A 72,089-nucleotide genomic window follows, 5' to 3' on the forward strand; every position below is an offset into this window, starting at 1 on the left:
AAGAAAAACAAAGAAAATGTGAATGCCTTGTTAACCTGATTGGTAAGGAATGCCTTTGTTAATTTGTAGGTTAATCTGTCTGTTAATCTTGTTAGTCAATGTGAATGCCTTAGTTGGTTCAATAAGTGGGAGTGTATGAAGACCTAGTAGTCAATAACTGTTAGTGTAATCGCAATTATAGCTACCAGAAAAATGAAGTCATGGAATCTAATTTGCCACATGAGGTCGATCACTTTTCCAAAAACAGGGGTCAGGATGATGCTACACATACGGAGACAGATGAAAATGGAGATGAAGGTAGTGGAAGGTGGTAAATCTGCAGAGGAGGATGACGAGGATGATGTGGCAAAAAGTGTTGAAGGGTCAATCAATGGAAATCACACAGTGGAAGGGTTGTCAGATGATGTAGATGGAGGTAATGATTGTATGCCTGGTTCAGTGGTTAAAGAGGGTGGTTAATTCAAATTTGAGTGACTGTATAGCCCAGTCCAAGGCTTTGTCTACAGTGGAGAACTCAGAGCGGCAGCAGCAGCCATATCCATATCTTGCTGATGATGCACTTGGGGAGCTCAAGGTTGCTTATGAAGCTCTGAAGGAACACAATATCAGTTCTGAAGCAGCAAATATCGAAGTCATTATTTTATATGAGTTTATAAAGATGCGGTCATCCAAGCGGTGCTAGTCACAGGAGGGAATGCAACCCCAGCGACGAATGAGTTGGGATTGCAAATTAGACGGTTGTGCCCTCTTCAGAGCGTGAAGTCATGGACGAAAATCAATGAAAGTACCAAAGATGCGGTCATCCAAGCGGTGCTAGTACGAGATTTATCTTCCCATAATGTCGTTATTAAGTTATTTGTAATTGCTTAAATTAATTGATGTAGTAATTGTCTTATTATGTTTGTAGGACAAGTTTGTTATCGGGGATGATTTTGATAATGATGAACAAGCTCAACAAATTCTTGATAGAAAGGCATATTTGCTATACAAGGATTGGAGGTACAATCTAAAGCAAGAGTTCCTCGAACTTGAGGAAAAGGGTGTTGATGACCCGTATAGTCATCCGCCTAGTGGAGTGAGCTTGGATGACTGGAGATATCTTATTGATGTTGCTTGGAAAGACGAATCTCACTTGGTAACAAATTAATTAGAAACCCCATTCTTGAAATTCATTGATGTGAATATGAATAAAAATTCTAACAAAATTGGTTTATGTTTGTAATTTTTTTTTTCTTGTTAGAAACGCTCTAAAGCTGGTAAAGCAAATAGGGCTATGCTCCCGTACAATCATACAAGTGGATCGCGATCATTTCCTATAGCAATGTCGCTTATGGTGAGAAGTAGTTATTTGTTTAGTAATATAATGGATGATTGATTCTTCTTCATTTTGAATATTACTATGTAGTACTTCATCAATGGAAATTTTTGAAACATAATAGGCAAATGAGGATGGACAAATAGATTTCCCTGAATTTTATAAGAAATCACACAAGTCCAAGAAGACGGGAGACTGGATTGACCCCAAATGTGGTGAGCTACATGTGAGTATTGAATGTTGAAACCAATTTTGTTGTGTATCAATTACTAAAGTTGTTTTCAATTCCTTCAACTATCTTGACTTTCTTATTTTTTTGCCATGATAGGATGATATGGTCAATCTACAAGTCGTAGCCACCGATGCGGGGTTGCCATTGACCCACGAAGAACTATCAAGGCAAGTGCTCGGGGCAAAAAAAAATTACTTGCGTGGATGTGGGATAGGCCCACAACCCTCTTCAACAGCTTCGAATGTGGCACGAGCACGTGACAAACATATGGAGTCAATGAGAACGGAATTGGAGGCTCTTCGTGAGGAGCGTGAAAGAGATCACGAGGAGTTGCTGAAGGAGAAAGAGGAGCGGCAAAGAGATCACGAGGAGTTGCTAAAGGAGAAAGAGGAGCGGCAAAGAGATAGGGAGGAAATTATGAGGGAAAGAGAGGAGCTGACGAAACAAATTGAAGAGGAAAAAAAAGCACGGGAGGCACAACAAGTACAACTCAATCATTTGAACGACGTGGTGTCACGACTGACAACCCTCTTGCAGGGTTCAGATGGTCATCCTACAATTCGGTAAACATAATTTTATTGATAAGCTAATGCAAGTTGTAGAAAAATATGGATCATATTGGCATAGAATTGGTTTCTAAAGTTGCTATGCAAATTTTTGTTGTTATGTGCTTCGAATAGGTTATAAGGCATAATGTGAGTAGACTTTGCAGCAGATGGACGGTAATCTGAAGTTCATAAGGTAACCACTTGATTTCAATGAAATATGAAGTTAGTTCCCTTTGGCATAATTTGATTTCCATCGGGTTGTAATCACTTGATGGCATAATCTGATTTCATAAGGTAACCACTTGATGGCATAATCTGATTTCCATAAGACAACATGGAATTCCAACAAAATAAAAAAAAAAAAAAATTTAAACAAAAATGATGACCTTTTTTTCTAAATGTGGAATTTACTTTTGTTTTTTATGTGAACTGACTCCGTCCAAGTCCATGCTGGGAAATAGTTGGCTATAGTCTGAATAACAAAATTCTTCGTATTGTTCGGTAGAAGTTAACATTTGTCATGTCAAGATAGCATGTTCTACGGGCAGAGTTATGAGTACCTGATACAACTATATATTACCTGCAAAAATTGTCAAATAGTATCCAAATGAACCATATGGATGTGAAACTTCTCCAAAATTCCGAATTCTGGGGAGTATCATCAGTTTGCAGCCTTCTCAGCTGGTATATGCAACACATGGTTAATATATACAGTGATAAATTACATTGATGGTCTATATGTTTTGGCCCTTATATTATTTTGATCCTTATAAATTTAATGTACTCGATTTTGATCATGAATTTATGCTTTTGTGTTAGTTTAGTCTAATTGATAACAACTGTGTGACGATCCTCACATGTATATTAATTTATTCAGAGAATTTGCCTAATTATGTGTTTAAATTTTGTGCATATATGTTTGCTTATGGAATTTTGTTAGAACATTTACTTAAGTATACTTTTTGTTGAAAATTTTTGTTTACAATGGAACTAATGGGTGACATTTTTGTTGTGTAGGTGGCTTTTGGCATTGACATGTGGATCTTCTATTTTTTTTGTCCGGAAGATAATTCACATTGCAAAGTTGGAAAGTTTTTTGTCGTCCCTGGCTTTTTGTGTGGAAATTAGATGAATCATACATATATTTTTTGGCAGGGTACATAGTATTTTTGGAACTTGTGTTAATTGCTCTGGTGGTATGTATAGATTACCTTTTGTCGTGGTACATATTACCATGGTAATTTGTACCATGTCAAATGGTCATTACAATGCATAGTATAGTAACAATGTTTTGTGTATAGAGGACATTGTTTTGGTAACACAGTTGGAATGTATGACGTTATTATTTGTAATTGGAATATGTTAGTTGGTTTATATATATAAGTTAACATTGTAAGGTATTATTTTTGGTTTGATGGTTGTAAGTGAAACATGCATTACGGAATAGGTGATAAATATATATATTGATTTGTTTGTATTATAGGTTGTGGTGGATATATATAGGTTTTGAAAAAAAATTATTAAAATGAAAAAAAATAAAAAATGACATTTTTGGTGACAAAAAAATTGGTAGCCCAAAAAAATAAAAATATCTTTTGCCGACTAAATATTTAGTAGCTAAAATGAATAGAAAATAGTTTTGGTGACTAATTGTTTTGTAGCGAAAAACTGAAAACAGTTTTGGCTACTAAAGCCTGTAGTAGCTAAACTAGAAGAAGCTTTCCCCGACAAAATCTTTAGTAGCTAAAAATGACACTTTCGGCGACTAATATCTTAGTCGCTAATAGGACTCATCGGCGACTAAAACAGCGTTAGTCGGTAATAGCTTATCTTTTGCCTACTAAAAATTAGTCGGCATTATGTTGGATTTTTAGCGACTAAATCCTTTTTTTGTCGCTAATTACTGCCCGTTTTGGCTACTAACAGATTAGTCACTAATTCTGGTGGATTTTTAGCGACTAAAATTTCTTTTAGTCGCCACTACGTTTGCCGACAATGCATCTGCGACAAATCCAGCGACCAAAGTTTTTGGTCGGCAAATATTTTCGGCGACTAAAATCTGGGCTTTTGGCGACAAAAACATTAGTCGCCAAAAGTGTATTTTTTTGTAGTGATAATACATATCAACTGTTCAACTATTAAGTGCAAAATTATTTTAGTTGTTTTCTACCTAAAAAATTCTTCCATTCATTAATATGTGCCCTATTATCATATAATTTTCAAACATAACTTTAAAAACAATATTTTTTTTTTTATTCACAAAACACACTAAACATGCTTATATTTATTTTTGATAAAAAAAAAAGAAAAAGAAAAAGAAAATGCATTATATATTTAGTAAACACATGTGTTTATAAAGGGTTAATTACACTTTGCACCCCTGCACTTTGCACTAAATCACACTTTGGCCCCTACACATGAAATTATGACAATTAATCCCCTACACTTTTGGTCAAATCCCATTTTGGTCCCTACACATGAAATCGTGACAATCAGCCCCTGCACTTTTACTCAAATTTCATGTCCCTACACAAATGCCAATATTTCTTTTCTGTTATTTCATTTTTAAATCCTTAACAAAATCTAATCATATGATAAAAATGTGACTACGAAATGAGGGTAAGAGAGGAAAATCATCCATGTTTCCCACAAATACGCTTTGTCCTATGTGATAAACACATGAGAGTTATATAATACAATATATATATTCGTATGGTAAAAATTGGGACAAGAAAACAAGAAAGTAGAGCTTTTGAAATAATAATAAAAAATGCAACAAAAAAATCCAAGAGAAATAAAGATGAAAAGATAGAAGATTGTGTTACCATGAATAATAGAGTTTCGTAATTCCAATTTATGCAAAATCCTAGTTCATCTTCTTAATTGTTTACAATCTGCATTTTATTTTAACCTCATACAGTCATATTTTGATATAAATTTTTGTATAAAATGTGAATTGGTGAAAAATGAAGATGATTTTCCTTTTTTTCCATCATGTTGTAGTCATATGACTAGATTTTGTTAAAGATTTAAACAATTAAGTAACAAAAATGGGACATTAACACTTGTGTAGGGACCAAAATGAGATTTTACCCAAAGTATAAGGTTGAATGTCATAATTTTATGTGTAGGGACCAAAATTGGATTTGACCAGAAATGCAAGAGGTTGACTGTTATGATTTCATATGTAAAGACCAAAGTAAGATTTGATGCAAAGTGCAGAATGCAAAGTGTAAAGCAAGTGAGGAAGTGAGCAGAGAGGATCAAGGCAAAAGGTGACTCCCCAGCGGTGGCAAGTGTGCGGTCTAGATGAAGTTAGGGGTCACCAGCAGTAGGTGATGGACGGAGGAGATGGGAAGGAGAAAGGAATGAAAACTTATTTATAACCAAATGAAAACAACTTTTGCTCTATTTTGTAGCTAGGCTAGCCAAATTAGCCATTACCCTTGATACATGATTAAAATATAAATTACTTCATATGATTATAAAAGGTACATTTCATTCTTGAAATTTTTAATTTCATAACAAATGACTCTTTTATATTAATAAATTATCAAATTAATTAATAATTTTTAATGATGTCAAAATTTTATTTCAATTAATAATTTAAATAATTTTATTATTGTATAAGAGAGCAATTAAGAATTTTATTTTTTTAATTGATCTTGTTAAATAAAAAATCTTGGCAATCGTTTTACAAATCATAAGAAGCAATCCATATTTTAAGCAAACTTTAGGAGGTGTATATGTAATTTGCTCTAAAAAATAATCAATCATTAATTAAGTTTAAACTGTAGATGATACATGAATTTTTTTGTGAGAAGGAAAATGTTATAGGTTCTAAATTTTCTACCAAATAAATAACCAAATATCTCACATGGAGGTAGGACTCATAAAATTGCGGACCCTGTACTCATATGAGATATTTAATCATTTATTTAATAAAAAATTTGATATCATGAACATTTCCTTTGTGAGAAAAGCTTTATATGTAGCCCTTATAAAAACATGACCACGTCTTGCATAGTTGTAAACGAAAGCTTGTTGGCGCCTTGCTGGCTCATTAATAACTAATGGAAAATCATAAATAACTCAAACAAGTCACTCTTGAGATTTGTTTTTAACCAAATAAATAAATTGGGTCTCGTCTTGCATAGTTGAAAGCGAAAGCTTCTTGGCACTTTGCTGGCTCATTAATAACTAATGGAAAATCATAAATAACTCAAACAAGTCACTCTTGAGATTCGTTTTTAACCAAATAAATAAATTGGGTGTCGCTAATAAGTGTCCTTATGTACAAATAAAAGATAAAAATTTTATAGAGCACAATACACTCTTAACTAAGTTCAATACACTTTAATTTAAATCAATATATTTTTTATTATTTTTACATATTTTTAAAAGACTTTTTACACGCTCCCTAACATTAAACAATGACTATGAGACACTTGTTAGCATTTACCATAAATAAATAATAACAAATGACTTAGAAATCAAGATTATTCTTTTTGGTGAACACTTAAAAAATAGAGATAAGAATGTAACTACTCATTCAATAATGAGCATAAGACCATAAAAAAATATTATTAAGTTATTTATTTTATAAGTTTTAAATTAATCAGTGACTAACAATTCAATATATTATCAAAGAAGGTGATATGTTATTTTTTAAGTTCATCATCTAGTAAAAAATTAAGATAGGAAACTCTATTCATAGAAAAAGCACTACAAGGATAATATGACAATGTTATTTTTGTAAATAAAAATCATATTTATAAATATTTTATTTTTATATAATTTTTAATTTTTTTTTTTTTTTGGTTAGGATAGTATTACTCTTTTAAATAAGTAGGTCATTAATTAATAATTCAACACTAAGGAACTAATAAAAATGATAACTTCTACAAACAAGCCACCATTTGAGATGGGTTGGTAACACAAATAATAATAATAATAATAATAAATCACTTAGAAAAATCAACATTATTCCTTTTGGTGAATACTTTAACAAATAAAAGAATTCAAGATATTGTGTAACAACTTATTCAAATTATGTCGTTAATGAACAATAATATTTTATTAACAAAGATCTAAGAGATCTTAGTACAAACATATCGTCTGATTAAGTACATGACATATCTGGTGGGTGTTGGGAGGTTGAAATGGTCGGATGGCGATGAGTTTCACACCAAACAACTTGACAATTTGAACATTCCTTCATTAACTTAAAGATTTGCTTGCTTTACAAGTTACAATTCTTTGTGTTCCAAATTATTCCTAGTTATCTAGTTAGCAAGGTTGGTGGGCTTGACATTATTGGCCTCTTATAGCCATTGCATGGAGAATGCTTCGTTTTTTTTTTCGATTCTCTGCTTTATTTATGGTGCAACACTTATTCAGTTATTTCTTAAAAAAAAAAAACAAAAAAATAGTCAGTCACACTTTCAATATATATGTATATATATATATATAGATATATATTATCGGCAAAAGAAATCTTTATTGATGGAAGCATACGAAGTATGATACAATGTATCAATAAATAAGAGTTTGGAGCTAACACAACGCTCCAAGCGCCAGTTGGTGAGAGACCAACAAACCAACAAAACCAGCAGCAAGAAAAGAAAAATCAGTCACACTTTTAATATATAAAAATCAAGTTAAGGAAAAATTATTGCATATGTCTGCCACATATCCTACGTGGTATGTTTTTGTAATTCTATTAGTTACATATCCATTAATTTTTATTTTTTCTCCTATGTATTATATAATATAACCAATAGAATTGGAATGGCACATAACCTAGTTTGTCACACCCCTAAACCCACCCTTAGAAGTTTGGGCATGACCAACTCGCTAACAGTTGCCAAAACTCAATAATTATACAGTATGGGGCTTGAACGGAAGCAATCATCAACTTGAAATAATATCCATTGAGCTAACGTCTACATGCCAGGATCACAGAATAACTCATAACCTGAATCTATACATAATAAAGCACACTCATAAGTGATAGCTATATACATCCATATACATACAGTCTCAACCCCACAACTGGGGTATAATCAAGAGATTAACAGTGGAGGTTATACACGCTTAACAATACTTGGCAAAAGTCCAGGCCAAAGCTAGGAGTCAGGATACGGCTTCACAAAAATAAAGAAGTCTCATCTAGCTGCTTAGGCTCCACGGGGTTGACAAAAGAAAAGCTACCAAAGCTGGACTAAAACTAACCACCGGGTTGATTACTTACAGAGACAGACATAACACGGAGTGAGCATGGCTCAGTGAATAATAGTATGTAAGAAATTTCAAGTAAACCTTTATGAATTACAATGCACATAAACGTACAGATTACATATTTGATCTTATTCTGTAAATATTTCCAATACGGCCTTAGACCCAATAGTTACAAAACGGCCTCAGGCCCAATATCAAACAGAACGACCTTAGGCCCAACATATTATATAGAACGGCCTTGGGCCTACATATCAACAGTTGTTTACATATCGGAGGGTAGGTAGGACATCAACATGTACACTACCTCCCTTGGCCGTAGGCCTTGAATCATAATCAATCTGAATCAGATTAGGGTCGGTGAGACATCGGCGTGTCATCACCTCCCTCAGTTCCAGAGTTGTCACATTTAGTGGTTGATGACTGAACGGCCTCGGGCCCATCGTTAACAAAGCAGAATAATCTCAAGTTCTTAAGGATCTCATCGTTCAATATCGCACATAAATTTCCACTCGTTCAACATGAAACGACATAATTAACTTACAGAGAACAAAACGTTAATAAGAGCTATTAACAATAAACGAAGTATGTCATTATAGTACTATTGCTCACAGTGCTGTGATGGAGCTACAGTCCCTTCCGATATGTGACCTATACATGAAATTCACCAATTAGCCCATTTTTCCTTTTTAATTCAAATTTGATTCGTTAACTCTCTGTAAATTAACAAGCATTTTAAAAGCTTCAAACACGCATTTTAGCAGTCCCAGATGGTGAAACAGAGGAAAAGGAACACACGGGATTTTTCTCCATGGGCCGCACGTGTGGAGGCCCTTCGCCGCACGTGCACCCCGCACGTGCATATTTAGCAGTAGCCAAACTTTGAATTCCCCTGTTTTCCGCATGTGCGGCTGTGAGCCCCTCACGTGCGGTGGTGTTTCCCGTACGTGCGACCATGACCCCCGCACGTGCGGTCGAAGCCCCTGTTTTGGGCAGTCCAAATCAAAGCACAAATTCAACAAAACAATCACATTAAAGAGTAGAAGAAGGGAGACATTAATGTAACTTTAGGATATAACAACACCATATACATGATTCATAAGCTCAATTAGGTTTTTAATCCCTTCAACCCCATAAACACAACTTAATTCCTTTGTGATCATGGTTATCATTGACATATAAACAACATATGCATATAATCATGAGAAGTCAACATGAGAAATCAAAGAATGAGATATAACCCTTCCATATAACTCCAAATGATTTCAAACAACCAAATGATAAGAACATCTCTCCAACTCAATAATTAACACATACATATCCTCAATTACAAACCCTAATTCACAAGAATGCCAAGAAATTCCTACCCAAATCCAAGAAAGAAGTTATTCAAAGTAGATTATACATACCTTGGGTTCAAATCTCCTCAATCCTCTTTAATTTCCCAATCTTCTTCCTTGTTGAGGTTATCTCTACCCTCTCTCCTCCTCTACACTCTCTTCTTCTCTCTCAGAAGATATTTCTAAGTGATACACAAGAGACCACTAAAATATTTAAAAGTGTTACCTAAGGGTTAGACACATATTAATCAATTTAATCATTCTTAATTGAATTTTGACAGAAAATCATATTACGATCTAAAAATCTTGCCGATCACAATTATAAGGTCAATTTCAAATTATTAAGCTTCTAAGGCTTTCAATTACTGATCTAAACGTCACAATTGTAACAGATTTTTCTCACAATATAAATCCATAACTATACAATTCACACAATTAAACAAATTTTCACATGGAATTTCATATTAAGCCAGTAAGTGCACATAATAAGAGGCTGATACCAGAAGTCATGTAGGAGGATCGGGTCATTACATAGTTGTAGGGACGAACCTAGGATTTGATCATTGGAGGGGCCAGAAAATAGGATTGGATTTAAGGGCAATGGATTTTCATGCAATTAACACTTGTAATTTTTCATGCTATTAATTGGAAATGGACAAACTTCGTTAAATATTTGATATAACAGTAATATCACTAATCAATAAAAGTTCTTACATTACGGTAGTAAGAAATAATGATTGACTTAGTGAGAGACAGAAATTATCTATCTAATTTTATTAATCATTTTTTATCGGCTGAGATACTACTATTCTCATTTAAACCTTCCATGTTTTATAAAGTGAATAATATAATTACAAATATATTTTAGAACATAATATGTTAGGGAGTTGTTATGGTGTGCTGTCTTAAAGTGCATTTCGCATACACGTTATCACAATGTATGTAACATAACCATAACAAATTATAATTTTTTTCACCAAACAGTTTGTAATAATTTGCACCACAATAGTTGTAACATTTACACTATACCATCCATAACATAACTACAATAATTCATAGTATTTACACTATACCATCCACGACCCCTATAGGCCTACACTAAGTTCCGCCCTTGCCTAGCTGGAATTCCTAGAAGACGTGATAATTTCTCCAAGTTGAGGCATGAACTTAACGAGTCTAAATTTTCTAAAGTAATTTTTTCTAGAATGATTTTGGGGAGATTTTTTAAATGGCTAAGATTTAGTTCTACAAAAATTAAAAGTATAACAGTCAAAAGTTGAAGTTACAATAACAATTTAAAAAATTACTCTAAAATCACTATATAAACAATTACCCTAGAGAATTCAAATTCTACGTTAACTTATTCCAAGAGTATTAAATAATTTTTTCATTGCATGACTTGTGAATTTGGAAATATTAGTTTTAAAAAGTTGAAGTGGGGGTTCTATCCAGTGCCATTTATTATGAGCAAAATGATATAAGAAATCAATAGTTGAATCAAGTTTTAAAAATATATATGTTTAATTCATTGAAATTGAGCTTTGAGCACGAGCAAAGTTCAGAGAGCTCAATTTGATTTTTAAATAATTAAATTCAAGCTTGACTCATCAATTATTTAAAAAATTTAAGTTTAACTTAAGTCAATTCAATTATATAAAGGATTCAAACTTAAGTTCAAACATGTAAATTTTTATAAACACCACAAATAAATAATAAAAATAATAAAATAAAATAAACATATTTGATATATTACTAAAAATAAAATTAATTTTTATATGTCATTGTGTTGATAAGACTATTCAGACGAGTTTGGGTATATATCAAATTGACTCTATGAGTAAGCGAGCTTAAAAATTAATTCGAGTTTATTATTTAGTAACGAGTCAAATTCAAATGAGCCAAACTCGAATTATTCATGAATAACTCAATTCGTTTGCATCCTATACATGAATGGACAAATGATTCAAAAAATAAAAAAATAAAAAAAAAATTCTAACAATCAAGCCAAACTATAAAATTGAGTCAATTCAGTTCTTAAAAATAAGGGTTACTAAATGTCCCTATCCATCTTTCCATATTTTTTTTATTACAATTTTACCCTTACATCAATTTCCATTTTTCACCCTATATCCCTCCAAATCTAAACCCAAACCCAACCCCAACCCTAAACCCAAACCCAATCCAACCGAACCCCATCCCACCCCACCTCCACCTTTACCTCCATATCCACATCCACCTCCATTCTAGCCAACAACTTCCCTGCCATCACCAGATCTGACCACCCTCTACATCACTATCACAAGAAGAACCATAACCCCTAACAATGGCCAACACCGAACCCCATACACACTGTTATAATAGTAGAGAGAGAGGAAATAATATGTATTGTATTGAATGAATAATATTGAATGATATTGTCCTATACAATAAAAGGCATGTATATATAGGCTGAGAAAGGGTATCCTACTAGAAATCTAACTATGAGAAAGAGTATCATATAAGAGGCCTAACTATGGCAATACCTAATATATTTAGGAAATCAATACCTAATATATGTAGGAATATATACCATATATATATTAACATCACCGCTAAAACTCAAGGAGGATAAACATCTTAAGTTTAATGAGAGAAACTAAAACATGAAATAAAACTAAATAAAATAAAAGCCAAATAGATTGCAAAATCCAAACGGGAGCGCAAGGGTGCTTGAAATGGATCAAAGGCCGGAACAAAAGTCGGGAGAGAGTTTATGATCATATCGGACCATTGTAGGAACTGGCTAAAACTAATGCCAAAACAATTTAAGGTTGTGCTAGACCAATGTATAAACTGGTTGGAACTAATGCCGAGATCAGATTAAGGTCATGTTGGACCGTTGTAGGAGCTAACTGGAATCAATGTCGGGACAGTCTAAAGGGGTCATGCCGGACTGATGTAAGAGCTAACCGGAATCAATGTCAAAATAGTTTGAAAGGGTCATGCCGGACCGATGTAGGAGTTAACCGGAATCAATGTCGGGATAGTTTGAAGGGGTCATGCCAGACCGATGTAGGAGCTAACCGGAATCAATGTCGAGATAGTTTAAAGGGGTCATACCGGACCAATGTTGAGAACTGAATATTGAACCAACAAGCGTGGCACACACATAACTTATGGCGTGGTGCTGAATGATGATGGCAACAGATAACTGAGTGCGCTAGGAGGCGGCTTGGATGGTGCGCCAGGGGGCGAGTTTTGTGGTGCGCTAGAGGAACTGGCTTGGATTGTATGCCAGAGAGTGCGGCTTGGATTGTGTGCCAAAGTAGGCGGCTAGGTGGTTTGCATGGTGTATAACCATGTTCATGATGATATAAGTATAATACCCCCCCTCAAACTCAAATAGGTTTAAAGATAGAAACCAATGTGAGATTGAAGCAGAGGAAAAGATAGAGTGGAGAAAGAAAAAAAATGTATGACGAGTAAAAAACAAATATATATATATACATATATATATGAAAGAGATATTTGGGGTAAGAATAAACTAGTGGATGGAGGAAGAGATCACTACGAAGCGATACTGAAAGGAAAACATGACAGCAGAATAGGTTGAGGTCCGGTGGGCGGCCAAGGCAAGGCTACTGCCCGCCGGTGAAGCGAAATTACTAGGTTCTTAACCTAGCTCTGATACCATGTTATAATAGTAGAGAGAGAGAAAATAATATATATTGTATTAAATGAATAATATTGAATGATATTGTCTTATACAATAGAAGGCCTGTATATATATATAGTTTAAGAAAGGGTATCCTACTATAAATCTAATTATGAGAAAGAGTATCATATAAGAGACCTAACTATTGCAATACCTAATATATTTAGGAAATCAATACCTAATATATGTAAGAATATTTATCATATATATTAACACATACCCCCACGAAGAGCCCAAAAAACAAGAGAAAATGGCCAACATATCCTTCAACATATGGCCTCTGTAGCAACACACTCGCGACGCCGTCTTCAACCACCTCATTGAAACCCTCTCTGCACCTTCCGTCCTCTCCAAGCGCTACGGATCCATGTCCCATGATGAGGCTGACGCCACCACCCACCACATCGAGGGCAAGGCCTTTGTTGCCGCCTTTGCTTCCGCCGACGACAATGGCATCGAGATCCTCCAAATCTACTCCAAGGAGATCAGCAAATGCATGCTCGATGCCATCAAGTCTAGATCTACCTCTGGACCTACACCCAACAGCACCATCGCGACTTCTAATGTCGACCCCACTCCCACCACCAGTGAGGAAATCTCATCCGTTGAAACTAAATAGGGTTTTAATTTAGCTTAACATCTATTTATGTTGGGGTTTTGATGCTATCTTCCTATATTGAGATCTCTTTGTACTCTTTTATGGATTTTTGATTGCATCATCTTTTGTTTTCTTCTTGTTTGGATTTTTTTTTTTTTTACCATGTTATACGTTGGGGGCCGGAGATGGAAATGGTAGAGACGGGTGTGGCTGAAGGTGATAATGGTAGGGTTGGGAGGTTAGGTTAAGGGTAGAGAGAGAGTATAGTTGGTATTAAGGTGGGGGGTTCAAAAAAAATAGAGGGAATTCATTTGTTAGGCGAGGGTTTAAAGAAGTGGGGAAGCAAGTGCTAATAGTAGTCCTCTTAAAAGACATAATCTAATAGGTGTCTGGCATGCACTAAAAAAGTGTATTTTTTTTTTACATACATACACTTATTTGAGTTACATCTATCAACATTTCCTCTCTACTTTTCTACTCACTTTCTTTACTTTTCTACACATTTGCTATAAAAAGTCAAAAAGTGCACTTATTTAGAACATCTCAAACCACTCCTTAGTTTTAAATTTTTTCTACAAATCTTATACATTTTTTTTACAAATTAATTTTTCAAAAAAAAAATTATATTCAATGAGCATTAATAAAAAAATTAAAATTAAAGTGGGCCCATGATTCTATTCTAAACAAAAACATGAAACTAATTTGACTCTAACCCGAACCTACCCGACACATGCCCACCGTAGAGCCATCCATCAAATGGATGCTCGTGTTATATGATTTGTCTAATCTATTAGATCAAGTATATAATATAAGGACTACATATTGTAGACGTCCCCGAACGTCCCGGGAGGGAATCTCGTTTTGTTCATTGGGTTCACTACAGTTCAGGACTCAATGTCACGATCCTGTATCTAATCTCGCAGAGTGCAATGCAAGACTGATGAATCATCAAAGAGTCCAAATCCGGCAAATCGTTTTAAAAAATAGATTTTTAGAACGAAATGCCAAACATGGACGGCTTTGCCAGATACAGAGTCGCCACCTAAATATTTTATTTTGGGGGAATTTAGGAAACCCTGACTCGTGCCTAAGGTCACGTGTCCGTCATCACCAAAGTTGCCTTAGCTCGGGAACTTGGGTACGATTGGGGAAGGTCACTTCGTGAGCACCCCCGCTCGCCCGATCAAAGATCGGCCTCTACTAACCATGATATCGAGTTTTGAAAACATTATATGCTCTTATTCCAGTTATTATCCTAGAATTACTACGTGATGCGCAGAACATACAAGTATAGACTAGATTGCCTAAGTTGGAACAAAACATCGTATATCCGTTTGTTTTGAAGATGGATTGAAGTTTGCTACTCGCAAGTAGGCTAAAACACGAGTTTCGACGAATTATTCCAACTCAAACAACCCAACCTTCACTCACAGGCATTCAGGCAGTTATATCACATAAGCACATAGCCTCATGATAAGCATACTATCATGGCAGTCACTCACACACATGCAAGGATGCTAAAGCATAAACACTTACCGAGTACTCCGAGCCAAAGAGAGAAGCTAATTAGAAATCATGCATGAATCCTAACTATGCTAAAATGCCTAATGCAACACATGCAAAAATGCAACTACGAGAGGCTTGGCTATTCTAAAATGGAATATGAAATACAAAAACTGATACACGTATTCAACTCGGAATTGAAATACAATGCAGTTCGTATGATGCGCCGAGCCCGGTGCATGCAAAACAGATAAATGGATGCAAACATACGAGCATAATGATGTTAATTTAAACGTGCCCTAAAACTAACCATTATAAGATGGTAAATAAAAGAGAGAAAAACGTGGGGTTAGAAGACATACATCACACACACGTACACTTATTACAACATTGCCCTCCTCGGAGGGTCCGAATAAATAATACACGACCGAATGAATAACGAATTACAGTTAATTATTACACAATCCAAATTAATTAACAAATTAACTAACATAAATAAGCTAGCATGCAAAACATATGAAATGGACTGCCTCAGCTCGGTCTTGAATGACAAGGAATGCATGCATGCTCGAGTCGCCTTGCTGGAAAATCCATCGCGATGCCCCGATTTGCCTCTGTTTGCAATTGGTCCCAGAATACTGAACAAAACTCCAGAAGGCTTAAACTCCACCATGTTGTAGGGATACTACCGACCAGTTTTTCCTGTTGCTTTCGGTTTGCTGTAACAGAGAGTAAGAAAGGGGCATGGCAAAGTATTTTTAACATATGTGTGCACGACCACTCTCCCCATCATTGCATAAGCTCTAGGGAGTGTAGTCCTCAATCCTCAAGCCACCAATCACGCATCTCGATGCATGATGGCCGAGGAGTCGGATTGTACGACTCAATGTAAAATGAATGCACATATAAACACAACAAGGCCTAAACTCCATCGTGGGTAATCCGAAGTATTGGCAACCGAGAATCGAGGCACGTTTCGTCACTTGGAGTACGAAACGTCCCTCATTTTCCGTGTCTGCACTAAACCCTACACCAAACACAATGCAATACACATGGCATGCATGAATGCAACTCTAACATGCAACCTAAACATAATGCCACTAAATGATGCAAACATGCAAATGATGATATACAAACATGCTACTAGCATACACAATACTATGAAATAATCAATGGCATACTCAATGCACATGAAAACTATATGGCATACGCAATGCATAAGTGGAGACTAACAATGAAATGATCAAGGCACACACAATGCAATGGTCAATCATGCAACAACATGGACTAAATGGCATATACAATGCAAGATGGACTTAAACTAAAATGAATGGGCCTCAGCCACACTCAAATCAGTGGCCATACATGATGAAAATGAAGCAACAACACACATGCAAACATGCACAAATGCAAGGGACCAAACCTAAGGCACAAAGTGCGACTCCACCAAAGCATGGTAAGGATGAAATATGGCATGCAACAACACATGTTCCAGCTCTGAAATGACATGCAAGATGGTCCTGAATCATGCAAACAACTCACCCGATGCATGTTGGATGACACAATTATCGAAACTAGTGAAGTGCATTACACTAGAGGTATGCAAAGCGATGCACAAATGACCAAACCAGCCCCAAACAGTCCCTATGCAGGCCCAAAACAGTAGGAAAATAGACTAAAATGATGACTCTAAAGGCATGGAAATAAAGCTCATGTAATGGCTCATAAATGAGGTATTTAAGCACGACTCTCAAACACATTTAAAGAGTGAAAAACATGGGAATATGGCGTAAGTATAGGTTCTGAAATAACACGTTCAATGATGCCAAAACATGAAAACCACTCAAGTTAGGCATGCAAAAGGCTTCAAAACTCAAAGCTAGGCAAGGGTATTGAACTACAACCATGCATAGCAAACATCATTCGATCATGAGGCCCAAAAACTGAGCTAAGGCAGTCCAAAACATGCACAAAATCAGTTTAAGACATGGCCAAAAAGTGCTAGAATCAAAGGCCAAAATAGCATGCAATGTAAGCTAGTAAAGAGGATTTGCATTACAAGCATGTGAGGCAATCAAGAGGCCACTAAACCAGAAAAATTCAGAGGTATGACATGCCAAATAAAGCCTAAAAACCCACTGAAACATGGTTAATGCATGCAAGAATGACATGCTCTTTTGATAAGCTATAAGAGGGGTTATTCTACACATGCAAGGGACACACCCAAGGTGACAAAACATCCTCTGGATAGAGCATAGCTAGGCCCTAAAACTCACAGAAAAGGGCCTGAAAAAAGGCTTGGAGGTGTGAAAATAAGGGCTCCTTTGTTAGGCCAAATATGCTAGAAAACAAAACAATAAGAGAGAGGGTCACCCCTCTCTGATTTTGGCCCTCAAAACTACATCCCAACCACTGAAAATCTGTTGGATTTCAGTGGCTAAAGGGCCAAGCAAAGCTCAATACAAAAGCCTAAGGGCATGGCTCAAAACAAGGCAACAAGAAGCATGCAACGGGGTAGATGACCCCCAACAGAAAAATGATCGTAAACAAACATGTTAAGGGCCTCAAAATAAGACTTTTTTTAGTTTACACCAAAGCTCAAATATGCTTGAAAATAAGGCTAAGAGATGGATCAAAATAATGCTAAAAAGAGGGAAATGGTGTGTCACCCTTGTAGCACAAAAGGACAGCAACTTCTGGACCCAAAAACCAGACCTTTAGCCTCTAAAAATGACCTCCAAAGACCTCAAAGCAATGGTGGAGGTGTTAGGCTAGGAGGTGGTGTGCAAAGGTGCAAGAACCAAGCACTTTCTATGCCTAAGTGTAGAGATATAGAGAGGGAGATATACTTTGCCTTAGACCAATTTTCTGAACCCTAACCAAGGGAGAGAAGGGCCTCTCTTATAGCCAAAAGAGACCAAAGCTTCTCCAAGAAGCTAAAAAACAAGGGCAAAGATCCTCCATACACGTGTATGGAGGATGCAGTTTGCGCCTCCCAGCTGGCACAGCTGGAATCAACTCACTGAGACAAAACAGGAGGAAATGGGCCGACCAGTTCAGGTGGTCGGCCAGCCAGTTCAAAAAGTCCAACTCCATGAAAGGTGGTCGGCAGCCCCATTTGGTGGTCTCCCAACTGAATGCAAGCTAGTGGTGTGGTGGAAGACCAGTAATTGTGGCCCAAAAATGAGGGAGACCAGTTACCTGTCAAGAAAATCGGCCGGCGGTAGAAAAGTGGTCTCCAAGGAGAAAAGGTGGTCTCCCACCCTTATACCACCTTCCAAACAATGAAAACAAGGTCCATGCCAAAAATGAACCAAGACGGATGCAAAACGCGGGTTCGGGGGTCAAAACGCGCAGCCGGGTACCCCGAAAATAGGCCATTAAGCATCGAAAGTGGCGTGCAACCACAAAAGTGGTCTCCCGAGCCATAGTGTCCCTCTAGAGAGAGGAAGTAAGGTATGTGCCAAAAACTGGAGTAAACGGAGAAAGTTAAGCGGTCCCAAACTGAGGCTCACGGCCGACGGCTCCGAAAACCAAAAACTGATCTCCAAACGGGAAAAATGGCCTACGACCACGAAACGTAGCCTATAGCCGCTGAGAGATGGTCTATGAGACATCTCCGTCCCTTCGGGTAGAGAAAACAGAACCTGGTTCGTAAACTGATGCGAAGCACAAAAGAGTCCTGAGGTCCAGAGGCAAGGCTCTCAGCCGAGACTCTGTAACCTCAGAACGAGCACAAAATGCGTCATCACCAAGCGCTCAATCGATGACGTCTGAGTCCTAAGGTCGATCAAAAATGGGGTGTCTACAGGTGCCCCTCTTTGATAGAACTTGCAAGTCATAAGTGACGGGAGTGAATGTCAAAGCCCAGAGACGACCCATTTTTGACGAGGCCGAAGACTTAGACAAATAGGCGAGATAAACAAGAGATGTGCCCACAGGCAGGGGCAAAATGCAAAAGACATGCACAAAGCCGGTCATAACTTATGATCATGCAAAGAAAGCTGTAACGAAGCAAATATATACAATAAATGCAATAGTTTAAGCAGGAATGCAAAATGTTATGCAGGAAGATTTTGATAATTGGACTTATACGCTACGCAAAGCCGGTTTAAAAATTGGACTTATACGTTATGCGAAGCTGGTTTGAAGATTGGACTTATACGCTAAGTGAAGCCGGTTTGATAATTCAGGATTTATGCAATGCAATGCAATGCAATGTAATAGCTAAGAAGTGAAGGTACCTTACAAGGATGATTGGCAATGACTTACCTCATGCTACTGGGGATCTTTCACTTCTTCTTGGTTGAACCACAAGTACTATTTTTCTCCTTGACTATGGTCGCAACCTTCCCTATTCTCCAACAGGGTGACAGACTAGGTTGGTTCAATATCCAGAATTAAGGCGCATACACATGCTATCTCAATCTATGGGGCTGCCATACAAATTTCAAGCTGAGGATATACCCTTGGGTATTCAAACTAGACTTTAGTCTCGGAAATCCCGAACCTTTGCGCTCTAGGCATGAGCCATTCGAACTCTAGTTTCCACCGTCTCAGTTGGTCTCCTAGGAACTCACCGCAAACACAAGCAGGTGGCTATACTAGACCACCGGAAGTCGTTCGGGCATGACAAACACCAAAGGAATTGTACCTTTAGAGGATTAAAGGTCTCCTAGACTGGAAAGTACACAAGACAGTGCGAATAAAGATGTAGGATTTAAGGTCTCCCAGACCAAAGAATTTAAGGTCTCCTAGACTAGCATAAAACAGATATGATGCAATGGATGTAACGGATAGAGCAATAGATGCAAAAGGAGTAACGCATTCCAACCACGCTGGAATCGTGAGAGAAGGAAGAACAAAGAAAACCAATCAGGAAGGCGTTCCACTCAATCGGAGATAAATTCTAAACATGTTGAAATCGTGTGAGGAAGGGGACACTCTAACCACGCTGAAATCGTGAGAAGAGGCCTGAAAACAACCACCTGGGTGCATACACAATGCAACCTGAGATGAATTCCAAACACGCTGAAATCGTGTGAGGAAAAGAACACTCTAACCACGCTAAAATCGTGAGAAGAGGCTCGAAAACAACCGCCTAGGTGCATACACAACGCAACCTGAAATGAAGTCCAAACACGCTGAAATCGTGTGAGGAAAAGAACACTCTAACCACGCTGAAATCGTGAGAAGAGGCTTGAAAACAACACCCAGGTGCATACACAACGCAACCTAAGATGAATTCCAAACACGCTGAAATCGTGTGAGGAAAAGAACATTCTAACCACGCTAAAATCGTGAGAACAAGCTCGAAAACAACCGCCTAGGTGCGTACACAACGCAACCTGAGATGAATTCCAAACACGTTGAAATCATGTGAGGAAAGGGACACTCAAACCACGTTAAAATCGTGAGAGGAGGTCGAAAAAAAAAAGCCCAAGCGTGTCCACGACGCAACCTGGTATAAATTCCAAACACGCTGAAATCGTGTAAGGAAAAGGACACTCAAACCACGCTGAAATCGTGAGAAGAGGCTTGAAAACAAAATGCCCAAGCGCGTACACAACGCAACCTGAGATAAATTCCAAACACGCTGAAATCGCGTAAGGAACGGGACACTCAAACCACGCTGAAATCGTGAGAGGAGGTCCAACAACCCGCCCAAGTGCGTACACGACGCAACCTGAGATAAATTCCAAACACGCTGAAATCGCGTAAGGAATGGGACACTCAAACCACGCTAAAATCTTGAGAGGAGGTCCAACAACTCGCCCAAGCGCGTACACGACGCAACCTGGGATAAATTCTAAACACGCTGAAATCGCGTAAGGAACGGGACACTCAAACCACACTGAAATCATGAGAGGAGGTCCAACAACCCGCCCAAGCGCGTACACGACGCAACCTGGGATAAATTCCAAACACGCTAAAATCGCGTAAGGAACGGGACACTCAAACCACGCTGAAATTGTGAGAGGAGGTCCAACAACCCACCCACGCACGTACACGACGCAACCTACGATAAATTCCAAACACGCTGAAATTGCATAAGGAACGGGACACTCAAACCACGCTGAAATCATGAGAGGAGGTCCAACAACCCGCCCAAGCACGTACACGACGCAACCTGGGATAAATTCCAAACACGCTAAAATCGCGTAAGGAATGGGACACTCAAACCATGCTGAAATCATGAGAGGAGGTCCAAAACAAACAATCAGGCGCGTGCTCAATGCAACCTGAGAAAGTCCTGGAGGACAACGATCCTAAACGCAGCTTGGCGTAAAAGGATAAATGGTACAAGATAACACAAGATGCAAATAAACGCAATAAGTGCGATAATACAGTACATGTTACAAGCAATGTAGGGCATGATGTTTGGGGAATGCAATAAACAGACAAAGCGGCACTTTAGAAAGCACCTCATGGGGTGAGCGGCGGTAAACCGCTTTACTCTGATGGGGATCTCTTCTTGTATTCTTTGAATACTTATCTTCAACTCACAGTATAAAGGTTCTGAAATACTGACAAGGAGCAACACCTGTATGTAGAAACCACAAATGCCGTTTTTCATCCTGATCATATTCATAACTTTCCCTAGGAACTCATTGCAAATACAGCCAAGATGCCTCCGGCAAGGAATGGTACTCAGGAAGAGCACGTCTGATTACCATTCTGGCTTTAAAACAATCAACGCAGTATTTTGTTCACTTTAAACACACAGCTCATACAGCACACTGCTCATTCTGAACACACAGCCCGTAACACTGTACTCTGTTTCTTTTGAACATATAGCTCATAACACAGTATTCTGGTCATTTTGAACACACGGCTCGTAACAGCAGACTGCTCACCCTTGAACACACAGCTCATAACACAGTACTCGGTTTATTCGGTACACAGCTCATTCCGATCATATGGGATGTGGAGAGGAAACTTGCAGGAGTTGAAACACACTCAGATGCTCTGAATTTTCCTTAATTTCCTTTGCTTCGCAATCCGGAACCCATAGCTTCAAATAGGTCCTGGTTCCATTGTTCTGATATGACCTGGGTTGGACCCGGCGGTTATGAAAGAACGAATTCTGTTTTGCACAAATGTGGAGGATGGCACGGCACTCTGAGCACAAAATGATTTTTGAAAGTGAGATGAGAAAAGGGTTCTCAACTGGGTATTGAACCTACAACTGACCACAGCCAAAATGACTCAACAACAGAAAACAAAAGGTAAAACAACCTAAACATAACTCAACAAAGGAAAAACAAGGTAAAACAACCTAAACACATCTATTGACACTCAAACGACTCAAAACAAGAATCGAAACAAACAAAAACACACAAACACAACACTCAGCTGTGTTATAAAGGCAAGAGACCTCTCGGTGCACGAGGAGCCAGTTTCTCCGGGTATTGTTTCCCACCCTTTCTCACTTGTGATTCTCACATCACTCGGCCCTCAAGCTCTGTTTTTCTGAAAAAGCCATTTTCCTCACTTTTTCTCTCATCGCACATCTCTCTATTTTTTAATCTCTCATTTTTTATCCCTCCCCTGGGTGGTTGATTGATAAACAGGAAGTTGTGGGCTCTTGCCCCTGGTATTCTACTAGATTTTCATTCTTGTTCACAACAGTGAGTCTCTCCTACGGAGGGGCCGTGCTACAACTGGGTGTGTAGCAAATCTGCAGCTGACATTAGTTAACGATGCTCTGCTGGGGAGTTTGGACGTGATCAGATCTTGTCCAGATGAGGGAGTGGAATATCTTGCCCCATTCCAATTCGTGCTTCGCACTTGGCTTTATACCTCGTTGCTCGGAGGATGTGAGAGCTTTTTGCCCTTTTGCGGTCAGCTTCAATGGTGTCCTTTTTCGGTAGGTATGATGCCCTTTCTGGCAAGTGCGTTGATAAAGGGAAAAAGACAGAAAACCTGACTCAACTGTGCCCTAGTTCATCATTTTGACCCTTTTTGGTTTTTGGCTTCTGCTAAAACAATTTTAACCAAAATGAGGGTTAGATTAACATGCTTGTTCGATTTTTTGATTTAAAATCATGCAAGTCAAGCTATGAGCACTGAAAATTTTCCATTTTCGAGTCCAAGAAATGGTCCAATTTTGGAAAAATAGAGTAATTTTCGAAAAAATTAGTCAACTTCATTAAAAATTCTCAAAACTGTTTTTACAAATGGCCGCTGCTCAACGAGCGCAGAATTTACTCTTGAGATGCACAACCTCAGATCCAAAATAATGAAAAAATTGCCCATTGTCTGAGCGGCACTGCATGGTAATAAAAAATTGCCCCTTGTCTGAATGGCACCTCAGCAGTGCACGGCAACGGAAAGTTGCCCCTAGTCTGAATAGCGCTGCAGCACGTGGCAACCAGTCCTCACAGTGACAATTACAACCAAATTCTCAGATATAAAGAAGACAAAGATGACCAGAACCATCACATGGACGTAGTCAAATTTGAAAGTGTTTGTGGCTGGACTTCAAAATGAAGTTGCCTACGTATCCGAAACACGGGAATCAAGCCTTACATAGTTCGAGGTTAAGGTACACTCAGGTATTAACCTCTCCTTTTGTGCTCTAACTTTTGCCAAGGCCGTCCTTTCTGGGTTTTCGAGCTTTGTTCTTCTTTTCTTTTCAATTCTTTTCATTTCTTTTCTTCTTTTTTCTTTTCTATCTTTTCTTTTCATTTTCTTCATTTTTCTTTTTTTCATTCTTTGTAATTTTATTATTATTTTTTTTTGTTCTGTTTCTTCTTTTTCTTGCTCTAACTTTTGCCTAGGTCGCCATTTCGGATTTTCGGTCCAACGAGCCTCTCAAGGGTAAAAGTGTAGCTTTGTCCATGTCAAATGGTTTTGAGATCCTGAAGTCATCTGAATCCAGGAGAATGGCTGCCGTTCGCTGACGATGCAGGAGTCCATCCAATGGGGGGCATAATTTACGCCTAGTGTTGCGGATAAAAACACGGTTATCCTTTAGCAATACTTTCTTCTTTCTTCCCTTTTGGGATTTGACATTTGGCATTCTTGCCGATCTTCAATAGCTTGAGCAATGACCCCATTTTTGACTTCTTCGAGCACATCTGACATTTTTTGCCCCTAGTTCGAGGGGTGTTTCTTATTTGGTTTTGTAAGCTTTCTTTTGATTATTTCTGACCTCCTTGGCCCTAGTTCATGGACTGCTTCAAATCTGGTCACACAGGCTTCACATTGTGTTTGATCGTTGAACATTCTGAGTCCGAGTTCGAGGTTTGAAAGAAAGGGGTCGAGTCCCGAGGTTGAGAGCGATCCTAAGCTACACAATCTCAAGAGCGATTCCACACAGGTCTTCGCAGGATCGCGCAAAACATTTTTTGAAATTTTTTTAAGAAAGCGACAAATTGCTCGCGCTGAAGACAATGTAGAACCAATTTGGATCAAGCCAGGATCCTTCTCAGTACTCACACGAACAAACATGATCTCATTCATTAAGGGCTTAGCATGCCTTTCTTTCTCTCACTTGATCGAATTTTTACAAATCCCGAGGTATTCCTTCCTTTTTGTTCTCAACACATTGTTCGAAAAGTTTTGAAAAAACTTAGGTCAATACAATGACTTAAAGGCACCAAAAAGCAGGTGAAATGCACTGCCGTTTCATTCAAACTTCTGGCACAACTGGCGCAAGGCAGAAGCAAACACAAGAGTGTGAAAATCACTGCTGTTTCATTCAGATCTGTTGGTGTAACTGGCTCCCCGGCAGAAATAGACTCAAAAGAAAGCAAAAAGACAAACACAAAACAAGATAGTGATATCCGAGGTAACATCCCCGGAATCACCCGCCTCCAACGCAACAGGACTGACTCGATACAACAAGACAGACCCGACTGACTCAGTACAAAAAGACTGACTATATGCAAAACAACAAAACTGACCCAATACCCAAGTCAGAAAGTACAAAAACTAGTATTTGCATATTGGTCAAAACAGTGCGTGCCATTCCCACGTATGGAGTGAATCAAGCGCCACCCGCAGCTGGTTCATCCCCCGATCACATGGTCACATTACACCCCAAGTTCACCGATCCAGTGTCGATAGACTTTGCCGAGCTTGGCGCGGCAATGACCCCGTTGTCAATCAAATCTTGCACTTCGTGGCGAAGACGAAAGCAATTGTTGGTGCCATGACCGGTTTATTGATGGAAGGCATAGTACTGGGCAGCATCATGCGTATCCAAAAAAGGATTCGGGAGAGGCCGAGCTCAAGGGGTTTGAGATGGCCTTGTCCAACAAGGATTTGGAGAGCTTTGGACAAAGGCATATAGAGGGTATGGAAGACCCTCTGACCTCGGGGTTGGTACTTCAAAGTTTCTGGATTTTTGCTGGACGCACTAGCAAAGGGATTGGCAGGTGCTGTCCTGGTTTATCAATCTCTTCCGAGTGCAGGATTAGAGCTCAAAATATCGTTTCTGGTACGACAACCCTTCTTCCGATTTTCCTCTTGCTTCGAACTGCTCTCATTCTGAGTGACGAAAGTATCCTCCATAATCTTTGCAACAACTGCGAGCACTTGCTATTTGTTCAGTCCCTCGGCTTTCAAAGCCGCCACAGCCCACAGAAGGTGTTCATGGGGATCAATGCCTGCCCCTACCTTGTTCTTACCACTGGCCTCTATTTTGCCAAGGGATTGGCCTTCTTCCAATACAACCTGTCCCAAGATTGGGGAGCCTTTTGTCGTGAAACTCGTAGCATGTGATGTGGCCGATGATGGAGCCAATGTCCCAGAGGCCAGATCTATCACAGTTCTTTGAAGATCTTCAATCATTCTCATCAACTCAGAAGTAGTGGGTTCACGGGTTTGAGATGATTGGAGTTCAGGTGCACCCATCATGCATAAGTCCATGCTTTCCGGAATGAACACCTCAGGCTTGGGTAGTTGGGCTAGAGTGATGTATATGCTGGGATCGAAGGTGGATGGTAGTATATGGATGAGGTTGAGGTGGGGAGGTGACGAGTCAGTACTAACCTGAGGTCCTTTGGGTGGAGCTAGGGTCTCTTCGTCAATAAGATCCTGAATCTTATGACGGAGGTGGATGCAATGGTTCGTATCATGACCGTGTTGTTGATAATAGGCACAGTATTTAGCTGGGTCATATCTTGGTGGAAGAGGATTTGGAAGGGCTTGGGGTTCTAGGAGTTCTAGGTGCCCTTCTTCTCGCAACTTTTTCAAAGCTTGAGAGAAACTCATGTAAAGAGGATTGAACTTTCGGGCTTGGGGCCGATTTGAAGTGGCGGGTTTTTGGCCATTGAGGGAAGTGGTGATAGAGTCTACTTCTGAGAATTTTGCAGCTGTGCTACCATCAGTAGTAGCATTGGAACTACGAATAACATTCTTCCGCAAAGGCTCATCATCTTCCACAAAGATTCTTTGTCTGATGGCATCCTCGATTTGAAACCCCATTTCATGAAGGGCTGGAAAGGTAAACAGAGGTAGGATGACCATCTTTTGCAACAGCTTGCCATGTAGATTTCGAACAATCATCCTGATCTGATCTTTGTCGGAAGGCCTTGTAGTCATCATTGAGGCCTTTGCTCTCCATCTCGCCACGAACTTTGAGAAACTCTCATTTGGCTCTTGGTGGGTGACTTCGAGATCACGAGTTGTGACCTTGATCTATGTATTGTAAGAGTATTGAGCAATAAAGGCCTCAGCCAGCTCTTCCCAGTTCTGTTTCACAGAGTTCTCCAATTTCGCATACCAGATTGCGGCTATCCCAGACATGGTTCGACCGAATAGTGACAGCTTTTGGGCTGTGGTCAAACCCATTGGCCTCAGGATATCAGAAAATAGGTGGAGGTGCACCATTGGGTCTCTGGAACCATCGAAACGATCGATATGTGGCATCTTGAACCGGTCCGGTAATGTCACCGCCGAATCGGTGTATCCATCCTCTATGTCCGGGATGGACTTCACATCCTAAGATTTCTTGAATAACTTTTCAAGCTTGCTTACTTTTAGTGTCGTGGGGTCCACCTCGAACTCAAAGGGAGAATCCGGTTGGTTGGTTTGTGCTTTGGATAGTTGGGGTAGGATTAGAAGCGGAGCCAGCCCTATTGGAATGTCCGTATCTTCCTGGACATTAGCTGTCTCCACGAGTATTGGCACTCTTGGTGGGGGAGGAGCTTGGTGTGAAGTGGATGCTCTGGTTTGCTGTTGTAGCCTGATAATTACCTCTGCCTGTTAGGCCATGACCTTAGCCTGCTGTTTGGCAAATTCTGCTTGACGAACAACGTCCTGCTGCATGGTTTTCATACTTTCCTGGAGCTGACGCATCATCTCTTCCATGCTAACTGAAAACTGCTAATCTAACTAAATAAGTGTGTATCCCCTTTCTGAGGTGGAAACAGATATCTCAGCCCAACTGCGCATAGGTGAGGTGGATAATGATCACTGATCCGAAGACGGTTGAACTGATGATCTGTGCCTGACTAGCCTTTTTACCCTGCCTCTAGCAAAGGAACACTGATTGCCCTTGAACTGAATCTCTGACTTGACAAAGTCTATCAGGACAAGTCCAATGTACCCGGGGGGTATCGAAGCCTTCTGAAGCTATGGTTCCCAAGACTACCCTAGCAAAAGAGAAAACAAGCAGCATCTCAGCCCAATTTCACCAGAACAGATATGAGCAAAGCTGAATGGCTATGATCTCCACTGAATTCTGCCCCAAAACTGAATCTGATACCCATAGATATAACTAATTCTTAAAACACTGATACCGATGGCCGCAAGCCTGATACCCAGACTTGCAAACTGATATATGCATTCATGTAGAGACACACTCTAAAAGCACATAACAAACAAGTGAGAGCCAAAAATACCCCTACGGAGGGGTAGGGTTTCCCTGTCCTATTTTGTCAGGAGCTAGGGTTTCACTACGCACACAGAGGTTTCATACAACCTACAATCGGGTAAGCAACATGTCCTAGCTTGGAATGGTCACTATGGATTCCGAATATGCACTAGGTCCAATGGTCAAAAAGGGTGTCCCGATAAAAAACTGGGGTTTGTGTTCCCATCGTGACAGAGCTCGTAACCGATCAGCCTTATGGCACGATTCTCAAAGCGAGCTGTAGACACCCCATTTTTGACCGACCTTAAGACTCAGACGTCACTGATTGAGCGCTCGGTGATATTGCATATTGTGCTCGTTCAGAAGTTTCAGAGCCCCGGCTGCAAGCCTTGCCTCCGGACTTCAGGGCACTTTTATGCCTTGCCTCGGTTTGAGAACTAGGCCCTGTTTTCTCTGTCCTCTCTTCCCGAAGGGAGGGAGAGGTCTCGTAGACCATCTCTCAGTGGCCGTAGGCTACGTTTCACGTTCGTAGGCCAGTTTTTCCGTTAGGAGCCCGGTTTCTGGTTTTTCAGAGTCGACGGCCGTGTGCCTCAGTTCGGGACCGCCTAACCACCTCCGTTTGCTCCGGTTTTTGGCACACACCTTGTTTCCTCCCTTTTGAGGAACACTGTGGCCCGAGAGACCAACTTCGTGGTCGAACGCCACCTCCGGTGCTTAACAGCCTGTTTTCGGGGCCCCCAGGCCGCGTGTTTCGGTCCCCGAACCTCCGTTTTGCATCCGTTTTGGTTCATTTTTGGTGGAGACCTTGTCTTCATTGTTAGAAAGCTTGTAGGAGGGTGGGAGGCTAGCAATTTTTCTGAAAAGCCAGTTTTATTTCTTCATTGCTCTCCGTCGCCCGTTTTCCTCACTAGAAAGCTAATGTTGACCACTCCCGGGCCACTTTCTTTAGCCCTAAAACCTATATTTGTGTTTTACACACCTGCGAGGCAACCAATATGAATAGGCCGGCCAATAATTGTCTCTGACCCTTTTGAACCCCTCTAAGAAGTTGGCTTTTCTCTCTCATGGTTCACATTTTCTGGGTTTTGACCACATATTTGTGTTGTGCACACATGGGAGGCCACCCTTTTGGGGTGGCCGGCCAGCAATTCTAATTGACCCTTTTGACCCCTGGCCGGCCGGCCATAGGAGGTGGCCAGTTGGACCCTTGAACCTTTTGAACCTGGCCGGCCATGATCCTCTCTCCAAGTGTATTCCAGCTGTGCCAGCTATTCTGCATTTGACCCACTGTCCGAAGGTCTTCCCTTTTGGGGGGAAATTTGAATTAGTTTTTCCTCCCTTTTTTCCACCCCTCTCCCTCTATATAACCAGCCTCTTCCCTTCATTTATAAGGGTTACAAAAAAATTGTTTAGGGCCATTGCATACAAAAAAATTGTTGAGAGCTCAGAAATCTGGTCCAAGAGCTGCTGAAGTTTGGCCTCCAAGGGTAAGTCTTCTTCTCCCATTTTCTTGCCTTATTTTGCTCTATATCTAAGCCATATTTTCTAGCATTTTTGGGCTCCAACCCAAACTAGAAATGGTCTTATTTTGAGCTTATATTCATGTTTGATCAAGGGTTTTTCTCTGTTTGAAGCCACCTGCTACCCCTTTCCCTTTATCCCTCTGTTATGGCTATTTCTCGCATGATATGTTAGCCCTGTTTGTAAGCATTTCTGGGCTTCGAGCCAAACTGTAAAGGGCTTCATTTTGAGCCTCTCTTCGACTTTGTTGAAGGGCGCTTCACTGTTTGAGGCCAGCTACTACCTCTTTCTTTCTATCTCTCTTTTAGGGCCTTTTTTACATCATATTGTAGCCCTACTTGTGAGCTGTTTTGGACATGGTCATAAACTATAAAGTGCTTCATTTTGAGCCCCTCTTCAACTTTTTTGAAGGTCTCTTCACTGTTTGGGGCCAGTTGCTGTCCCTTGTCTCTATTCTCTCTTTTAGGGCCATTTGTGCATGATAGATTAGCCCTATTTATGTTCATTTTTTAGACTTATTATAAACTGGAAAAAGGCTTTTTTTGACATCATCTTCATGTTTTATTAAGGGCATTATCTTATTTGAGGTCACATGCGTCCTTGTATGCTTGATTGTCCCTTGTTTTGAGCCTTACACCTAAGCCCCAATTGCATGCTTTGTTGGCCTTCTAGCCACTGAAATCCAGTGGATTTTTAGTGGCTGGAACACTATTTTGAGAACCAAGATTAGAGGGGGGTGACCCACTCTCTCCTTCTCTTGTTTGGTGGCCTTTTTGGCCTTCCAAAGAGACCCTACCTTGCATGCTTCAAAGTCACTTTCTAGGGTCAATTTGGTGAGTTTTAGGACTACCATATTTGATTTTCATAGTTTTTTATGCCATGCTAAATGTCTATCTTGCATGTGCTTAATAACTCCTCGCATGGCCCTCTAAAGTAACTCATCATTTTTGCATGTGTTGGCTTCATTTCAGTGGTTATTCAGACCTATTTTCACATGTTTTGTTCACTGATTTTTTCTAGTTTGGTGAGATTCCATATGGTTCACACACTTGCCATGTAAACCATGTTTGCTAGTCAAAGTTGCATGCTACTTTAGTCCATCTTGCTAGCACTTTTTGGCCATGCTTTGAACTAAAAATCTTCATGTTTTGGGACTTCCTTGGCTCTGTCTTTATACTTCATGATCAAATAATGCATGCTTTGTATAGCTATAAGTCATTGCATGTGCCTAGTCTTGAGTTTCGGGGCTCATTCCATGCATCGGGTGCCATTTTTCCATGTTTCGGGGCTGTTTAGCATCATGTTTCAGTGCTGAAATTCACATGCTTGTATGCCATCTTGCATCCCTTGCCATGCCTTGTTAGAGTTGCATGTTGTGCCTTAGGATCGGTCATCGGTTTGCGTGCATGTGTGCACGCATTTTGATAGTCCCATTTTCACCTAATGGCTACTGATGTGAGTGTGGCTGAGGTCCACTCATGTTGGTGTAAGTCCATTATGCATTGTGTATGCCTTTTCATTTCATAGCATTGTGTATGCTCGGTTGCGTGTTAGAGCATTGTGTATGCCATGTTACATTGAGCATTGTGTATGCCATTTCATAGCATTGCGTATGCTAGGTTGCATGTTAGGATCGCATTCATGCATGTCATGCATATTGCATAGTGCTTGGGATAGGAGTTAGCCCAAGCACGGGAAACGAGGGACGTTTCGTACTCCGAGTGACGGAACGTGTCTCAATTCCCGGTCGCCGACACTCCGAATTACCCATGATGGAGCTTAGGCCTTGTTGTGTCCATATATGCATTCATTTCATATTGAATCGTGCAAATCGACTCCTCGGCCATCATGCATCGAGATGCGTGATTGGTGGCACGAGGATCGAGGACTACACTCCCTGAAGAGTAGTCATACATACATATGTGAAAATACTTTGTCATGCCCCTGTGTTGCTCTCTGTTGCACCAAATTAGAAATCGACAGCTTTCCGGAGCTTGGCACGTATCCCGAGAATAATTGCAAACAGAGGCGAACCGGGGCATCGCAATGGATTTCCGCGCAAGGCAACTCGAGCATGCATCATCCATCATTCGGAACATAGCTGAGGTAGTCCATGGATTTACGTGCCAATTTACTACTTTCCTAGATTAATTTGTTAATTAATTAGGGTTTTGTATTTATTTGGACTGTAATTATTTATTTGGGACTGTATTATTTATTCGGACCCTCTGCGCGAGGGCAATGTTGTAATAAGTGTGCGTGTGTGTGATGTATGTCTTCCAACCCCACGTCTTTCTCCCTTTTATTTATCAGCTTATGATAGTTAGATTAGGGCATGTTTCAATTAGCATACAGTATGATAGCATGTTTGCATTCATTCATCTGTCTTGCATGCACCGGGCTCGGCGCATCATACTAACTGCATTTGTATCTCAATCCCAAGTTGAATACATGTTAGTTGTAGCATTTCACATGCCATCTTTAGAATAGCCGAGCCTATCTTAGTTGCATTTTGCATGTGTTGCATTAGGCATTTTTGTATAGTTAGGATCATGCATGGATTTCTAACATAGCTTTTGTTTTGGCCTGGAGTACTCGGTAAGTGTTTATGCTTTAGCATCCTTGCATGTGTGCAAGTGACTGCCATGATAGCATGCTTACCATGAGGCTATATGCTTATGTGATATAACTGCCTGAATGCCTGTGGGTGAAGGTTGGATTATTTGAATTGGAATAAATGCATTTACTGTGAGTTTTAAGCCCACTAGATAGTGGCAAAATCATGTTTTTCTTAGCCCACCCGAGGGTGGCAAATCCACGTCTTAGCCTACTTGCGGGTAGCACCATCAAACTACTTTCAAAAATAAACATGAAATGTTTTGTTCCAATTCAGACGATCCAGTCTATACTTGTATGCTGTGTGCATCACCTAGTAAATCTGGGCTAATAACTGGAATAAGAATGCATAAAGTTTTCAAAACTAGATATCATGGTTAGTAGAGGCCGATCTTTGATCGGGCGAGCGGGGGTGCTCACGAAGTGACCTTCCCCAATCGTACCCAAGTTCCCGAGCCGAGGCAACTTTGGTGATGACGGACACGTGGCCTTAGGCAACGAGTCAGGGTTTCCTAAATTTCCCCAAAATAAAACATTTAGGTGGCGACTCTGTATCAGGCAAAGCAGTCCATGTTTGGCACTTGTTTCAAAATCTGTTTTCTCAAAACGATTTATCGGATTTGGACTCTTTGGTTCAGATTTAGAACCATGACAATTTGAGAGTCCGAACTTGTAGTGAGCCCAAATGAACAGAACGGGACTCATCCTCCCGGGGCATTCGGGGACGTCTACAGTTTCTGGCAACTCTGCTGGAGATTTAGAGAACTTGACTAGAACTCATGATATCTTGTTTTGATTACACTTATGTGTTTCTTTGCATTGCATGTGCATTGGTGCGCCTAGGACACCGTGTTTGCCATCTGTTATTCCTGAACGGTTTGCCAGAGGCTTGTCTTGTCAAGGCATGACCATAAGGCTGATCGGTTGTGGGCTCTGCCAGTATGGGAACACAAACCTCGATTTTACCGGGGCACCCTTTTTGACCATTCGACCTAGTGCATATTCGGATCCATAGTGACCATCCCAAACAAGGACAGGTTGCTTACCCAATATAGGTTGTTCGAAACCGCTGCGTGCATAGTGAAACCCTAGCTCCTGAAAAATAGGACAGGGAAACCCTACCCCAACATAGGGGTGCTTTGGCTCTCACTTGTTTGTTATGTGCTTTTAGGGTGTTTCCCTACAGGAATGCATGTATCAGTTTGCAAGTTTGGGCATCAGGCCTGCGGGCACCAGTTCAGTGTTTCTGGGTATCAAGGGCCTGCCAGCACCAATTCAGCATTTTTAGAATCAGTTATCTGCGGGTATCAGATTCAGTTTTGGGCAGTGATTTGAGAATAATGATCAGTGGTTGAATACAGTTATTCAGCTTTGTTTACATCTGTTCTAGTAAAATTGGGCTGAGATGCTGCCTGTTTTCTCTTTAGGGGGAGGTTAAAAGACTCGGTTCAGAACAACCAGTGTTCTCCTTTGCTGAGGCAAGACAGGAAAAGGCTCACCGGTTCATCAGATCCGTCAGTCACCAGTCCGGTCCATCTGATCCGTTAGTCACCAGTCACTTCACCTCTGTTCAGTTTAACAGACTCGTGATGATGCAAAATTCGGAAGAAATTGTGGTTATGGCAGCCGCAATAGACCAAGGAATCACATTGCAGGGTGAGACCGACGTTGAAGTACCACACCCACCTAGGTCACCTGCCACGCACCCGGTCTGGACACCCTAGTTGTTTCAAGCTCGTGAGCCCACCATGTTTGAGTTGATGGGAATGATTGGCGACCTTCAAAGATCCGTGGCTGATCTAGCCTACGGAATGTCAGCTCCGTCACCAACCACATTGTATGCCGGGAACTTCATACCGGAGGAGCCCCCACTACTGGGACGAATTGTAATCGAACTTAGCCAACCTGAAGCCATCCCAAGTACCGGCAATGGCTTGTCGACAACAACGGGGCTCCACTCTGATGTAGCAACTCAAACCTTCTACCAAGCTAAGGCGAGTGGTAAGAACAAGATGAAGGTGGACACCAATCCCTACGAACAACTCCTGTGGGCTGTTGAGGCTTTGAAAGCCAGAGGATTGAATAAACAGCAGGTGCTTGTTGTTGCTGTAAAAACTATGGATGCCATCTTCCTCACTCAGGCTGAGAGCAGTTTAAGCCAGAGGGAAAATCGAGATGGGGACCGTCGTACCAGAACAGTTCCTTCCAATCCTAACCTTGCACCTGGAAAAGATCAGAGAGCTAAGGCAGCACCTGCCGACCCTTTTTTGAGTGCGTCCAGCAAAAGTCAGCAAACCTCAAAGTATCCGCCCCGAGGTCGCAGGGTCTTCCATGCCCTCTACATGCCTTTGTCTAAGGCCCTTCAAATCCTCGTCAAAAAAGGGCATCTCAAAGCCCTCGAGCCTCGGCCTCTCCCGAGCCCCCTTCCAGCTAAGCATGATGGTACCCAGTACTGTGCATACCATCAACAAACCGGTCACAGACCGACAACTGCTTCTGTCTTCGCCACGAAGTGCAAGATTTGATTGACAATGAAGTCATCCTCCCTCCAAGCTCGGCAAAGTCTGTCACCACCGGGTTGGTGGATTTTGAGGATAATGCAAGTATGTGATCAGGGGTTCGACCACCTACGGGCGGCGCGCGGTTTACCTCGGATGTGGCCTATGGCACGCACTATTTTGAGCATTCGCGAATGCTAGTTTTGTAGTTTCTGACTTCGGTGTTGAGTCAGTTCTGTAGCTTTGTTTTGAGTCTGTTTCATTGTCTTGAGTCAATCTTCTTGATTAAGGGTCTGTCTTGTTGTATCGAGTCAGTCCTGTTGTACAAAGGTCGGGTGATTCCGGGGGTGTTACCTCGGGCATCACCATTTTGTTTTGTGTTTGTCTTTTCGTTTTGCTTTGAGTCTGTTCCTACTTAGAGCCAGTTACACCAACAAATTTGAATGGAACAGCGGTAATTTTCACGCTTTTGTATTTGCTTCTGCCGTGTGCCAGTTGTGCCAAAAGTTCTGATTGAGATGGCAGTATTTGACCAGAACTGTGTCTTTTCTGTGCCTTGAACTCATTGCATCGACCTAAGTTTTTAAAACTTTTTCTAACACTGTGGTGAAAACAAAGAGGAAGGAATTACTCGGGATTTGCAAAAATTTGATCAACTGAGAGAAAGAGAGGCGTGCTAAGCCCTTAATGAATGAGATCATGCTTGTTAATGTGAGTACTGAGAAAGATCCTGGCTTGATCCAGATTGGTTCTACATTGTCTTCAGCGCAAGCGACTAGTCGCTTTCTTAAAAGATTTCAAAAAATGATTTGCACGGTTCTACGAAGACCTGTGTGGAATCGCTCTTGAGATTGTGCAGCCTAGGATCGCTCTCAGCCTTGAGACTCGACCCCTTGCTTTCAAACCTCGAACTCGGACTAAGAAAGTTCAAAGGTCAACCATAATGTGAGGCCTACGTGGCCAGATTTGAAGCAGCCCTCGAACTAGGGGCAAGAAAAGTCAGATCAAGAAGATCAAGTGTTTTCAAAGGAAGCTTGCGAAGCTAGATCAAAAGCCCTTAAACTAGGAGCAAAACTGTCAGATGTGCTAGAAGAGTCAAAAAATTGGGATGTTTCTCAAGCTAACAAAGATCGGCAAGAATGCCAAATCCCAGAGGGGAAGAAAGAAGAAAGTATTGCTGAAGAAAAACTGAGTTCCGATCTACAACACTAGGGGTAAATTCAGCCTCCACGAGATAGACTCCTGCATCGTCAGCGAACAGCAGCCACTCTCTTAGATTCAGACGGATTCGAGATCTCAGACCCATTTGACATGGACCAAGCTACACTTTTACCCCTGAGAGGCTCGCTAGACCGAAAACCCGGAAGGGCGACCCAGGCAAAAGTTAGAGCAAGAAAAAGAACAAAAAAAAAAATGCAAAGAACAAAAAACAGAAATGAAAAATTCTGGAAAAAAAAATGATGAACAAAGTAGAAAAGAAATAAAAAGAAAAGATGAAAAAAGAAGAACGGAGCTCGCAAGGTTGAAAACCCGCAAAGGGCGGCCTTGGCAAAAGTTAGAGCGCAAAAGGAGAGGTTAAATACACGAGTGTACCTTAACCCCAAACTACGTAAGGCTTGATTCCCATCTTTGGGATACGTAGGCAACTTCATTCTGAAGTCCAACTGTAAAACACTTCAAACTCAACTATGTCCATGTGATGGTTCTGGTCATCTTTGTCTTTTTTGTATTCGGGAGTTCGGTTGTGATCGTCACTCTGAGGATTGACTACAATGCGCTGCGGTGCCATTCAAACAAGGGGCAACTTTCCGTTGCCATTCAATGCGCCGTGGTGCCGTTCAAACAAAGGGCAACTTTTCGTTGCCATGCAATGTCCTCCATGCAAGGGGCAATTTTCCTTCGGATCTGAGGTTGCGCATCTCAAGAGTGGGTTCCGTGCTCGTTGAGCAGCAGTTGTTTGTAAGAACAGTTTTGAGAATTTTTTAATGAAGTTGACTAATTTTCTCGAAAAATTATTCTATTTTTCCAAAACTGGACTATTTCTTGGACCCAAAAAGGAAAATTTTCAGTGCTCCTAACCTAACTTGCATGATTTTAAATCAGAAAATCGAACAAGCATGTTAATCTAACTCTCATGTTGGTCAAAATTATTTTAACAGAACGTCAAAAACAAAAAATGCTCAAAATAATGAACTAAGGGAAAAGTTAAGTCAAGTGTTCTGTCTTTTCCCCGTTGTCAACATACTTGCCAGAAAAGGGCACTCTACTTGCCAGAAAGGCCACTCTACCCGCCAGAAAAGGGGATAACTAAAGTTAACAACAAAGGGCTGAAAGCTCTCTCATCCTCCAAGCAACGAGGTATCAAGCCGAGTGCGAAACACGAATTGGAATGGATCAAGATACTCCATTCCCTCATCCGGCGCATCGACAGAAGTCACCGGGGGAAATAGCCGCGAGTTGATTATGTTGGGCGTCAGCCCGCAACTTTCTGTTCATCCATCAACCACCCAGGGGAGGGATAAAAAATGAGAGATTAAAGAATAGAGAGATGTGCGCAGAGAGAAAAAGTGAGGAAAAGGGCTTTTTCAGCAAAAACGGAGCCTGAGGGCCGAGTGATGTGAGAATCACAAATGAGAAAGGGTGGGAAACAATACCTAAAAAAACTGGCTCCTCGCGTACTGAGAGGTCTCTCGTCTTTGTAACACGTCTGTGTGTCGTGTCTTTTGTTTTGTTTGTCTCGATTCTTGCCTTGAGTCTTTCCGAGCGTGTCTCATTGTGTTCAAGTTGTTTACCTTTTGTTTTCCATTGTTGAGTCTTTCTCGCTGTGTTCAGTCGTAGGCTCAATACCCAGTTAAGAACACATTTCTTAATTTCAAACAATTGTCTTGTGCTCAGAGTGCCGTGTCGTTCTCTACATTTGTGCAAAAAAAGATTTTGTTCTTTCAAAAAAAAAATAAATCGTAGGGTTCAACCCGAGTCATGTGGAAACAGTAAAGCCAGAACCTATCTGAAGCTATATAGGTTCCAAACTTCGAAGCAAAAGGAAAAGAGGAAGATGTCGGACATCTGAGTTTGTTTCAACTTCTGCAAGTTCCGTCATCGCATCCTGTATGTTCAGAATGAGCTGTGTGTTCAAAATTAAAAGACTACTGAGTTATGAGCCGTGTGTTCAAATTGAGCAGTGTTATGTTATGAGCAGCGTGTTCAAAAATTGAAGTATATGAGCTGTGTGTTCAGAATTGAAGTATGTGAGCTGCGTGTCCGACATAAAGTATATGAGCTGTGTGTTCAGAATTGAAGTATATGAGCTGTGTGTTCAGAATTGGAGTATATGAGCTGTGTGTTCAGAATTGAAGTATGTGAGCTGCGTGTTCAACATGAAGTGAATGAGCTGTGAGTTCAGAAGTGAAAATTTATGAGCTGCGTGTTCAGAATTAAGAATGAGCTGCGTGCAAATGAAAATGAATGAGCTGCGCGTTCAGAATTGAAATATGTGAGCTGCGTGTTCCAACTGAAGTGAATGAGCTGTGTATTCAGAAGTGAAGTGTATGAACTGTGTGTTCAGTGTAAGCTGCGTGCAAATGAAATGAATGAGCTACGTGTTCAGAAGAGAAATGTGTGGGCTGCATGTTCACAAGTGAAATGTGTGAGTTGTGTGTTCAAAGTGTGATGTATAAACTGCGTGCAAATGAAATGAATGAGCTGCGTGTTCAACTTTTAAAAACTGTGGGCTGTGTGTTTACCATCAAGAGTTCGGACTGCGTGTTCAACTTTCAAAAATGGACTGCGTGTTCAGAAGTTCAAAAGTTTGAGCTGCGTGTTTAACTTTCAACAAGAGTGTGCTGCGTGTTCACATTCAAAAAATGGGCTGCGTGTTTAGAAATTCACAAGTTTGAGCTGCGTGTTCAACTTTCAACAGGAGTGTGCTGCGTGTTCACATTCAAAAATGGGCTGCATGTTCAGAAGTTCAAAAGTTTGAGCTGCGTGTTCAACTTTCAACAAATGTGTGCTGCGTGTTCACAATCAAAAAATGGGCTGCATGTTCAGAAATTCAAAAGTTTGGGCTGCGTGTTCGACTTTCAGCAAATGTGTGCTGCGTGTTCACAATAAAAAAATGGGCTGCGTGTTCGACTTTTAACAAGTGTGCGCCGCGTGTTCACAATCAAAAAATGGGCTGCGTGTTCAGAAGTTCAAAAGTTTGAGCTGCGTGTTCAACTTTCAACAAATGTGTGCTGCGTGTTCACAATCAAAAAATGGGCTGCGTGTTCAGAAATTCAAAAGTCTGGGCTGCGTGTTCGACTTTCAACAAATGTGTGCTGCGTGTTCACAATCAAAAAATGGGCTGCGTGTTCAGAAATTCAAAAGTTTGGGCTGTGTGTTCGACTTTCAACAAGTGTGCGCCGCGTGTTCACAATAAAAAAATGGGTTGCGTGTTCAGAAGTTCAAAAGTTTGAGCTGCGTGTTCAACTTTCAACAAGTGTGTGCTGCGTGTTCACAATCAAAAAATGGGCTGCGTGTTCAGAAATTCAAAAGTTTGAGTTGCGTGTTCAACTTTCAACAAATGTGTGCTGCGTGTTCACAATCAAAAAATGGGCTGCGTGTTCAGAAATTCAAAAGTTTGGGCTGCGTGTTCGACTTTCAACAAGTGTGCGCCGCGTGTTCACAATCAAAAAATGGGCTGCGTGTTCAGAAGTTCAAAAGTTTGAGCTGCGTGTTCCACTTTCAACAAGTGTGCGCCGCGTGTTCACAATCAAAAAATGGGTTGCGTGTTCAGAAGTTCAAAAGTTTGAGCTGCATGTTCAACTTTCAACAAGTGTGTGCTGCGTGTTCACAATCAAAAAATGGGCTGCGTGTTTAGAAGTTCAAAAGTTTGAGCTGCGTGTTCGACTTTCAACAAGTGTGCGCCGCGTGTTCACAATCAAAAAATGGGCTGCGTGTTTAGAAGTTCAAAAGTTTGAGCTGCGTGTTCGACTTTCAACAAGTGTGCGCCGCGTGTTCACAATCAAAAAATGGGCTGCGTATTCAGAAGTTCAAAAGTTTGAGCTGCGTGTTCAACTTTCAACAAGTGTGTGCTGCGTGTTCACAATCAAAAAATGGGCTGCGTGTTCAGAAGTTCAAAAGTTTGAGCTGCGTGTTCAACTTTCAACAAGTGTGTGCTGCGTGTTCACAATCAAAAAATGGGCTGCGTGTTCAGAAGTTCAAAAGTTTGAGCTGCGTGTTCGACTTTCAACGAGTGTGCGCCGCATGTTCACAATCAAAAAATGGGCTGTGTGTTCAGAAGTTCAAAAGCTTGAGCTGCGTGTTCAACTTTCAACAAGTGTGTGCTGCGTGTTCACAATAAAAGATGGGCCGCGTGTTCAGAAATTCAAAAGTTTGAGCTACGTGTTCAACTTTCAAAAACTGTGAACTGTGTGTTCACGACAACAAGTTTGAGCTGTGTGTTCAGATTTCAAGAAAATGTAGGCTGCATGTTCATGACAACAAGTTTGAGTTGTGTGTTCAGGTTTCAAAAATGTGGGCTACGTGTTCACGCCAAAAGTTTGAGCCGCGTGTTCAGAAATTCTAGTGCTTGAGCTGTGTGTTCAAAATGCAAACCAAATGCTGCGTTATGGACTGAGTGTTCAAATTGAGCAGTGTTATGTGCTGTGTGCCCGAAAATGAGCTGTGTGCCCGAAAATGAGCCGTGTGCCCGAAATGAGCTGTGTGCCCGAATGAGCTGTGTGCCCAAAACAGCTGTGTGCCCAGATAAACAGAGTGTTATGTTTTGAGCTGCGTGCCAAATGAACAGAATATTGTGTTGTGAGCCGCGTGCCAAACAAACAAAGTGTTGTGTTGTGAGCCGTGTGCCAAATGAATGGAATGCTATGTCGTAAGCCATGTGCCAAGTCTTGTGTTGTGCATGCATTTCTTTTTTTTTTTATCGCGCTATCTTGCGCACCTCATTCGCACTGTTTTGTGCATTGCATTCATCGCGCTATTTCGCGCATCGCACTGTCTTGTGCTTTGCATATCGCATCGCGCTATCTTGCGCACCTTACCTGCACTTGTTAGTGCATAGCATCGCGCTATCTTGCGCACCTTATCTGTATCGCACCGTGTTGTGCATTCACCCTGCTCGTACTGGTTTGTACACCTTTAGCATCGCACTATTTTGTACATCTGTTTAGCACTATTTTGTGCATTCACTCTGCATCGCACTGTCTTGTGCACATTGTATTTTTGTATCATTCGCACTGTCTTGTGCACTTTCTGGTCTAGGAGACCTTAAATCCTCTAAAGGTGTAATTCCTTTGGTGTTTGTCGTGCCCGAACGACTTTCGGCGGTCTGGTATAGCCACCTGCCTGTGTTTACGGTGAGTTCCTAGGAGACTAACTGAGACGGTGGAAACTAGAGTTCGAATGGCTCACGCCTAGAATGCAAAGGTTTGGGATTTCCGAGACAACATTCTGGTTTAAATACCCAGGGGTATATCCTTGGCTTGAAATCTGTATGACAGCCCCATAGATTGAGATAGCATGTGTATGCACCTCAATTCTGGATACTGAACCAACCTAGTCTGTCACCTTGTTGGAGAATAGGGAAAGCTGCAACCATAGTCAGGGAGAAAAGTAGTACCTGCAGTTCACCCGAGAAGAAGCAAAAGATCCCCAGCAGCATGAGGCACGATATTGTATGTACGGTTCATTTGAAGCTGGTGCGACCAGACGAAGCGGACGGTATTGTATTCTCCGTGTGAGACGTGGTGAGAATTGCATAATTCTCTTGCATCCTTTCTGCATGTAATGTAGTTTGCTTTGATTTCATTCGCCTGCTTAAACTGTCGCATTCATTGTTGCGGGCACATCTCTGTTTATCTCGCCTGTTTGTCTAAGTCTTCGGCCTTGTCAAAAATGGGTCGTCTCTGGGCTTTGACATTCACTCCCGTCACTTATGACTTCCGAGTTCTGTCAAAGAGGGGCAACTGTAGACACCCCATTTTTGACCGACCTTAAGACTCAGACGCCACTGATTGAGCACTTGGTGATATTGCATATTGTGCTCGTTCAGAAGTTTCAGAGCCTCGGCTACAAGCCTTGCCTCCGGACTTCGGGGCTCTTTTGTGCTTTGCCTCGGTTTGCGAACCAGGTCCTGTTTTCTCTGTCCTCTCTTCCCGAAGGGAGGGAGAGGTCTCGTAGACCATCTCTCAGTGGCCATAGGCTACGTTTCGCGGCCGTAGGCCAGTTTTTCCGTTTGGAGCCCGGTTTCCGGTTTCCGGTTTTCGGTTTTTCGGAGCCGACGGCCGTGTGCCTCGGTTCGGGACCGCCTAACCACCTCTGTTTGCTCCGATTTTTGGCACACACCTTGTTTCCTCCCTTTTGAGGAACACTGTGGCCCGAGAGACCAACTTCGTGGTCGAACGCCACCTCCGGTGCTTAACAGCCTGTTTTCGGGGCCCCCAGGCCGCGTGTTTCGGTCCCCGAGCCTCCGTTTTGCATTTGTCTTGGTTCATTTTTGGTGGAGACCTTATCTTCATTGTTAGAAAGCTTGTAGGAGGGTGGGAGGCCAGCAATTTTTCTAAAAAGCCAATTTTATTTCTTCATTGCTCTCCGTCGCCCGTTTTCCTCACTAGAAAGCTAATGTTGACCACTCCCGGGCCACTTTCTTTAGCCCTAAACCCCATATTTGTGTTTTACACACCTGGGAAGCCACCAATATGAATAGGCCGACCAGTAATTGTCTCTGACCCTTTTGAATCCCTCTAAGAAGTTGGCTTTTCTCTCTCCTGGTTCACATTTTTTGGGTTTTGACCACATATTTGTGTTGTGCACACATGGGAGGCCACCCTTTTGGGGTGGCCGACCAACAATTCCAATTGACCCTTTTGACCCCTGGTCGGCCGGCCATGGGAGGTGGCCGGCCGGCCCCCTGAACCTTTTGAACTTGGTCGGCCATGATCCTCTCTCCAAGTGTATTCCAGCTGTGCCAGCTATTCTGCATTTGACCCACTGTCCGAAGGTCTTCCCTTTTGGGGGAAAATTTGAATTAGTTTTTCCCCTCTTTTTTCCACCCCTCTCCCTCTATATAACCAGCCTCTCCCCTTCATTTCCAAGGGTTACAAAAAAAAATTTTACGGCCATTGCATACAATCCTCCCTCTCCCTCTTTTCCAAGCCTCAAAACACCCTTGGTTCTTGGCCATTTACACACCAACCCATAGCACAAGGCCTCCATCCTCCATTCCAGTATTTTGGGACTGTTTTGAAGAGGTTGAGAGCTCAGAAATTTGGTCCAAGAGCTACTGAAGTTTGGTCTTCAAGGGTAAGTCTTCTTCTCCTCTTTTCTTGCCTTATTTTGCTCTATATCTAAGCCATATTTTCTAGCATTTTTGGGCTCTGACCCAAACTAGAAATGGTCTTATTTTGAGCTTATCTTCATGTTTGATCAAGGGTTTTTCTCTGTTTGAAGCCATCTGCTACCCCTTTCCCTTTATCCCTCTTTTATGGCTATTTTTCGCATGATATGTTAGCCCTATTTGTAAGCATTTCTGGGCTTCGAGCCAAACTTTAAAGGTCTTCATTTTGAACCCCTCTTCAACTTTGTTGAAGGGCTCTTCACTGTTTGAGGCCAGCTACTGCCTCTTTGTTTATATCTCTCTTTTAGGGCCTTTTTACATCATATTGTAGCCCTACTTGTGAGCTGTTTTAGACTTGGTCATAAATTGTAAAGTGCTTCATTTTAAGCCCCTCTTCAACTTTGTTGAAGGGCTCTTCACTGTTTGGGGCCAGCTGCTGTCCCTTGTCTCTATTCTCTCTTTTAGGGCCATTTTTGCATGATAGATTAGCCCTATTTATGTTCATTTTTTAGACTTGTTATAAACTGTAAAAAGGCTTGTTTTGACATCATCTTCATGTTTTATTGAGGGTATTATCTTATTTGAGGTCACATGTTTCCTTGTATGCTTGATTGTCCCTTGTTTTAAGCCTTACACCTATGCCCCAATTGCATGCTTTGTTTGGCCTTCTAGACACTGAAATCTAGTGGATATTCAATGGCTAGAACACTATTTTGAGAGCCAAGATTAGAGGGGGGTGACCCGCTCTCTCCTTCTCTTGTTTGGTGGCCTTTTTGGCCTTCCAAAGAGATCCTACCTTGCATGCTTCGAAGTCACTTTCCAGGGTCAATTTGGTGAGTTTTAGGACTACCATATTTGATTTTCATAGTTTTTTATGCCATGCTAAATGTCTATCTTGCATGTGCTTAATAACTCCTCGCATGGCCCTCTAAAGTAACTCATCATTTTTGCATGTGTTGGCTTCATTTCAGTGGTTATTCGGGCCTATTTTCACATGTTTTGTTCACTGATTTTTTCTGGTTTGGTGAGATTCCATATGCTTCACACACTTGCCATGTAAACCATGTTTGCTAGTCAAAGTTGCATGCTACTTTAGTCCATCTTGCTAGCACTTTTTGGCCATGCTTTAAACTAGAAATCTTCATGTTTTGGGACAACCTTGGCTCTGTCTTTATACTTCATGATCAAATAATGCATGCTTTGTATAGCTATAAGTCATTGCATGTGCCTAGTCTTGAGTTTCGGGGCTCATTCCATGCATCGGCTGCCATTTTTTCATGTTTCGGGGCTGTTTAGCATCATGTTTCAGTGCTGAAATTCACATGCTTGTATGCCATCTTGCATCCCTTGCCATGCCTTGTTAGAGTTGCATGTTGTGCCTTAGGATCGGTCTTCGGTTTGCATGCATGTGTGCACGTATTTCGATAGTCCCATTTTCACCTAATGGCTACTGATGTGAGTGTGGATGAGGTCCACTCATGTTGGGGTAAGTCCATTATGCATTGTGTATGCCTTTTCATTTCATAGAATTGTGTATGCTCGGTTGCGTGTTAGAGCATTGTGTATGCCATGTTACATCGAGCATTGTGTATGCCATTTCATAGCATTGCGTATGCTAGGTTGTATGTTAGGATCACATTCATGCATGTCATGCATATTGCATAGTGCTTGGGATAGGAGTTAGCCCAAGCACGGGAAATGAGGGATGTTTCGTACTCCGAGTGACGGAACGTGTCTCAATTCCCAGTCGCCGGCACTCTGGATTACCCATGATGGAGTTTAGGCCTTGTTGTGTCCATATGTGCATTCATTTCATATTGAGTCGTGCAAATCGACTCCTCGACCATCATGCATTGAGATGCGTGATTGGTGGCACGAGGATCGAGGACTACACTCCCTGAAGAGTAGTCATACATACATATGTGAAAATACTTTGCCATGCCCCTGTGTTGCTCTTTGTTGCAGCAAATCAGAAATCGGCAGCCTTCCGGAGCTTGGCACGCATCCCGAGAACAATTACAAACAGAGGCGAATCGGGGCATCGCAATGGATTTCCGCGCAAGGCAACTCGAGCATGCATCATCCATCATTCGGAACAGAGCTGAGGTAGTCCATGGATTTGCGTGCCAATTTACTACTCTCCTAGATTAATTTGTTAATTAATTAGGGTTTTGCATTTATTTGGACTGTAATTATTTATTTGGGACTGTATTATTTATTCGGACCCTCTGCGCGAGGGCAATGTTGTAATAAGTGTGCGTATGTGTGATGTATGTCTTCCAACCCCACGTCTTTCTCCCTTTTATTTATCAGCTTATGATAGTTAGATTAGGGCATGTTTCAATTAGCATACAGTATGATAGCATGTTTGCATTCATTCATCTGTCTTGCATGCACCGAGCTCGGCGCATCATACTAACTGCATTTGTATCTCAATCCCAAGTTGAATACATGTTAGTTGTAGCATTTCACATGCCATCTTTAGAATAGTCGAGCCTATCTTAGTTGCATTTTGCATGTGTTGCATTAGGCATTTCTGTATAGTTAGGATCATGCATGGATTTCTAACATAGCTTTTGTTTTGGCTTGGAGTACTCGATAAGTGTTTATGCTTTAACATCCTTGCATGTGTGTGAGTGACTGCCATGATAGTATGCTTACCATGAGGCTATATGCTTATGTGATATAACTGCCTAAACGCCTGTGGGTGAAGGTTGGATTATTTGAATTGGAATAAATGCATTTACTGTGAGTTTTAAGCCCACTAGATAGTGGCAAAATCATGTTTTTCTATGCCCACCCGAGAGTGGCAAATCCACGTCTTAGCCTACGTGCGGGTAGCACCATCAAATCACTTTCAAAAATAAACATGAAATGTTTTGTTCCAATTCAGACGATCCAGTCTATACTTTTATGCTGTGTGCATCACCTAGTAAATCTGGGCTAATAACTGGAATAAGAATGCAAAAAGTTTTCAAAACTAGATATCATGGTTAGTAGAGGCCGATCTTTGATCGGGTGAGCGGGGGTGCTCACGAAGTGACCTTCCCCGATCGTACCCAAGTTCCCGAGCCGAAGCAACTTTGGTGATGACGGACACGTGGCCTTAGGCAACGAGTCAGGGTTTCCTAAATTTTCCCAAAATAAAACATTTAGGTGGCGACTCTGTATCTAGCAAAGCAGTCCATGTTTGGAACTTCTTTCAAAATTTGTTTTCTCAAAATGATTTGCCGGATTTGGACTCTTTGGTTCAAGTTTAGAACCGTGACAATTTGAGAGTCCGAACTTGTAGTGAGCCCAAATGAACAGAACGGGACTCATCCTCCCGGGGCATTCGGAGACGTCTACATGAGCCTCCGGCAAACCGTTCAAGAATAGCAGATGGCAAACACGGTGTCCTAGGCGCACCAATGCAAATGCAATGCAAAGAAACACATTAGTGTAATCAAAATAGGATATCATGAGTTCGAGTCAAGTTCTCTAAATCCCCAGCGGAGTCGCCAGAAACTGTAGACGTCCCCGAACGTCCCGGGAGGGAATCCCGTTTTGTTCATTAGGCTCACTACAGTTCAGGACTCAATGTCACGGTCCTGTATCTAATCTCGCAGAGTGCAATGCAAGACCGATGTATCATCAAAGAGTCCAAATTCGGCAAATCATTTTGAAAAACAAATTTTTAGAAAGAAGTGCCAAACATGGACTGCTTTCCTAGATACAGAGTTGCCACCTAAATATTTTATTTTGGAGAATTTAGGAAACCCTGACTCGTGCCTAAGGCCACGTGTCCGTCATCGCCAAAGTAGCCTCGGCTCGAGAACTTGGGTACGATTGGGGAAGGTCACTTTGTGAGCACCCCTGCTCGCCCGATCAAAGATCGGCCTCTACTAACAATGATATCAAGTTTTGAAAACACCATGTGCTCTTATTCCGGTTATTAGCCTAGAATTACTATGTGATGCGCACAGCATACAAGTATAGACTAGATTGCCTAAGTTGGAACAAAAACATCGCATATCGGTCTGTTTTGAAGATAGATTGAAGTTTGCTACTCGCAAGTATGCTAAAACACAGGTTTCAAAGAATTATTCCAATTCAAACAAGCCAACCTTCACCCATAGGCATTCAGGCAGTTATATCACATAAGCACATAGCCTCATGGTAAGAATGCTATCATGGCAGTCACTCACACACATGCACGGATGCTAAAGCATAAACACTTACAGAGTACTCCGAGCCAAAGAGAGAAGCTAATTAGAAATCATGCATGAATCCTAACTATGCTGAAATGCCTAATGCAACACATGCAAAAATGCAACTAAGATAGGCTCGGCTATTCTAAAATGGCATATGAAATGCAAAAAACTGATACACGTATTCAACTCGGAATTGAAATACAATGCAGTTAGTATGATGCGCCGAGCCCGATGCATGCAAGACAGATAAATGGATGCAAACATACAAGCATAAGGATGCTAATTTAAACGTGCCCTAAAACTAACCATCATAAGCTGGTAAATAAAAAGGAGAAAGACGTGGGGTTGGTAGACATACATCACACATATGCACACTTATTATAACTTAGCCCTCCTCAGAGGGTCCGAATAAGTAATACACAACCGAATGAATAACGAATTACAGTTAATTATTACACAACCCTAATTAATTAACAAATTAACTAACATAAATAAGCTAGCATGCAAAACATATGACATGGACTGCCTCAGCTCGGTCTTGAATGATAAGGAATGCATGCATGCTCGAGTCGCCTTGCCGGAAAATCCATCGCAATGCCCCGGTTTGCCTCTGTTTGCAACTGGTCCCAGAATACTAAACAAAACTCCAGAAGGCTGAAACTCCACCATACTGTAGGGATACTACCGACCAGATTTTGCTGTTGGCTTTCGGTTTGCTGCAACAGAGAGCAAGAAAGGGGCATGACAAAGTATTTTCAACATATGTGTGCACAACTACTCTCCCCGTCATTGCATAAGCTCTAGGGAGTGTACTCCTCAATCCTCGTGCCACCAATCACGCATCTTGATGCATGATGGCCGAGAAGTCGGATTGCACGACTTAATGTAAAATGAACGCACATATAAACACAACAAGGCCTCAACTCCATCATGGGTAATCCAAAGTGTCAGCGACCGAGAATCGAGGCACGTTTGGTCACTTGAAGTATGAAGCGTCCCTCATTTCCTGTGTCTGGACTAAACCCTACTCCAAACACAATGCAATACACATGGCATGGATGAATGCAACTCTAACATGCAACCTAAACATAATGCCACTAAATGATGCAAACATGCAAATGATGATATACAAACATGCTACTAGCATACACAATACTATGAAATAATCAATGGCATACTCAATGCACATGAAAACTATATGGCATACGCAATGCACACATGGAGACTAACAATGAAATGATCAAGGCATAAACAATGCAATGGTCAATCATGTAACAACATGGACTAAATGGCATATACAATGCAAGATGGACTTAAATTAAAATGAATGGACCTCAGCCACACTCAAATCAGTGGCCATACATGATGAAAATGAAGCAACAACACACATGCAAACATGCACAAATGCAAGGGACCAAACCTAAGGCACAAAGTGTGACTCCACCAAAGCATGGTAAGGATGAAATATGGCATACAATAACACATGTTCCAACTCTGAAATAACATGCAAGATGGTCCCGAATCATGCAAACAACTCACCTGATGCATGTTGGATGGCACAATTACCGAAACTAGTGAAGTGCATTACACTAGAGGTATGCAAAGCGATGCACAAATGACCAAACCAACCCCAAACAGTCCCTATGCTGGCCCAAAACAGTAGGAAAATGGACTCAAATGATGACTCGAAAGGCATGGAAATAGAGCTCATGTAATGGCCCATAAATGAGGTATTTAAGCATGACTCTCAAACACATTTAAAGAGTGAAAAAAATGGGAATATGTCGCAAGTATAGGTTCTGAAATAACATGTTCAATGATGCCAAAACATGAAAACCACTCAAGTTAGGCATGCAAGAGGCTTCAAAACTCAAAGCTAGGCAAGGGTATTGAACGACAACCATGCATAGAAAACATCATTCGACCATGAGGCCTAAAAATAGAGCTAAGGCAGTCCAAAACATGCACAAAATCAGTTTAAGACATGGCCAAAAAGTGCTAGAATCAAAGGCCAAAATAGCATGCAATGTAAGCTAGTAAAGAGGATTTGCACTACAAGCATGTGAGGAAATCAAGAGGCCACTAAACCAAAAAAAGTCAGAGGTATGACATGCCAAATAAAGCCCAAAAACCCACTAAAACATGGTTAATGCATGCAAGAATGACATGCTCCTTTGATAAGTTATAAGAGAGGTTATTCTACACATGCAAGGGACACACCCAAGGTGACAAAACCAACTCCGGACAGAGCCTAGGCAGGCCCTAAAACTCACAAAAAAGGGCCTGAAACAAGGCTTGGAGGTGTGAAAATAAGGGCTCCTTCGCTAGGCCAAATATGCTAGAAAACAAAACAAGAAGTGAGAGGGTCACCCCTCTCTGATTTTGGCCCTCAAAACTACATCCCAACCACTAAAAATCCGCTGGATTTCAGTGGCTAAAGGGCCAAGCAAAGCTCAATACAAAAGCCTTAGGGCATGGCTCAAAACAAGGCAACATAAAGCATGCAAGGGGGTAGATGACCCCCAACAGAAAAATGATCTTAAACAAACATATTAAGGGCCTCAAAATAAGACTTTTTTCAGTTTACACCAAAGCTCAAATATGCTTGAAAGTATGGCTAAGAGATGGATCAAAATAATTCTAAAAAGAGGGAAATGGTGTGTTACCCTTGTAGCACAAAAGGACAGCAACTTCTGGACCCAAAAACCAGACCATTAGCCTCTTAAAATGACCTCCAAAGACCTCAAAGCAATGGTGAAGGTGTTAGGCTAGGAGGCGGTGTGCAAAGGTGCAAGAACCAAGCACTTTCTAAGCCTAAGTGTAGAGATATAGAGAGAGAGATATACTTTGCCTTAGACCAATTTTCTGAACCCTAACCAAGGGAGAGGAGGGCCTCTCTTATAGCCAAAAGAGACCAAAGCTTCTCCAAGAAGCTAAAAAACAAGGGCAAAGATCCTCCATACACGTGTATGGAGGATGCAGTCTGTGCCTCCCAGCTGGCACAACTGGAATCAACTCACTGAGACAAAATAGAAGGAAAGGGGCTAACCAGTTCAGGTGGTCAGCCAACCACTTTAGGTGGTTAGCCAGCCAGTTCAAAAAGTCCAACTCCATGAAAGGTGGTCGGCAGCCCCATTTGGTGGTCTCCCAACTGAATGCAAACTAGTGGTGTGGTGGGAGACCAGCAATTGTGGCCCAAAAATGAGGGAGACCAGTTACCTGTTAAGAAAACTGGCCAGCGGTAGAAAAGTGGTCTCCAAGGAGAAAAGGTGGTCTCCCACCCTTGTACCACCTTCCAAACAATGAAAACAAGGTCCATGCCAAAAATGAACCAAGACGGATGCAAAACAAGGGTTCGGGGGTCAAAACGCGCAGCCGGGTGCCCCGAAAATAGGCCGTTAAGCATCGAAAGTGGTGTGCGACCACAAAGGTGGTCTCCCGGGCCACAGTGTCCCTCTAGAGAGAGGAAGCAAGGTGTGTGCCAAAAATCGGAGCAAACGGAGAAAGTTAAGCGTTCCCGAACCGAGGCGCGCGGCCGACGGCTCCAAAAACCGGAAACTGGTCTCCAAACGGGAAAAGTGGCCTACGACCACGAAAAGTAGCCTACGGCCGCTGAGAGATGATCTACGAGACATCTCCTTCCCTTCAGGAAGAGAAAACAGAACCTGGTTCGCAAACTGAGGCAAAGCACAAAAGAGTCCCGAGGTCTGGAGGCAAGGCTTTCAGTCGAGACTCTATAACCTCAGAACGAGTACAACATGCGTCATCACCGAGCGCTCAATCCATGACGTCTGAGTCTTAAGGTCGGTCAAAAATGGGGTGTCTACACATATGTAATTTGTTCATAATTGAGGCAATTGAAAGTGTAAGGACAAAAATGATGGGGTCAAAAGTGAGTTAATTGAAAGTGTATGGATTAAAATGACACAATGAGTAAAATAGAAGTAATATCTGTAGTTGGAGATAAGTTTATAGTACAGGGCATTACAATTAAGAACACAGCCGGAGCAGTGAACCAATAGGCTGTGGCACTCCGGTCAGGGTCCGACCTCTCAATATTCTATCAGTGTAGTTTTGAAGGCTACCAAGACACGGCTTATTTGGTTTGTGTTTGTAGAGTAGTTTTTGAGATAAAAAGTACGAAAACTTGTTTGGTTTGCCTTTTTTCAGAAATAATTTTGAAAAATTGTTTTGGGGAGAAAGTTTTAAAAAAAGTAATTAATTTGATGTGTATGAGAAAGAAAGTGATTTTAGAAAGTAGGTAATCAAACAAAATTTTGAGATTTTTTTTGAAAAAAGTGGTTTAGTTTGATTACTCTTGAAAATTTGTTTGTAGAGTATTTTTCTCAAAATTTTTTTAGAAAAACAAATCAAACAATTATGTCCACTCTCAATGACAATTCTTTAGAAAATGCGACATTTATGGAACTGTAGACTTTATTTTTGGAAATGCCGTTGTTATCTTCCCAAATTACAACAAATATGCTCAAATCCCCCCTATCAAGACAAACGCCATAACTGCCCAGGGCAGGACTGACCCTAACCAAAACACTGGAATTTCAATCCACAATTGCAAAGTTACTACAGCTTCAGATTTGAAGCCAGTGCAAAGTTCAGTTACGACATACCTTGGTCATCCATGTAAGCAGTACTCACGCACAATCTATATGAAGACATTCCTCGATGGATTGACTGACCCGACAGGGTGGATGCCATGGAGTGACAATTTTGCTCTAAGTACTTTGTATTATGAAGAGTACATGAACACTGGTCCTGGCTCCTCCACTGCTAACAGGGTGAAATGGGGTGGCTACCGTGTCATAATTAGCGCCACTGGAGCTTCCCAATATACAGTTGGGAGCTTTATCTCTGGCAACACGTAGTTGCCGGCCAACAACGTGCCATTCACACTCAGCCTTTGATTTACGTCTGCATGCATGGGTTAAGTTCTCCATGGCAAGCCATTTATTTTCTTGCACCAAAATAAGGATTTTATAAGAGAGAATAAAATGTGGTGCAAATTTGGTGTGCTTCTTAATAACTATTGCTGTATCGTTTTTACAAAATATATATATATATATGTATTTTCATAATTTCCATGTAGAGTTGTCTTTCTTTTTGTAATTGTCATAAGAATAATTGTGATGAGTTTCAATGTTTGTCATTGATGTCCAATGATTTCTTATTAATCAAATTTCTATGGTGGTTTTCAATTTCATTTACAATGAGAGATTATGAATATTTATTCTATTATATCAAGTGTACAAAACTAATTTGGTGTTGGCGTTTTTCCAATTTTTTTCACTTTTTTTTTTCCTTTTTAGAATTTCTATAAGATTGCTACTACTCACAAATTTTTTTTTAAAAAAAATTGCAATTTCATTAATTTAAAACTTCCCAAATTGTATATAACTACTAATCAACTTTTAAATTCAATTTATCTTTCTTATTCATAAAATTATGCAAAAATGTAGAGATAAAATTGCAAACATATCACGTTTACAATCCACCTATTCCCTACCACGTCAACCGGCCCACCAATACTATTGCCTCTCTTGCTACTTTTCTCATTCCCTATAACCATTGCATCTGTAAGAGGGGTTAACTTGAGCCCACTAATTAATTGGGCACAATCGAAAAGCCCAAAAATTGGTGAGCTTCGAGAAATTATTGCCAAATGGGCCAAGTGAATTCTATTGAACAGGCCCACATGAAATTCAACAAATTGCCCTGAAGAGGATACATTTCAAGCATATATCTCTAAAGAAAGCTCAACAAGCCCATTCGAGGAGGTCCAGATCATACGGGTGTCCGATGAGGTTAACTGTTGCTTTCAAAAGAGATGAAACCCTCGAAGGAGATCTATTCTCTAAGGTATTTGCTTAGTCTTGAAAGGGTTCAGAACCACAAACCTAGAGACCTATTTAAGCTCGGACTCAAAAGGGTTCGGATCCACGAACCTAGAGATCCAAAGCACTTGACTTCGAACGGATTCGGACGCAATCTAAAAGCCGCTCCATTAATGAGCCTGAGAACACTTGCAGACTTGAAGCTTTCCGGGATCTACGCACCAGAACCATGGGCGTAATGGAGTCCGAACAAAGGACCCAATCTCGGGGACGGTGAGTGGAGATAAATTCACTCTTCAGTTAAACTAGCCTATATCCAAGTCAAGGCGACACGATCTAGGGGGTCCCTGAGACTCGACAATATTTGCGGCAGGGCGTTCTCTTGAACTACCCGTGACCCTTCTATGGCAGAATGTCCTCTGGGACTACCCTTGACCCCTTGGGATGATTGGAGATCATTGGTTAGGTATGGCTAAGAAGAAGGGTTAGACGAGAGGTTGATCTCCTCTTGGGATTTTCCTCGTCCTTGAAAAAGTCACCTCCTTGCAAGGGCGGACCCAGGATTCGTCAATGTGGTAGGCTAATAATTAGATAAAATTATACAATATATTTTAAGTATAACCTCATAAGAAAAAAGAAAATTTAATAATATAATCTAGATTAATATCTAAATTTATTGATTAAAAACAATCTAACAAAGTTGTGCTTGATGAGTCTTTAAAGATTTGAATTCATCAATTACAGAATGTAAATCAATTTTCAAAGTAAGGTCTCGTTCAAGGTAGAGAGACAAGCAATTGGCAAGAAACTCATCTCCCATTGAATTACGAATAGCAGTTTTAACATGCTTCATACCCGAAAATGCTCTTTCTATAGTCGCCGTAGAAACAGGAAGGGTTGACACAAGGCAAATCAATTTGTGGATCGTGGTGTAATGCTCGAACTTTCTTGTCACAAATAGTTCTTGGCACAAATCGACAAGGGTGGATGTCTTATGAAACTCAGGATCACAAACAACATCAAGCTTATAATGCATTAATTGACATCTCAAAGCATGGATGTCCTGAGAAGTGAAATCTTAGGGATAAAATTTCTCGGTAAGATTGCAAATATTATCCACATTAAAAGATCTAAAATTGTCACTAGAATCCAAAGCCGAGCTAAGAGAAAGAAGTTCCACTACCCCATCATTAAATCTGTGTTCTAACTCTATCAATTGAAAATCAACTTTAGAGTTGAATATGTCAAAGTGATGACGATGCACAATTGTAATGTGATCTTGTTGACGACGATGGCATGTACCCTCCTCATAAGGAGAACTCATATCATGCACCTCAATGTTATGTTGATTACAAAATGACACCACATTTGCAAGAAAAATATCCCAACCATCTTGTCTAAGTTTTTGAAGTAGAGCTTTTGTTATGGAGACTAATTTCATCGCATTTAAGATGTCTTGAGTTTTCTGTTGCAAGGCTTGACAAAGTGTATTCACGATTCCCAAAATGTTGTCCATCAAGTGCAAGACGAATATGAATTCAAAACTCTTCATTACTTTGTAAATACCATTAGCTTGCCTGCGAATTTGTTGATTTGTACTCTTCTTGAGACCTTCAACAACTACACAAGATGCCTCATACATATCAATCAAGTTTTTAACAGAGTCATAATGCGAGCTCCAATGAGTAGCTCCAGCTCGATGCAAGGTACTTATTTGATTGGTCCTTTTACCAGATTAACGCTCACCACTAGCCAACATATTTTCAACCTCACTCCTATGAAAAGATTTTAACTCACCAAGGCTCTTTGGAGAAGAAAAAACAAGATTGACAATACAACTCAAGTGAGAAAAAAAATTACCAAACATTAGGCTCATCTTTTGCTGCCGTAATTAAGGCCAATTGCAGACGATGTACAAAGCAATGTACATAATATGCATATGGGCAATCTTTAAGAAATAAAGCTTGAAGTCCATTCCATTCACCATGCATACTACTAACACCATCATACCCTTGACCATGAATGTTTTGAATAGGGAGATTAAATCGAGAAAGGATATTCGATATCTCTTTTTTAAGAGTCAATGTAGATGTATTTCAACACCCACGATATCAAAGAACCGTTCCCCTAGCAAACCATCATTCTTGATGTATATCAAAATAAGGGCCATATGTTCTTTTTTAGACTCGTCTTGAGATTCATCAACAAAAATACAAAAATAACCTCCTGCAACTTAATCAAAAATCATATTCATAACTCTGTTAGCAAGTATATGTAAAATCTCCTTTTGGAGCTTCGAAGAAGTGTATTTGGCATTTTGTGGAGCATTCTTTAATATAATGCTCTCAAGTGCATCATTCCCTCTCGCCTTGAACTTTAATAAGTCAATTAGATTACCTTGATTCAATGAAGTTGAGCCTTCATCATGACCTCTAAAACCAAGTCCTTGAAGAGCAAGTACTTGAATAGTTTCAATTGTTTCCTTTACCCACATTCAATTTTTCAAAATTTCTTCTTTTGATTGCACATTCAACACTTTTTCAATTTGTTGGGAAGCTTTCTTTAAATTGTCATGACTAATAACACAATGACTATGCGATGAAGATGTGAGTCCGACATGAAGCAAAAAAATACGTTTGGATCCATCATTTACTCTCTTCCAATTGTTAAACCCCTCATCAACAAGTACAAAATGACTGATTGACTTATTTGGCTGATCAAACAAAAAGCATGAAAAACTATATGCTTTATCCTTTGAAGGAGAATACTCTAGCCAAAAAAAACCAAATATGTTGGAATCAGCGATTCTGCTTTCCAAATGAGGACCTAGCATACTCAAGTTTAGGTTGATAAGGCCCCAAGTTCACATAAGCTCATCTAACCTCATCCCGTTGATTAACCAAATATTCACAAATTTGCAAGCGTAAACCAGGATCCTGTTTAACAACAGTTGAATCAAATTCACTTCATTTATTTGCTTGAGGCATGGAAGTTGGTTGCACATCAGGAAATGAGGTTTCAACAACATTGGATGTTGTACTACTCAACTTCTGTTTTGATTGAAAGAATGAGAAAAGGGTTTTGCGTTTTTTGACTAGTGGAGTGTAGCTCGGCTTTTTCGTGCCCTCTGTCGGAAGTTTGAAAGAAGCCCTACAGTTTGGACTCCTTGCGGTTCGGAATCTAATCTCATAAGTACAATATGAAATTGATAATCACCAAAGAGTCCAAATCCGACAAATCTTTTGGAAAATCGATTTTGAAAAATCCAAATCCTAACGGGTTGCTTCAAGATCTCGGGGTTTTAACATTGATCTGGGTATTATAGGAGTGCTATGAGATGAAGGCTTCAGTCATTTCCTTCCAACTCCGCTTCACAGAGTCCTCGAGTTTTGCATACCAGATTGCCGTTATTCCTGACAAGGTCCGGCCGAAAAGCAACAGGTTTTGAAGTTTGGTAAGGCCCATTGGCCGTAGGATGTCTGAAAATAACCGCAGATAGACCATGGGATCCCCAGAACCATCAAACCGATCTATGTGAGGCATCTTGAATTTGTCTGGCAAAGTTACTGCGGAGTTAGTGTATCCATCTTTGATGTCAAGGATTGAATTCACACCCTGTGCCCGCTTGAAAAGCTTTTCTAGCTTGTTGACCTTCAGTGCAGTGGGGTCAACCTTGAATTCAAATGGCACCTGTAGACGTCCCCCGAACGCCCCGGGAGGGTTAGCTCCCGTTCTGTTCATTTTGGGGTCACTACAGCTCAGGACTCCAAATGTCACGGTTCCTAATCTGAACCAAAGAGTCCAAATCCGGCAAATCGTTTTGAGAAACTGATTTTTGAAAAAGTAGTGCCAAACATGGACTGCTTTGCCAAATACAGAGTCGCCACCTAAATATTTTATTTCGGGAAATTTAGGAAACCCTGACTCGGTGCCAAAAGGCCACGTGTCCGTCATCACCAAAGTTGCCTCGGCTCGGGAACTTGGGTACGATTGGGGAAGGTCACTTCGTGAGCACCCCCGCTCGCCCGGTCATAGACCGGCCTCTACTAACCATGATATCAATTTTTGAAAACATTGCGAGTTCTTATTCCGGTTTATTGGCCTAGGTTACTATGTGATGCGCACAGCATACAAGTATAGACTGGATCGCCTGAATTGGAACAAAACATTTCATGTTTGTTTGTTTGAAAAATAGTTTTGCTACCCGTAGGTAGGCTTGAAACATCTGATGATTTATTCCAATCTAAATAACCCAACCTTCACCCACAGGCATTCAGGCAGTTATATCAGATAAGCACATAGTCTCATGGTAAACATGCTATCATGGCAGCACTCACACGCATGCAAGGATGCTAAAGCATAAAACTTACCGGGTACTCCAAGCCAAAACAAAAGCTGTATTAGAAATCATGCATGATCCTAAGTATACAGGAATGCCTAATGCAACACATGCAAAATGCAACTATAGCAGGCTCGGCTATTCTAAGATGGTATATGAGATGCTACAACTACCATGTATTCAATTTGGAATTGAAAGTACGATGCAGTTAGTATGGTGCGCCGAGCCCGGTGCATGTAAAACAGATGAATGATGCAAACATGCTGTCATACTGTATGCTAATTTAAACATGCCCTAATCTAACCATCATAAGCGGATAAATAAAAGGGAGAAAGACGTGGGGTTGGAAGACATACATCACACTCACCCACACTTATTACAGTTGTGCCCTCGCAGAGAGGGTCCGAATAAATATACAGTCCAAATATTACAGTCCCGAATAAAAGAATATTACAGTCCAAAATATTACAAAATCCTAATTAATTAATAAATTAACTATGAAACCAAATAAAACTGGCGTGCAAGCCAGGGACCGCCTTGCTTCTGATGGATGATGCATGTCCGGGTTGTCTTGCGCGGAAATCCACCGGAATGCCCCAATTAGCCTCTGTTTACACCTGCTCTTGAAATGCGTGCCAAGCCCCAAAAGGTTGTTGATTCTTCGTTTTGCTGCAACAGAGAGCAGGAAAGGGGCATAGCAATGTATTTGCACAGATATATGCATGTCTCGATCCTCGTGCCACCAATCACGCATACCGAGGCATGATGGCCGAGGAGTCGAAATGCACAACTCAATATAGGATGAATGCACATGAAACTACAGCTAAAACCTAACTCCATCATGGGTAATCCGGAGTGTCGGTGACTGGGGAATTGAGACACATTCCGTCACTCGGAGTACGAAATGTACCTCGTTCCCCGTGCCCGGGCTAACTCCTATTCCGGACACGATGCAATATGCATGATATGCATGAAATGCAACTAAGATATAATCCTAACATACACAAAATGCTATGAAAATGAGATGCCTCGAAGTGCGTGCACACGGGCACGCAAACCGAGGCGATGACAGAATGTAATGAAAATGAGATGCCTCGAAGTGCGTGCACACGGGCACGCAAACCGAGACAATGACAGAGTGCGATGAAATGACAAATGGGCTTATACCAACATGAGTGAGCCTCAACCACACTCACATAGGATGCCGGTGGATAAAAATGAGGTGCCTCGAAATGCGTGCACACGGGCACGCAAACCGAGGCGATGGTAAAGTGTGATGAAATGACATGGAAATGACAAATGGGCTTATACCAACATGAGTGAGCCTCAGCCACACTCACATAGGATGCCGGCGGATAAAAATGAGGTGCCTCGAAATGCGTGCACACGGGCACGCAAACCGAGGCGATGGTAAAATGTGATGAAATGACATGAAAATGACAAATGGGCTTATACCAACATGAGTGAGCCTCAGCCACACTCACATAGGATGCCGGTGGATAAAAATGGAGTGCCTCGAAATGCGTGCACACGGGCACGCAAATCGAGGTGATGACAGAATGCGATGAAATGACATGAAAATGACAAATGGGCTTATACCAACATGAGTGAGCCTCAGCCACACTCACATAGGATGCCGGTGGATAAAAAATGAGGTGCCTCGAAATGCGTGCACACGGGCACGCAAACCGAGGCGATGGCAGAATGCAATGAAATGACATGGAAATGGCATGCAATCATTCTAATGGAATTTTAGCAGTAAAATATGGGGAAAAACAGTCCCGAAATGAGGCGAAGTGACATGAAATGCATGGAATTGCCCCGAAATGCGAATTTAGGCACCCGAAATGGCCTATAGCTATGCTAAACATGCACAACATGGACATGCAATGCAAAGACAGAAGCTAGACAGTCCCAAAAGAGGCACTTTCACAGTTATAAACATGGCCAAACAGCAAGCATAGGTATGGCAAAAATAGCATGCAAGAATATGGGCCAAAAGAGGGGTAATGAAGCAAGTGATATAAGAAAAACCCAAACTGAAAAATTTCCTTCTACAACACTGAAGAGGGACCAAAAATATGAACATTTACAGTATATGGAAGCCTCAAAATCAGTATACAAACATGATAGAAATGTGATGCAAAATAAGGCTCAAAAAGGGCTATAACATGAAGTATACAAAATGATCACCAAACAGAAAAAAAATGTTAATGAAACATGAAGTATAGGCCAAAATAAGGTCACTTTCAGTTCGGACCAAGGTCCAAAAACAGAAGCAAAGGGGGCTGCCAATTTATGCAAAAATGGGGCCAAATAAGGGATATAACTACAAGTGACACATGGAGGCGCCAAACAATGTTGAGCCCTTCTCCAATGTTGAAGAGGGGCTCAAAATAAGCCTAATATCAATTTACAACATGCTCAAAAACAGATTTCTCATGGGTCAAAAATAGCATGCAAAATCATGACATCTAAGAGGATCAATGAAGCAAGTGTATTATGGAGGGCTCAAAAAGGGTTGAGCCCTTAATGAAAAGTGAAGATGAGCTCAAAATAGGGCCCTTTTCAGTTAGGGCCGGAGCTTGAAACAAAAATGAAGTGGGGCTTACAAATAGATCAAGAAAAATGGTCAAAAGGGTAAAAGTATTACTTACCCTTGAAGACTCAAACTTTTGTTGCTTCTTGGATGAATTTGCAGCTTCTTTGGCCTTTGAGAAACCTTCCTTGTTGCTGTAAATGAGGTGGTGGTGGTAGAGCTTGGTGGTGTAGAAGGAATGATGGTTAGGGACTTAGGGTTTTTTGAAGAAATGAGAAGGATGAAGATGGAGTTATGTATGGAGCCTTGAAGAACAATTTTTCTAACCCCAAAATACTACAAGGCTTGCTTGCTATATAGGCCAAAGAAGGGGTGTAAAGGTGGGGGAAAAGGAGAGTAATATTCCCCCACGAAATATCCCCCAGATAAAGATCTTGTCTGGAGGAAACAGCTCTACAGCTGTAAAGTGTACAGTGCAAGGAAGCAGGCCGGCCTGGTACTTTTGTTGCAGGTGGCCGGCCGGCCACACCCCCTAGCCGGCCGGCTAGGGGTCAAAAGGTTCAATGAGATTTTCTGGCCGGCCACCAACTGGTGAGGTCCCCCTACATGTGTACAACACAACCATGTGGTTAAAAGTCCAAGAAAATGGGTCCAAGGGGTTCAACATTAGCTCGGAAAGAGGGGTTCAAAAGGGTCAATTTGAATTACTGGCCGGCCATGAACTTTTAGGGGCCTCCCATGTGTGTACATCACAGGTATGTGGTTGAAAGTTCAAGAATGTGGGCCCAAGGGGTTCAACATTAGCCCGGAAGGAGGGGGTCAAAAGGGTCAGGTAGCACTAATGGCCGGCCACCAACTTTTAGGGGCCTCCCATGTGTGTACATCACAGATATGTGGTTGAAAGTTGGCAACATTAACTCCAAGGTGTTCAACATTAGCCCGGAAGTGCGAAAAACGGGCGCCGGAGGGCGTCGGAGGATGTATAACTGGCTGCTGCAACAATTGCTGGCCTCCCACCCTTCAGTGACCTCCCTGGTGATAAAACAGAGGTACCTGCCAAAAATGAACGAAAACCGTTGCAGAACGAAAACCGTTGCAAAACGAATGCTCGGGGACCAAAACGCGCAGTTCGGGGTCCCGAAAATGGGCTGTTAAACACCGAAAGTGGCTTTCGGCCACGAAGTGGGCTTCTCAGCCCCCAGTGTCCCTCAAAAGGGAGCAAATAGGAAGTATGCCAAAAATCGGAGCAATAGGAGGTGGTTAAGCGATCCCGAACCGAGGCACACGGCCTGACGGCTCCGAAAACCGAATACCGGAAATCGGACTCCGAAATGAGAAAAATGGCCTACGGCCACCAAATGTAGCCTACGGACATTGAGAGATGGTCTACGGGACCTCTCCCTCCCCTCAGGAAAAGAAACAGAGAAAACCGAGTGTGGTTCGCAAACCGAGACAAGGCACAGAAAAGGGTTCGGAAGTCCGAAGGCAGGGCTCACGGCCGCAACTCTGAAACTTCTGAACGAGCACATTATGCAACATCACCAAGCGCTCAATCGGTGACGTCTGAGTCTTAAGGTCGGTCAAAAATGGGGTGTCTACAGTTGCCCCTCTTTGACAGAACTCGGAAGTCACAAGTGACGGGAGTGAATGTCAAAGCCCAGAGACGACCCATTTTTAACAAGGCCGAAGACTTAGACAAACATACGGGATAGACAGAGATGTGCCCGCAGGCATGCCCGCAGGCAGGGGGCAAAATGCAAATGATATGCAAGAAGCCGAAGGTAACCCAATGATCATGCAAATGCAGCAAGCTGTAATGAAGCAAGTATTCGCAAATAGATGCAACAGTTTTAAGCAAGAATGCAAAGCAACAACTACATTTCATGCAGTTAAGAATGCGGAGGATTATTCAATCCCCGCCACGTCTCACACGGAGAAGATACGATACCTGCGCGATTCGTCTGGTCACACCAGCCTCAATTGAACCGTACATACAATATCGTGCCTGCAAAAGAGAGAAATTGCAACAAGTACAATATACTAACAACATATATTTAATGTGATTCCGAAAGTTCGACACACGCAGTGCCGGTGAGTGTATGCATCGCAATGCAAGAATGGAACATGCGTGACGACGTATGCTCAAACATGGAGATATGCCAATATCAAGAAATGTACACGTTAATGCAGGTATGCTCATGAGAATGCAAATTATGTGCATGATAGTACAAAACGAGCATAAATCAGGGTGTCCGTTTGTCATGAAACAACGAGTACGGAAATGCGTGTTTCGGCGAAGGTAACTCGATCACGGCCTCCGATCCGCTTCCTTGAAAGGTTACAACTCATTCAAAAAGGATACACTTTGATTTCGATGAATGATGATGAGACATATGTCAGAACTTGAAGCCGAAGTCCCGATGGAGCTATTTCGCGACCGGAAGTGTACTTTTCTTGAACTTTTTCAGGTCCCGGGAACTCCGATCTTCCTCAAAATTTGCAGAGAGCTAGGTGAGCATGTGGGGGACATGGCCGGCCATTTATCTTCCCAAGGGGGGGTGGCCAACCGGTTTCCAATAAAGCTAATGGCTGGCCGGCCATTTCTGCAAAAAGCAGATAGCTGGCCGGCTAAAAATAGGGGCCGGCCGGCCATGTGCTTTATCCGGGGGTATTTTGGTCTTTTTCGTCCCCTTTTTGCATGCCTCTTCAACCAAGACTTGAGGCTTATAAAAGGCAGCCGAGGCCTCTTCATTTCTTGCCTCCTGCAACACTTTCCTCTCCAGATCTGAGTTTCACGCGCGTTTTCCAACGCCCTGCGCAAATTGTTTTCACAAAAACATTCAGTTTTAAGCACTTTGGAGCGATTAAATTCCGGCTTCGGAGCTTCTTTTTGCATTTTCACCACTTGAGGTAAGTTTGTCTCAATATTTGGAATATTTTCTCGGGAGTTGACTTTTGTTGACTTTTTATTTCCCGAGAGTTGACTTTTGTTGACTTTTTCCAATTTTGGCCCATTTTGCTCATTTTTGCTCCCTTTTGCAGATTCTCTGAAAATGGCGGGCAATTCTCTCCACGGTGGAGGTTTTCCAGGTGCCGGAGATGATTTCGATCCCATGACTCTACCCCCGAGGACCCGACCTTTTATTCCCGGGAGGTACCGTCCGGCAGCACATGTCCTCCCTCGTGCTGTCTTCCGTCACTTTACCAGCTTTGACGAGCGAGCACTCGGGGATCTACTTCTCAGAGAGCCGGAGCAGCATCTCTCTCACGAGGCCCGAGAGGTATTTACCTCATCTTCTGTATTTTACATTTCGCACCTTTACCATGCTTTGAACATGCAGTTTAGCTTATGACACAGTACTTTGCTTGCATCTTGAACATGTACTTTCAACACTCAGCTCATTAATTAATTGCGAACACACAGTACACATTAGGACACACGGCTCAAACACTGATTTGTCGAACACACGGCCCGAATTCGAAAGTGAACACACAGCCCACACTTTAAATTTTTTGAACACGCAGCCCAGATTAGATAGTGAACACGCAGCCCACACTAGTTGAAATTTGAACACGCAGCCCAAACTTTAAATTTTCTGAACACGTAGCCCAGGTAGATAGTGAACACGCAGCCCACAATTTAACTGAAAGTTGAACACGCAGCCCAAATTTCAAATTTTCTGAACACGCAGCCCAGGTAGATAGTGAACACGCAGCCCACAATTTAACTGAAAGTTGAACACGCAGCCCAAATTTCAAATTTTCTGAACACGCAGCCCAGGTAGATAGTGAACACGCAGCCCACAATTTAACTGAAAGTTGAACACGCAGCCCAAATTTCAAATTTTCTGAACACGCAGCCCAGGTAGATAGTGAACACGCAGTCCACAATTTAACTGAAAGTTGAACACGCAGCCCAAATTTCAAATTTTCTGAACACGCAGCCCAGGTAGATAGTGAACATGCAGTCCACAATTTAATTGAAAGTTGAACACGCAGCCCAAATTTCAAATCTTCTGAACACGCAGCCCAGGTAGATAGTGAACACGCAGCCCACAATTTCAAATTTTCTGAACACGCAGCCCAGGTAGATAGTGAACACGCAGCCCACAATTTAACTGAAAGTTGAACACGCAGCCCAAATTTCAAATTTTCTGAACACGCAGCCCAGGTAGATAGTGTTTGCATGCAGCTTATTTCACTTCATCGGCACACAGCCTATTCATCTTATTGGCGCACAGCCTAGTTCATTTCATTGGCACACAGCCCATTTCATCTCATTGGCACACAGCCCATTTCATCTCATTGGCACACAGCCCATTTCATTTCATTATTGACACATGTATTCATTCTGAATGCAGGTTTGCTCCCGCAGTGTGCGGGGGTATGGTTCCACCATCGCGCGGGACTGGTATGCCGAGCTCCCGGAGGCCGTCCGAGACTTAGTGGACTTGGCAGGATTTGGACCCTTCTGCGTTGGGTTGTCACGTTGTCCTGCCAGGAGGACACTGATGGCAGCCTTGGTAGAGAGATGGTGGGACACCACCAACTCCTTTCATTTCTCTGCTACCGGGGATATGACCATGACCCCTTTTGACTTTGCTGTATTGACCGGTTTAGACGTCGGAGGTTGGCCCATCCCCTACGATGAGGACATGGGCGAGTGGGAGGCCGCCTGGATGTATTTATTGGGGGCTCGCCCACCTGTTGACAGGGTTTCAGGGAGAGTCCGATACACTTGGTTCTCGTCCCATTTCCGGCGGGCGGAGATGGTGCCTGAGAGTCCCGAGGAGACGGAGCAGTACGCCCGCGGTTTCCTTATGTTCCTCTTCGGGACTACCCTGTTCGCCGACAGAGGGAACACAGTTGGGCTATACCTGCTGAGCGCTCTAGTCGACCTATCACAGGTCCATCGATATGATTGGGGTGGCGCCGGCCTGGCTACCCTTTATTTTTATATGAGCGCGACCTCCCGCGGGCGGGGCGATTTACTTGGCGGCTACTGGAGAGCTTGGGAGGTACTCTTTTGTCCCCTTGATTTACATTTCTGCTTTTCATCATTTGTACATTGCACTCACAGCGCACTTTTGCAGTCTGTATTTTGCTCTCAGCATTTCGTACTTACATTCTGCATTGCTTTTCTCAGCTATGGGTCTATGTATACTTCCCATCATTAGCTCCAGAGCTGGAGGTGGTAGGGATTCCCATGACCCCATATTCATTGATGTTCGAGGGCCCGCACCGGCCGAGACCTCGAGAGACCCTCCTTCGCCTGCGACAGTACTTCGACACTGTGCAACATTCAGAGGTACCTCAGAACTTTCAGTTCCTTTCATTCTCATCTTTGATTTGCCCTGTATATCCTCGATTTCTGATCGGTTTATGCATTTGTCATCCGCAGATCACATGGCAGCCCTGGGTGTGTTTGGGTGATGGTCTCCGACTTCAGTACACCGGAGCGTCGGACATCTCCCAATATAGGGTCCTGCTCGAAGGACCGGTTGGCAGGGCCTGGTTCCTGGGGGAACGCTTTCTGCGCCAGGTATGGGGGTATCTTTCTCAGGATATTCCCGCAGTCCCCCCAGCTGGTATGCGGACCGCTGACAGGCTCTCTTACTCGGAGGTAGTCGGTGCCATGCTGGGCAGTGATGCTTTGCTATATATTGAGGAGGGGGACTACGCCACTTACCGTCACATATATTTGATGCCTCCATTGACGGGAGCTCATATCCCGATGATGAGACCTGCCGGTATGTCATCCTCGGACCAGGCTCGGGCTCGAACTACAGACGTCCCTTCTTCTAGTAGGGCTGGTACATCTAGAGGCGGTAGTAGACCGGTTCCTCCGGCTCCGTCGACTCATCCTCATCCCGGATGGCCAGATATGCCTACTGAGTTGATGGCGTGGCAGTACGGGGCTATCTCCCCGACTCCGATTCCGCTAGAGCCTCCGATGCCCAGTGATCGATACGCCATTGATCCGGACTCACCGCCGGTATGCTCCACTTTTTCATTCATCATTCAGATGTTTAGAAATTCTTTTGTTTACTGACGATTATGAGCTCATTTTTGCAGCCATCGCGAGGGTACATGGAGGAGGTGGTTGGACTGGTGGCCACACTCGAGGGCATGGTCCTGCGCAGAGAGGCACAGTTGTCTGTCGCGGGCATTCAGGTACCCTTCAGTTTTCTGGCATTTATCATACTTCTGATGACATGCTGATTTCTACTGCATCGATAGACTATTTGTGTAGAGCACATCTGACACACACCCCACTTGTACACTGTATTTACATGCACCCACTTCATGTAGCCTTTGCTTGTATCTGCATCTGATGTACATATTTGGACTGATGTATTTGAATTGAACTCTTTGTTTTCAGATGCCTTCATGGTCTGGTCAGCCGCAGGCCAGGCCACCTGGGCCTCCTTGGGGAGCTGGGCCATCTGGGCCTTTTTAGGGGGCGGGGTCATCTCGGCCTTCCCGAGGAGCCGGGCCATCTAGGCCTTTTCGAGGGGCTCGAGGGGGGCCTGTCCGCAGACGCAGGGCTCACGTTGTGGAGGTGGAGCCTGATGAGGAGGAGGAGGATGCTGAGGAGGAGGAGGAGGCTACCGATCGTCAGTCAGAGACATCTGCTGAGGAGGGAGGCTCCGGTTTTGGCTCGGGGAATAGAGGCGAGGCTGAGGGGGATCCTGAGGATGACAGCTCCGACTCAGATGATGGTGCGGAGGTTATCCCGCAAAAGAGGATTAGGCGTGCTTCTCGTTCCCGCTCCCGAGGACTTTGATGTTGCTATTTCCTGCTTTATTTTCCTTTTTGCTAGTAGTTTGTAGCACTTTGCACATTGTTAGTCAGTTTTATTTTTTGTAAAACTTGTACCTTTGTTTGTTGTAAAGCATGATGAAATGAAATAGCTTCTGGAAAGGTGTTTGTATTTTGAACTTTTAGCATCGTATCGCATCATTTACTTTGCACAAGAATGAAATTGAATGGTAATGCGCATTGTGTAATCACCAAGTCAGGTAGTGAACCGACGCAACAAACTAAGCAACTCGACTTACTAAGATATAACAGAATCTTTAGCAAGTTTACAACTCGATAAGCAAAATGCAACAACGCAAATAAACAAGACTTTAACAAAAATTGCTTAAACAGAGAGCAATGACTCAAAAACACGAAACACGTCCGCTCGACAAACAACTCGATAAGCAAAACAACAACTCGATAAACAAAACTCAATCACAACAAAGTGTACTTCTGACTATCTGGGCATCGGAACGCATCCGAAACGGAGAGAGATGAAGGCCTTTGACTTTCCCGTTGCATGGAAATGCTTGGAACTTTCCTCAAAGGGTAAAACAGGGTCAGGGAGATACACTGCAGCATTGCCAGCCATCTTTGGGAGCCGGCCGGCCATTTTTGTGGAGAGAGACAGCTGGCCGGCCAGTTTTGTAAAAAGTAAATGGCTGGCCAGCCAGAAAAGGTAGCTGGCCGGCCATTCAGTCCTGCAGCCTCCAGATTTTTGACACGTGTCCCCGTGAATAGTATTTTTCCTTCTATAAAAGCCTCAACTTCAGGAACATTCATTTCATCTTAGTTTTAGACAAAGATGGAGGCGTTTCTCGCAGAAAATGTCACATCTTGGATCTCTTCTCTAGATGGCTCGGAAAAGCTGAATTTCTGGGGTTTCGGCTTGAATGCACTATTCACGCTGAGCCGTACTCCGCTACATCTCCCTTTTCTCCATGCCGCGGCAAGGTTCTGGAATCCAGTGACGCATGTTTTTAGCTTTGGCGGCCAAGAGATGTGCCCCACTTTCGAAGATTTTCAGGTTTTGATGGAGTCTGAATGCTCTGAAATGATCTTGCCCCAGCTCCGTTTTGGTCACGCCCAGGCTTTAGGGCGGATGTGTCGGCTCACGGCGCATGACGCTCGATCTCTGATTTGTAGTGGGGAATTGGACATCCTCGGCTTGATCCATCGTTTTTTCGACGCCGGTGACCGCAGCAACCATTATTGGCAGGGTTTCCGGCAACACGCCCTCTGCTTATGTTTGTTGTCTCACTTTCTGCTTTCCTCGGGCTTCGGCGGGGCTAGGATTCACCTGATTGAAGTCGCCCAAGGTCTGAGAGAAGGAAAGAGCTGTATTGCTATGGCCTTGGCCGAGACGTTGATGGGTTTAGATTCTGTCTATCGCCGGGAGGCGACTAGGTTTGTTGGGAGTCCACTGCTGCTGCAGGTAATGTTTCCCACCCGACCTTACATATACATTTGCTCACATCACTCGACCCTCAGGCTCGATTTTCCTCTCAAAACCCTTTTCCTCACTTTTCTCTCAACTTACATCTCTCTGTTCTTTATTCTGTCATTTTCCATCCCTCCCCTAGGTATGGTTAATGGATAAGTTGCAGGTTGTGGACTCTTGCCCAGCTTATTCAGCTCGAGGCTACTTCTTTCGGCAGCGCCTAGTCAATGCTCTTGACGAAAGGTGGTGGTTCGATTGGATGTGCAATTTGTCCGCAGACGGCATTGCTTGGCGTTGTCCTTGGCTTAACCTCCCGGCAATGAGCTATAGTATGTCTCGGCTGATTGGGATCCAATTGATTGGTCTAACCCATTGCGTATTCTATTTTCCGTTCCGGTTCCAGCGTCAGTTTGGTCATGATCAGACTTGCCCACCGGAGGGGATTGAGTATCCAGCCGCTTTCCCGGTCCGGGGTGCACAACTTGCCCGATATGCCACGGCATGGAGGACTAGAGAGCTCCTAGCCCCTGCTCCAACTTTCAGTTGCACTTTATCCGATGAGTGCTTGGATTGGCTCAATGAGGAGGCACAGGTTGGGCCTAGCTTGGCATCAGATGCTCCGTCCAGCTCTGGGAGGGGACGCAGAGATACTTGATTCAACTATGCCCCAAATTTATTGCTTATTTAGCATTTCCAAGTTTTCTTTATGAATGTACTAAAAAAAGCAACCTCGATTGTAATGCAAGAGCAGGAGAACTCTATTTTGAAATCAATGAAATTGAAAGTTATGGTACTGAAAATTTTCCGCTTTTGGTCCAAAAATGGTCTTAGTTGTAAAAAGATTAAAAAGTCAACTTTTATTAAAACTTTTCAAAACTATTTTCGATGTGGATCAGAATTGGACACGCCGAAAATCTGTCACTGAGATGCACAACCCCAGATCCCTGCAACTGGAAAGTTGCCCCTAGTCTGAAGAACAAAGCGGCACTTCATAGCAACGGAAAGTTGCCCCTTGTCTGAGTAACTTTGCATCATCGCGGCAACGGAAAGTTGCCCCTAGTTTGAACAGCACTGTACCGGAGATCACGATAAATGCTGATGGATAAAGATGACTGAGATGATCGAAATGGACAGAGTTGATCGGGGAAAAGTTTATGGCTGAACTTCAAGGTGAAGTTGCCTACGTATCCCAAAGATGGGAATCAAGCCTTACGTAGTTCAGGCTCAGGTTCACTCGAGTATTTTCACTCTCCTTTTGCGCTCTAACTTTTGCCAAGGCCGCCCTTTGCGGGTTTTCAACCTTGCGAGCTCAGTTTTTATATTTTCTAATTTTTTTGTGCTCTGAATTTTGCCTAGGTCGCCCTTTCGGGTTTTCGGCCTAGCGAGCCTCTCAAGGATAATATTTCTTCAACTTGTCCATATTAATCGGTTGTGAGAACTCCAAGCCATCTAGATCCATCAGAACCACAGCCCTACCTGACCAGATAGCTTTGATGATATAAGGACCAGTCCAATTAGGTTTGAACTTGCCCTTTGGGTCGTGGATGGGAGCTCGGTTGTCTTTGAGCACCAAATCTCCTTCTTTCAGATTCCTGGACTTAACTTTCTTGTTGAAAGCCCGGGCAATCCTGCGTTGATAACCCTGGATGTGGTACAGTGCTTTCAGTCTTCTTTCATCAAAGAGCATGAGTTCTTCGAATCTGCTTTGCTGCCAATCTGCTTCGGCTATCTGGCATTCAGCCAATACTCGTAACGATGGAACCTCAATCTCAATGGGTAGAACAGCCTCCATTCCATAGACCAATGAATATGGAGTTGCTCCAGTAGAAGTTCTGATTGAAGTCCTGTAGCCCCACAGAGCAAATGGCAGCTTGTCTGGCCAATCTCGATAGGTTCCCACCATCTTCTGTAGTATATGCTTGATATTCTTGTTGGCGACCTCAACCGCTCCGTTGGTCTGCGGCCTGTATGTAGATGACTTATGGAAAGCCACATTGTATTTCTCCAACAAGTCTATCACTTCTTTCTTGAAGTGGGAACCATTATCTGAAATTATCTCGTTTGGCACCCCGTAGCGACAGATGATGTTGTTCCTGATGAACTTTGCGACATGCGACGCCTTCAACACCGCGTATGATTGGGCCTCGACCCACTTTGTGAAATAATCTATCGCTACTAGGATAAACTCATGCCCGTTTGACCCCTTCGGGGTAACAGCTCCGATCACTTCAATTCCCCAGACTGAAAAAGGCCACGGCGAAGTCATGTTGTACAGTTTTGACGGAGGGATGTTCATGCGGTTTGCATGAATTTGACACTTGTGGCATCGCCGAACAAAGCTAATACAATCTTCCTCCATGGTTGACCAGTAGTAGCCCTGTCTGAGGATCTTTCTGGCCAGCATCACTCCATTCATGTGTGCACCGCACTCCCCCCCATGGATGGCTTCCATCAGGCGTTTTGACTCTTCAGCTTCTACACAGAGCTTATGCATTCCCAGATGACCCCTTTTGTACAACTTACCCCCGCAGATGATAAACTGAGCAGCCATTCTTCTGACGGCCCTCTTATCTTTGGCATTCGCCCCTAGTGGATATGTCTCCTTTTCCAAGAAGTTCCAGATGTCGTAATACCAGGGGTTGCCGTCTTGAACCTCATCTATGGCGGAAATCGACTCGTATGCTGGCACGAACTTCTGATCAATAATGACTGGACGCATCCGGACTCCAGACGGAATGTCTATCATAGAAGATAGAGTTGCTAATGAATCTGCAAACCTGTTGTTCTCTCTTACGAGGTGGGTGAAATTTAGCTTCTCAAACCGAGGAATTAACAAATCCAAGGTTTGGTGGTAGATTATCATCCTTTCCTCTTTGACCTTCCAATCTCCTTTTGCTTGAGACACAACAAGGTTCGAGTCCCCAATGACGTCCAACCGTCTTGCCCCTAGTTCTAGGGCTGCTTCCAGGCCAGCAATACATGCCTCATACTTTGCTTCATTGTTGGAAACTTTGAACTGGAGCTTGAATGCTAAAGGGATACGGGAATCGTCAGGCGCTATTAGCAACACCCCTATCCCATACCCATACTGGTTTGACGCTCCGTCAAAGTACATCGTCCAGGTTTCATCTTCGACGTGCAGAATGGCTTCATCTGGGAATAGATACTCAACCGCTTCATCCCCCTCAACCGGGTGGTCGGCAAGGAACTCCGCTACCGCTCTGCCTTTTACTGACTTGTGCGTTACATACTTTAAATCAAATTCGGAGAGTAACAGCAGCCAACGAGCTAGCCTACCCGTAAGTGCTGGTTTCTCGAAAAGATATTTGATGGGATCCAAACGCGAAACCAACATTACAGAGTGGGCTAACAGGTAGTGCCGCAGCTTCCTGGTTGCCCATACCAAGGCCAAACACGCCTTCTCCAGCGGTGTATAGCGGGTCTCGTAATCCAGCATCTTTTTGCTCAGATAGTATATGGCCCTTTCCACTTTGTCTTCTGACTCCTGCGCGAGCATGCAGCCCATGGTAGTCTCAGTTACCGAAAGATACAATATCAACGGCCTCCCCGGCTCTGGTGGCGACAACACGGGTGGGTTCTGTAGATACTCTTTGATCTGCTCAAAAGCTGCTTGACATCGGCCGTCCCACTGGAATTTCTTTCC

General features: G+C 42.2%; 3 protein-coding genes and 1 pseudogene across 3 annotated transcripts; 2 read left to right on the forward strand and 2 right to left on the reverse strand.

Annotated features, from left to right (window-relative positions):
- Window positions 1-285: 285 nt before the first annotated feature.
- On the forward strand, window positions 286-3,760 carry LOC114257897 (uncharacterized). Its single transcript, XM_082913354.1, has 9 exons — window positions 286-415; window positions 507-608; window positions 659-816; window positions 908-1,135; window positions 1,241-1,333; window positions 1,440-1,541; window positions 1,644-2,110; window positions 2,228-2,288; window positions 3,113-3,760. The coding sequence occupies exons 1-8, from the start codon at window positions 286-288 to the stop codon at window positions 2,232-2,234; spliced, it is 1,287 nt and encodes a 428-aa protein (XP_082769480.1). The 3' UTR covers window positions 2,235-2,288; window positions 3,113-3,760.
- A 10,389-nt stretch (window positions 3,761-14,149) lies between these two features.
- Window positions 14,150-52,336, forward strand: LOC145819369 (pectinesterase 2 pseudogene; annotated as a pseudogene).
- Window positions 52,337-53,993: 1,657 nt separating this feature from the next.
- LOC145819370 (uncharacterized) lies at window positions 53,994-54,338 on the reverse strand. Its single transcript, XM_082913355.1, has one exon. The coding sequence runs from the start codon at window positions 54,336-54,338 to the stop codon at window positions 53,994-53,996; it is 345 nt and encodes a 114-aa protein (XP_082769481.1).
- A 42-nt stretch (window positions 54,339-54,380) lies between these two features.
- On the reverse strand, window positions 54,381-54,944 carry LOC145819371 (uncharacterized). Its single transcript, XM_082913356.1, has one exon. It carries the CDS (start codon window positions 54,942-54,944, stop codon window positions 54,381-54,383), a length of 564 nt encoding a protein of 187 aa, XP_082769482.1.
- Window positions 54,945-72,089: the final 17,145 nt, after the last annotated feature.

This window comes from Camellia sinensis, chromosome 2 (genome assembly GCF_055761805.1).
Source record: "Camellia sinensis isolate YWXY chromosome 2, ASM5576180v1, whole genome shotgun sequence".
Taxonomy (NCBI): domain Eukaryota; kingdom Viridiplantae; phylum Streptophyta; class Magnoliopsida; order Ericales; family Theaceae; genus Camellia; species Camellia sinensis.

Coding starts and splice junctions, on each gene's coding strand:
- LOC114257897 (XM_082913354.1), top strand. CDS start 286: ATGGAGATGAAGGTAGTGGAAGGTGGTAAATCTGCAGAGGAGGATGAC. Junction 416..506: donor GTCAGATGATGTAGATGGAG/GTAATGATTGTA, acceptor CTTTGTCTACAG/TGGAGAACTCAGAGCGGCAG. Junction 1,542..1,643: donor CCAAATGTGGTGAGCTACAT/GTGAGTATTGAA, acceptor TTGCCATGATAG/GATGATATGGTCAATCTACA.
- LOC145819370 (XM_082913355.1), bottom strand. CDS start 54,338: ATGCATTATAAGCTTGATGTTGTTTGTGATCCTGAGTTTCATAAGACA.
- LOC145819371 (XM_082913356.1), bottom strand. CDS start 54,944: ATGTATGAGGCATCTTGTGTAGTTGTTGAAGGTCTCAAGAAGAGTACA.